At 37.2% G+C, this 72,089-nt stretch overlaps 2 long non-coding RNA genes across 2 annotated transcripts; both read left to right on the plus strand.

Annotated features, from left to right (window-relative positions):
• The first annotated feature begins 7,775 nt into the window (after positions 1 to 7,775).
• On the plus strand, positions 7,776 to 31,117 carry LOC131402008 (uncharacterized). The gene is made up of 5 exons (XR_009218184.1): positions 7,776 to 7,892; positions 17,089 to 17,152; positions 26,146 to 26,241; positions 27,478 to 27,675; positions 31,081 to 31,117. It is a non-coding gene; the product is annotated as an uncharacterized LOC131402008 (long non-coding RNA).
• Positions 31,118 to 34,102: 2,985 nt separating this feature from the next.
• LOC131402009 (uncharacterized) lies at positions 34,103 to 46,039 on the plus strand. The gene is made up of 2 exons (XR_009218185.1): positions 34,103 to 34,166; positions 45,944 to 46,039. It is a non-coding gene; the product is annotated as an uncharacterized LOC131402009 (long non-coding RNA).
• The last annotated feature ends 26,050 nt before the right edge of the window (positions 46,040 to 72,089 follow it).

Consider the following 72,089-nt stretch of genomic DNA (forward strand, 5'->3'; position numbering starts at 1 on the left):
TTTGGGTATATAGGAAAGTGAATGACTTTTGTATATTAAACATATATCATGCAACTTGCTATATTCACTTATTAGTTCCAGTTATTTTGTAGATTTTTTTTGGATTTTCTATAGAGATGATCATGTAATCTGTGAACAAAAATAGTTTTATGTCTTCCTTCCCAATCTGTATACCTTTTATTTCTTTTTCTTGCCTTTTTTGATTAGCAAGGACTTCCAGTACCATGTTGAAAAGGAGTGGTGAGGGGGTCATGTTTGCCTTGTACCAACTTAGTGGGAAAGCATTGAATTTCTCACCATAAGTATGATTTTAGCTATAGGTTTTATGTAGATAGTCTTTTTCAAGTTGAGAAAGTTCCCCTCTATTCTTAGTTTACTGAGAGTTTTTATCATGAATAGGTGTTGGATTTTGTCAAATGCTTTTCTGCATCTGTTAATATCATCATGTGATTTTTCTTTTTTTTCTGTTGATCTGATGGATTACGTTAATTGATTTTCTAATGTTGAACTAGCCTTGCATGCCTGGGATCAGTTCCACTTAGTTGTGGTGTGTAATTCTTTTTATACTTTTTCAGATTCATTCTGCTAATATTTTGTTGAGGATTTTTTTTTTTTTTTTTTGCTGAGGAAGATTCACCCTGAGCTAACATCTGTGCCAGTCTTCTTCCATTTTGTATGTGAGTTGCCGCCACAGCATGGCTGACGAGTGGTATAGGTCCACGCCCAGGAGCCAGACCTGTGAACCTGGGCTGCTGAAGCAGAAGGTGCCGAAATTAACCACTATGGCACGGGGCCAGCCCCTGTTGAGCATTTTTGCATCAATGTTCATGAGAGATATTGGTCTGTAGTTTTCTTTTCTTACAATGTCTTTGTCTGCTTTTGATATTAGGGTAATGCTGGCCTCGTAGAATGAGTTAAGAAATATTCCTTCTGCTTCTGTCCTCTGAAGGAGATTGTAGAGAATTGATATAATTTCTTCCTTAAATGTTTGTTAGAATTCACCAGTGAACCCATCTGGACCTGGTGTTTTCTGTTTTGGAATTTCATTAATTATCGATTCAATTTCTTTAATAGATACAGGTTTATTCAGATTGTCTGTTGGTTCTTGTGTGAGTTTTGGCAGATGGTGTCTTTCAAGGAATTGTTCCTTGAAATTGCTCCATTTTATCTAGCCTATCAAATCTGTGGGCATAGAGTTGTTCATTATATTTCTTTATTTACTTTTAATTTCCGTGGGATCTGTAGTGATGTTCTCTCTTTTATTTCTGGTATTAGTAATTTGTGTCCTCTTTTTTTTTTTCCTTAGCCTGGCTAGAGGCTTATAAATTTTATTGATCTTTTCAAAGAACCAGCTTTTGGTTGCGTTGATTTTTCTCTATTGATTTTCTGTTTTCAATTTCATTGATTTCTGCTCTAATTCTTATTTCTTTTCTTCTATTTATTTTGGATTTAATTTGCTCTTCTTTTTGTAGTTGCCCAGGGTGGAAACTTAGATTGTTGATTTTAGATCTCTCTTCTTCTTTTTTTTTTTTTGGTGAGGAGATCAGCCCTGTGCTAACATCTGCCAGTCTTCCTCTTTTTTTTTGTTGTTGCTCAGGAAGACTGGCCCTGGGCTAACATCCATGCCCATCTTCCTCCACTTTATGTGGGACACCACCACAGCATGGCTTGACAAGTGGTGCGTCGGTGCGTGCCCGGGATCCGAACCGGTGAACCCCGGGCCACCGCAGCGGAGTGCGCGCACTTAACCGCTTGCACCACCGGGCCCACCCCTCTTCTTTTTTAATATATGCATTCAGTGCTATAAATTTCTTGCTATGCACTGCTTTTGCTGTATCTCACAAATTTTGAATAGTTGTATTTTCATTTATCTCAAAATATGTTTTTTTTGTGTGTGAGGAAGACCAGCCCTGAGCTAACATCTGATGCCAGTCCTCCTCTTTTTTGCTGAGGAAGACTGGCCCTGGGCTAACATGCGTGCCCATCTTCCTCTACTTTATATGGGACGCTGCCACAGCATGGCCTAATAAGCGGTGCGTTGGTGCGCACCCGGGATCCAAACTGGCGAACCGTGGGCCGCTGCAGCAAACCACACGTACTTAACCGCTTGCACTACTTGGCCGGCCCCTCAAAATATGTTCTAATTTCTCTTGAGGTTTTTTTTGTTTGACCCATGTGTTATTTAAAAGCATGTTGTTTAATCTCCACATATTTTGGGATTTTCCAGTTATCTTTCTTTTATTGATTTCTACTTTAATTCTATTGTGGTCTGAGAGCAGACGTTGTATGATTTTTATTCTTTTAAATTCGTTAAGGTATGTTTTATGGCCCAGAATGTGATCTGTCTTGGTGAATGTTTCATGTAAGCTTGAGAATAATGTGTATTCTGCTGTTGCTACGTGAAATCATCTGTAGAAGTCAGTAATATCCAGTTGATGGATGGTGTTGTTGAATTCAACTATGTTCTTACTGATTTCCTGCCTGCTGGATCTGCTTATTTTTGATGGAGGGGAGTTGAAGTCTCCAATCCTGATAGTATATTCATCTGTTTCTCTTCCCAATTCTATTGGTTTTTGCCTCACTTAGTTTGATGCTCTGTTGTTAGTTTCATACACGTTAAGGATTGTTATGTCTTCTTGGAGAATTAACTCCTTTATCATTATGTAATGCCCTTCTTTACCCCGGATAACTTTTCCTTACTTTGAATTCTTCTCTCTCCGAAATTAAATAGCTACTCCAGCTTTCTTTTGATTAGTGTCAGCATGGTGTGTTTTTCTCCATTCATTTACTTGTGATCTATGTATCTTTATATATAAAGTGGGTTTCTTATAGACAACATATAATTAGGCCATGTTTTTTGATAATCTTTATCTTTTACTTGGTACATTTAGACCATTGACATTCAAAGTGATTATTGATACAGGTGGATTACTATCTACTATATTTTTTACTGTTTTCTATTTGTTGCCCTTATTGTTTGTCTATTTTTGTCTTCCATTCTTTTTCTGCCTTTTGTCTTTTTAATTGAGTATTTTATATGATTTCATTTTCTCTTTTTTCTTAGCATATCAGTTACACTTCTTTTTTTTTTTTTTGCTTTTTTACTTGTTGCCCTGGAGTTTGCAATATACATTTATAACTAACCTAGTTCACTTTCAAATAACACTATACTGCTTCACATATAGTGTCAATACCTTATAATAACAAAATAACCCTAGTTCCTTCTTTCCTTCCCTTTTATCTTTGCTGTTATTCATTTCACGTATATATAAGCATACATAGGGTATATTCATAAACATAATCAATTACATTGTTGCTATTATTATTTTGAACAAACTGTTATATATTAGATCCACTAAGAATAAGAAAAATAGAGCCAGCCCTGATGACCTACAGTTAAAGTTTGGTGTGCTCTACTTTGGCGACCTGAGTTCAGTTCCAGGTGCAGAAACACACCACCTGTCTGTCAGTAGCCATATTATGGCGGCTCATGTAGAACTAGAAGGACTTAACAACCAGAATATACAGCTATGTACTAGGGCTTTAGGGAGAAATAAAAAAGAGAGAGAGGAAGATAGGCAACAGATGTTAGTTCAGAGCAAATCTTTCCCAGCAAAAAAAAAATAAGAAAAATAAATTTTTATTTTACCTTCACTTATTTCTTCTTTGGTGTTCTTCATTTCTTTATGTAGATCTGAGTTTCTGTCTTATATTATTTTCCTTCCCTCTAAAGGACTTTTAGCATTTCTTGCAGGGCACGTCTACTGGCAACAAATTCTGTCAATTTTTATTGGCCTGAGAAAGTGTTTATTTCTCCTTCACTCTTATAGGATAATTTTACAGAGTACAGAATTCTAGGTTGATGGTTTTTGTTTTTTTTTTTTTTTGAGGAGATCAGCCCTGTGCTAACATCCGCCAATCCTCCTCTTTTTTTTTTTTTTTTTGCTGAGGAAGACGGCCCTGGGCTAACATCTGTGCCCATCTTCCTCCACTTTATATGGGACGCCGCCACAGCATGGCTTGCCAAGCAGTGCGTCGGTGCGCGCCCGGGATCCGAACCAGTGAACCCCGGGCCGCCGCAGCGGAGCGCGCGCACTTAACCGCTTGCGCCACCGGGCCGGCCCCGGTTGATAGTTTTTTTATCTCAACACTTTAAATATTTTACTCCACTCTCACTTGCATGGCTTCTGAGAAGTTGGAAGTTGGATGTAATTCTTATCTTTGTTCCTTTATAGGTAAGGTGTTTTTTTCCTTTGACTTCTTTCTGGTTTTTTTCTTTATGTTTGATTTTCTGTATTTTGAAAACGATATGCTGAGGTGTAGTTGTTTTGGCATTCATCATATGGTTTGGTGGTTTGGTGTGAGACATTAATTTGGGGAACTTCTCAGACGTCATTGTTTTAAATATTTCTTCTCTTTTCTTCCTTCCTTCCTCCCTCCCTCCCTGCCTCCCTCCCTCCCTTCTTTCCTTCCTTCCTTTCTTCCTCCCTCCCTCTCTCTGTCCCTCCATCTTCCCATTACATATATGTTTCACCTTCTTTAGTTGTCTCACAGTCCTTGAACATTCTGTTCTGTGTTTTTGTCTTCATTCTCTTTGCTTTTTAGTTTTCAAGGATTCTATTGGCGTATCCTCTAGCTCAGAGATTCTTCAGTCTAGTCTACTAATAAGCCCATCAAAGCCATTTTAAATTTCTGTTACAATTTTTTGTCTCTAGCGTTTCTTTTGGTTCTGCCTTAGGATTTCCCTCTCTCTGATTACACTGGCCATGTGTTCTTACATGATGTCTACTTTACCCAGGAGAGTCCTTATCATATTAATCATAGTTTTTTAAAATTCAGTCTGATAATTCCAACATCCTGCCATGTACTTGCTTTGTTTCTTCAAATTGTGTTTTTTTGTCTTTTGGTATGCCTTGATAGCCAGACATGATGTGCCAACTAAAAGGATCTGCTGTAAGTAGGCCTTTAGTGTTCTGGTGGTGAGGTGTGAGGGGGAGGGAAGCAAAGCACTCTGTAGTCCTATGATTAGGTCTCAGTCTTTTAGTTGCCTTATGCTTCTGGACTGTGGACTTCACAAGTGTTTCTTAGTTTTTTCTCTCCCCTCAGAGAGGACAGAATGGCTATGGTGGGCTTCCTTTTGTGGAAGGCTAGAGCTGGCTGGAGGTGGGTATTCCCCTTCCCCAGGTGAGTTAGGCTCTGATAATAGCCCAGCAGGTCAAGCTCTGCTTGACTGGTTGCCCCACAATGGCAGGCCTTGTTAAGAAAAACTGAGTGCTTTGGTGTATCTCAAAATGGTTTCTTTTCCCCTCCCCCTGTTGGAAGCCAGAGGGGATTTTTCTCTGATATTTAGTATGGAAATCTAGTTGGACTCTTGGAGGTAAATCTCACAATATTGTGGGAACCCCCTTATGACTGGGTCCTCCTGGAGTTTTTAACTCTCAGTTTTTAACTGAGCAGTTTGTCAGTTACAGTTAAGGTTTTACTACCCCAGTGCTAGTTCCCAACTTGGTTTCCCCCGTGAGTCTCTGCTCCAGGAAGCCGTGACTGCCTGTATTCACCTGTTGTCTTTCCAGTCATAGAGCAGCAGTTTGCTCTGTGTCCTCTTTTCTCTTATGGATCCAAGCAGAGTTGTGGATTTTTCAGTCTGTTCAGCTTTTTACTTGTTAAGACGGAGTGGAATGGCAGTTTCCAAACTGCTTACTTGCAGAACTGGAATGTAAGTGTTATTTTAGTTTTCCCCACAGGGCTTGTTAGCCAAAAATGCCTTTCTAGCCACCTGTTATACCAATTACACAGCCTGACCAGACTGCCTTACTTGGGCTTAACCCTGTTCCTAAAGTTCTTCTAAGAGGATTAAGAAAGAGGTATATGGACTATCACTTGAGAAGTTTATCGTGAAAGGAAGAAGGTTTGGATGGTTTCAAAGCTTTAAACATGGAGACCTGACAAAGTATAACATATTTCCTGTATGTGTTATAGAATCTAAATAACTTGAAAGACCCTGGAAGAGGCAAAGACACCAGGTTTTGTGAAAATGGACCAGAGTTTTTATACAGGCAGGTTTTCCTTAGGGTATGTAGACACGGTAGCAAGAGGTTGGGAAAGCTAGGGAGACCCTCACCAATAATCAAAGTAAAAAAAAGTTTACTGTAGGTATGTACTGCTCCACTCTTGGGTAGAGAAGTTGTGAGATAGATGCATGTTTTGTGGAAACCCAGAATTATCTTATGTTCAGTTCTCTTTCTGTGAGGCCCCAACATCCTAGGTCCTTTTTGTCCACTGAAATGTGTGAGCTGTTCTTGGCCCTGAGGGCAAATATCTCTCTGTTGGGATGGAGAATGGAAAAGGCAGGTGTCAAGTGCCCCAGCTGTCTATCATTTGTAAGAGAATCTGGGTAGACTGCTCCCTGCTCAACTCTTGATCAATGTGTATGTTGACTCTGGCCTTAGAGACTTTCCAGAGACGCTAGATTACAATGAAGAACCATTTTGAGGGGCTATGGTTTCCTCTGCTCTGATTTCTTTTTTTTGTGTGTGAGGAAGATTAGCCCTGACCTAACATCTGTCGCCAATCCTCCTCTTTTGGCTGAGGAAGACTGGCCCTGGGCTAACATCTGTGCCCATCTTCCTCTACTTCACATGGGACGCCGCCACAGCATGGCTTGACAAGCGGTGCGTCGGTGCGCGCCTGGGATCCAAACCCGCAAACCCCAGGGCCGCCGCAGCGGAGCGCGCGCACTTAACCACTACGCCACCAGGCCGGCTCCTGTTCTGATTTCTTGATCAATTCCTTCCTACTGCTTTCTGTCTTCCTGTAATTTCTCAAAGTTTCTGGTCTACTGGTGGGACCTTACCTTGGTTTTCAGTGTTATTATTCTGTCATTCTGAAGGTATATACATTATATTAATTATGTGTGTGTAGGGTGGCAGTTGGGAATATATATTGCCACTTGAGAGGGATCTTGAGATGAAGGCTAGGCTCGATGCACATATTCAGTTTGTCTTATTGAACCAAACATGATGACTAAATTAAAAACCCTATAATCAGGACCATAGCCCACTTAAGATATTGCCTTTATTAAAATGACTAAAGTTTTATTAAATAAGAACTGACCGTAATCTTTGCTTTCCGTAGTTACTTCTGAGAGTGTAAACTTCATCAAATATTTGAAATCCTTACATGGAAGCTGTGACTCCTGACCTGTTGGTTGGAGCCTACCTCCAAGTGCAAGCTTTGAGTTTATAAGAATGGGTACCTATAGCTGTCGAAAAGGCAGGAGGAAAATTAGATTCCAGGAGTAATAGACCCAAGACTCCTGGTTTATTCAACATGGGACTGGCTCGTTGCAGAACTGAGAAATACCTTTTTATCTCTCAAGTTTTAGGCTTATTTAACATTTCATATGGCTATTTTAGATTCCAAATATTATTATCTAGTATAAAAGAGTGCTTTATGTTTTTCTTAATTCTTAAGATGCACAGTAGTCATGAACAGTAATAAGTGTATCATTGAAGAATTATCGTTGGAGCATTGACAGGATTTAAATTCTGTATCTGTACGGTATAATATTAAGTTCTCATTTTAAGCTTTATATTTGAAAAGCCAGGTATAGCAGAATATTAATAGTAATGTAATAATCACAAGAGTTTCAACATGGTAATAAAGTGCTAGTAGGCAAGTATGTATTTGGTTTTCAAACGGTATCTAATTGTTCTTATCAGTATCGAAAGATCCTGTTACTGCATGTGTCCTTATGTTTTATTTCGTTTCTTTTAGGTCTCTTTTATTCAAAACCTTGTATTTTGTGTAGAAAGAGTTTACCGTGTGCCTGATTTTGGTGTCTGGGAAAGAGGAAGCAAATATAATAATGGCAGCACAGAGCTACATTCGAGGTAATTTGTTTATTTCTAAGGGTTTTTTTTTTTAAATTTAAATGTGTGGAATTTGAATATGAATAAAAATCAAAAGTATTAGATGGGAACTGTGGTTTCTATGTTAATTTCATCTCTTTTTTTTTTCCTATGTGATGCAGATGAAATTCACTTAAAATTAAACCAGAAGAGTCTGCTCTCAGTGCCCATAAACAGATGCAGGAAAGGAGCAGGGTGTCTTTCCCAGCCTCCCGTGGTGTTAGTACATGCATATCAGCCTCCAGTCCACGGCTTGGCCTTGCTGCTCAGCCAAGTCATTTTCTTTTTCCTCTTTACAATGACACTCTTTGAAAGATCAAGGAAATTAAAATTGCCAAACACCTATGTATATACATTGCATGTAAAATTCCCTTCCATGTTATAGAGCTGATTTTTGTCCTAATCAGAGATACTTATACCCTTCATATAAAACTTAACATTCATTGGTTTCTCTGAGAGGTGTGGTCACCATCTTGAGCTGTGGTTTAGGGGGTTTGAATAAACAAGAATAGTTGATAACTTATGTTAGTAGTTTATGAGTTTCCTTTACTCCTTAGGGTGAGGGAAATAGTTTTAATGACTGATTGCACCTTTCAGATGTTGTAAATTTTTGCCCAGGAGGTCATCTTTTAACTAAAAAGTGTAGCTCAGTGAGTCCTATCCATTTCACACTAAAAGATTTAAGAATTTAAAGGTGATTAACTATAGGTCAGTTTAGATCATTGAAACTTGAAGTAGAGAAACAGTTTAAGAAACACTGGTTAAGAGGAATCCACAGCTGTATACTTTTTTGGGTAGAAGAACTAATCACACAGACAACTAAGCCAATATAAGATATAAACTAAGATGTAGAAACTGGCTCCAGATCTCTAGCTGTGTATCATCTCCATGCCTCAGTTTCTTCATCTATAAAATGAAGATAATAATAGTTTCTACTTTATAAAGTTGTTATAATGATTGAGTTAATATATATGTAAAGCATTTGAATACCTGGCATAAGTGAGCACTAGAATACAAGTGTACTCACACATTTAAGAATATTTTAATAACAAAGATTGAAACAAAAAGGACTTCAGTTAACTCTGGTTAACTAAAATACAAACATTTTTCTGTAAGTTTTATGATTCATATGAGGCATTTTTATAGTACACAGCAGAATAGTAGCAATCAGTGAAGAAGTCAGTGAAGTGGAGAAATAATTTGTGGGAAAGTTCAGTTCAGACATTAAACAAATTCTGGCAAATATTAAAAATAGGAAGATAATGTTATATTTCAGCCATAATCCAAATGAAGTTCTCAACATTTTCCAGATTATCAAATTACAAGAAAGAAAGTGGATTTGATTAGAAAAGGTGATTTTTAAAAATTTACCTTTCTAGCATTTATGATTTATCAGACCTTTTATCTGCATTTTAATAACCGTTTGATACATGCCAATGTTATCCCACTGACATTATTTTCAGTATAAAATATTTGGAGTAGGGTTTTTTCTGTTTATAAAAAGTGTAGTAAACTCAGAAAGAACCTTGGGTGAAAGATACCATCCTAGAAAGTGAAGGTGTTGGAAGGTTTCTAGTGAAAAAACAGGCTCCAACTTGTTTTCTTGTAACTAAGGTGCTAATCTTTAATTGAACCATTAAGGATTGTATTTCAAGGCTTGGAAGATCATCATATGATGTTCTTTGCTACCTTTTGCATGCAAAATTAATCTTAATTGTAGCAGGCCAATTATATTCAAATGGATGGGTAATGAAGTTTGCCATTAGGTTTGGATGATGGGTTTTATACATTTAACATTGATCTTTTAATTTTCTATGGTATACTACTTTACAATTCTCCATAAGAATTTTAAACATTTTTTTCAAATGTGTCTGACCTCAGATCTCCACAAGCCTTCTTGGATGTGTCACCTCTGGTGCCAAAAGGGTCTATTTTGACACTGCAGGCGGACTTGGCGCTGATGGACGCATTGATAGCGGTAGTGGTGGGAGACCAGTATCTTTCTGTGCTCAGGCCTGGGTAGTGGAATGTGGAGCTGCTGCTTAGCCTGTTGTTGCTGTAAGACATCCCAGAACTGTCTGTGCCTGGTTGGATCTGATCTTTACTGCTTAGTGCAATACCCTGTTATATCCTTAAGCTGTCCTCCTCATTTCAGACAGCCTGAAGTAGTATACAGTAACTCTTGCTGTAAGTACCCATACCACCCTTTTTGCCTTCTGGCTTTCTTTGCCTCTAGCTGTGTACTATACGGTCCTCCTTAGCAGGAGTCAGAGAAGAGACAGAGCACAATCTGACTGTTGCCTTGGTGCTCACTAGGGCCTTGGCCAAAGCGACTGGCTTGGTGAATGTTCCTTTCTTCCCTTATCACACTGGGCACATCCCTTCTAAGCTGCAACTTGATCAAAGAAGGTTACCACCCCTAGGCCCCCAAAAGGCACACATAGTATTCTGAGGTCAGAGGCTCCCTTTTCAGCATCCATTCTCAGTGGTCCTTTAATAATTGCAATCTGTGGCACTGTACAGTTACAGAATATATTTTATTTAGGTCGGGCAGGGAACATTATTGCCTTTTCTACGGGAAGAAACTAAAGTTTAGAAGGTTTAGCGATCTCCCCCCGACCCTGCCTTTAAATGATACAACCCAGTAGGTAGTAGAACCAGAACTGGATTCCAGGTGATTGGCCTCCAAGTCCAAAGTTGTTTCTGCTCTTTCACGTTGTATTTTCAAGTCTTAAAAAGTTTTTCTAAAGTTTGAAAGAACAGTAGGGTATATGCTCTTGGTGAAACTGTTATAAGTTTCAAGTATATCTTTGTTTAGTAATCAGTACAGCTTGATTCAGCTTAATGCTTTGATCAGACCCTTCCTGATCTGCCCTTTTCAGCCCCAGGTTTGCTGGTATCCCTTTTAGTCCAAGTTTTTGAATTATTTAGTATTTCTTAGATAAACCCTAGAATTTTTTTCTGAAAAGTGATCTCTTTACATTTATTTGAACCCCATTCTAGCAGCTGCCTCACCCTTTTCAGGGCTTTAGGAAAAGGATCCATTGCTCTAGGCTCACTATGATTTTCTTGAAATGTTTCCTAAGCAAGTGTTCCCTGCTTTCCTGGTTTTTCTGTTGACTTGACTTTCCTCAAGTGACATGCTCCTTTCAGTTTCTCCCAGGGTGTCTGGAACTGTGTCAGCTAATTCTCCTCTTTTCTCTTGTTCAGTCTCTAAGTCTTTAACAAATGCCTATGTATTTTAAAATCCTATATTATTTGATTTAATTACATTTTCCTCCATATATCTTTTTGGTACCTATTTATTGTAGCACTAATTCTTAACCCCCAGAATTACGTATCCAAGTAGTCTTCTCAGCTGCTCCAAGTTGAATTAAAGTATTTTAATCTTTATATTGCCCCTTCCTCATTTATGTGAGGATATTCCTACACCTTGGGACTACCTTTAAACCAAAATTCTTTGTTTTGGAGAAGAGATGAGTCATCTATAAGATGTGAATTGAATCTTCACCAAGACTAACTTTGAATTTTTTGGCTGTTGGAAAGAAAAAGGAAAATTGTACTTAATAACTTAGTAATGTGGATATCTGCCCAAATAGAAAGAAAAGTTTTTGAAACATTAACTCCTAAATAGAACTTTCTATTTAATAGCATAATTTCCTTTTTTACTTTGTTAAATCTTATATTTGCGGTACAAATAAGACTGTAGAAGCAAAGAGAATTTAGAAATTTAGATCTGATTTTTCAGTTTTTTTTTTTTCATGGTTTTATGTTCTATTCGCTTGGCTTTTCTAATAAAGAAAGCCATCACTAAAATATCAGATAAGTAACCATCATATCACCACTTTACTCAGTTTAAGATGCTTTTAGTGACCATTTTATTCCACACAGTGCTTGTTATTTAAAGTAACTACTTGATCTTAAATCATTTTTGATGTTCCAGTCATTGAACTATGATAGAAGCAACTATCCCTCCGTTCTGCTTCATTTTATATATTTTTGCTGTACTGAACAATTCATCAGCACTCATTAAAACTATAGTCCTGTCAAGTCCTTGCTGTTTCAGGGGATATGATTGGGTGGCTCAGGGAGCTAAAGCATAGTGTTAATGAGCAGGAGGATGTGAATTTAGTTCTCATGCTTGTCAATGAATTTTTTGGATTCTGTGGTGGGTTATCAATCACTGAGTCCAAACCCATCATCTTTTCTAGAAAAGCTTTGAAATATGCAACAAATCACTTTTATTACAAACTATCTCCCAAGTGAACATCACTTCATTTTAGCCCTGTTAAATGAATGTTGAGGTAACACTTTTCAAGAATCAGATTGGTGAATGTTCTACTGGTAGTATTCACCTAATATTAATATGTTCAGTAACTAATTATAGAATAATTTAATTTTCTGAGAATGTCTTGTGCTAGTAAAATATTTTTAACTCTTACAACAGTATGTATTATATTTGCCAGTAAAATGTAAGATCACATTAGGAGTATGTTTGAGTTTCTAAATAGCTTGCTGTAGCCAGAGATTTAAATAACTAGTGGATAATAAAGTAACATATTTGTGAATTTCAGTTAAGTCCAATTATTTAACCAATTGCATTGGGAAAGAAAGTTAAAAGAGAAAGAGTTCCACATTTACTCTAGTCCAGGTACAGTATTTGTTTGTTTTTGTAATGCTTTATTTAGAAGACAATTTCCAAATTCATCCTTTAGCTGTCTTGTTAAAGACAAAACCTTGAGTTCATTGTGCATCTCCTCCAGTGCAGTATTTCTTTTGGATATTTGCCTTTTGAATAATTTATTTATTCTCGCTTCTCAAAATACTACAAACAGTCTTCATAACACATGTACCTCACACTGTAAGTGGAGGTTTTCTGGTATTACTCAGTTAAATGCATGTAAATGTTTGTGCGTTGGGGGCTATAAGGGAACTCCTAGGACATCAGGAACACATTCTTAAGCAAGAACACCAGTTGACGATGGATGTTTTGGCATGAACTGTCAGAATAGATGACCCTTAGGGGCTCTCCTAACCCTTAGGTTCCAGGAGTCTAGAATTCTTATGCAGGTACTATTTGGTTTCCATTTGGAGCATGCAAGGCTGAGTATGATGGGCCTACTTATTCTGGGTACGTGATAGAATTAGGAACCTGACTTAGGTTCTTTTCTAGTTACCTATTGTTGCCAATAAACTACCCCAAATTAGAGGCATAAAACAACAACAATATTTTATTAGTATTAACTCTCATAGTTCTGAGGGTTGCTGAGCTAAGCTAGGTGGTTCCTGCTCAGGGTCTTTTATGCATTTTCCATCAGTTGTGGGTGGGGTTGGAGTCAGCTTGATGGCTTCCTCACTCAGGTATCGGAATGTTGACTGGAACCTTGGCAGGAGCTGTCTGCCACAAGACTTATATGAAGTTTTTTCATATAGACTTCCTCACAACATGGTGGCTGGGTTCCAAGGTCCAGCGTCACAAAAGAGAGGGCCAGGTGGGGGCTGTATTGCCTTTTATGACCTAGCTTTAGAGGTCATGCAGTATAACTTCCACCACATTCTATTTGTTAGAGTCAGTAAGACCAGGCCATATTCTAGTGAGGGGAATAAGAGTCCACCTCTTGATGGGAAGACTGTCAAAGAATTTGCAGACATGTTTTAAACTGGCACATATTTTTCGCTTGGACTTTATTCCTTCAGGTTCTAGGCCTTGTCATTTCTCTGTTTTCTTTTTCCTACCTTCCTGTGGGTTCTTCAGCATTTTTTAGAATTGCGTATTGATTTATCTGTAATGATTTTGAAGGTATCTTTTTGTATAGCTTTTTAGCGATTGCTCTAGGTATTACATTATATATATAAACTGAGCGTACCGCGGTCATTATTTCACCCACTGGAGGCAAATGTAGAAGTCTTACCTCCATTTATGTCTTGTTACCCTCCCCCATTTATATTATAGTTATCATAAATATTTTTCCCACATGCATTTAGAACCCACAGTGTTACAACTGTTGCTGTAATTGTCAAACATAATTTATAAAACTCAAGAGGAGAAGAAAAGCCTACCATGTGTACCCATATTTTTGCTTACTATATTTTTTCTTCCTTTTTGATTGTTCCAAGGTTGATTGGTTGGTTGGTTGCTTGCAATCATTTTGTTTTGAGAACTTACTTTAGTCATACTTTTAGGGTAGATCTACTGGTGACAGATTTCTTATTTTTCTTTCATCTGGGAATGTCTTGTGTAAATAAATAAACAAATAGGATATATTTACTGGTATAAGATTCTGGGTTGACAGTTCTTCTGTTTCAATGCTTGAAAACACTTGCGCCACATCCTTTTAGCCTTCGTGGTTTTTGGTAAGCAATTCATTGTCATTCCATTGTTTTTCCCCTATAGGTAAAATGTTGTCCGTGGCTACTTTAAAGAGTTTTTCTTTGTCTTTAGTTTTCAAAAGTTTTGATGTGCCTAGCATGGATATATTTATTTTATTCTGATTGAGTTTCACTCGGCTGCTTGAATCTGTAGCTTTTTGTTTCTTGCAAATTGGGAAGTTGTCTGCCATTATTTCAAGTACTTTTTTTTTTAGCTCTGCCCTTTTTCTTCTCTCCTTGAGGGAGTCCAATGACATGAATGTTAGATCTTTTGTTATAGCCCCAAAGGTCCCTGAAGCTCTCTTTGTTTTTTTTTTTCTAGTCAATTTTTTCTCTTTTGTTCTGATTGGATAATTTCTATTGTTTTATCTTCCAATTTGGTTATTGTTTCCTCTTTCTCCCCCATTCTGCCATTGATCCTGTCCACTGAGCTTTTAATTTTTATTATTGTAATTTTTCACTTGTAAAAACTTTGTTTACACTTTTCTGTTTCTTAGCTGAGGCTTTCTATCTTTTCACTTGTTTCAATCATATTTATAATTGCTCATTGAAGAATTTTTATTATGGTTGTTTTAAAATCTTTGTTAGATAATTTTAACATTGCTTTCGTCTCAGTGTTAGCATCTATTGATTGTCCTTTTTCATTCAGTTTGGCTGGGTCTGGTTCTAGACGTGATCAGTGATTTTTGATTGAAATGTGGACATTTTGAGTATTATGTTGTAACACCCTGAATCTTATTTTAACTTTCTATTTTAGCTATATTTTTTTGGCACCACTCTGCCAGGGGAAGGGGGCAGGGTCATCACCTCATTACTACTGGGTAGGAATGTAAGTCTAGGTTTTTCTTTGATATCCAAGATGGAGACTCTTCATTGTTGCTGGGTCTAGTTGGGATGCCTAGTTCCCCAGTAGGCCTCCACTGATACCTCCTTGGCTAGGAAGGATAGGAGTGCCTCATTACTCATTCCCAGTTGGCCTCTACTTATGGAACAGGGAGAGGATATGGCCTCTTTGCAGCTGGGCATTAGTGAAAGTACTGACTCTCCATTGGACCTCCTCTGATGCCATCCCAGCAGGAAGGGTAGGTTCACCTCATTACTGGCAAGCAGGTGTGGAAGTCTAGGCTTTCCGTGTGTTCTCCACTGACGCTGAAGTGTGAGGGGGGAGACTTCTTAACACTCATTGGTAATGAAAGTCTTGGCTTCCTTCTTGGACTTCTCTGACACCACATGGCAGTTGAGAGGGTTGCAGGCTGGGTGCAGTTCCTTATTATAGACTCAATGTAGAAGTCTAGGTTCCCCACTAGCCTTTACAGGAGTGAGTGGGGGTAGGGCCACAGTTTTCTTTTCTTGAGTGGTTCTTCTCTAAATTTTAAACTGTCTAAATTTTGAGTGGTTGTTGTCTATTGTGTTTTGCTAGGCTATCCTTTTCCTGGTCCTTTGGCTAGAGAGAGCAGGCTTTTGTTGGGGCTTTTTTTAATGCACCTACAGGCATTTCCTGGTTTTTGGCTTCTTTAGCTCTAAGTCTGGTATATTGGAGGCAAAAAGGAAACTCAGGGAACTTACCAAGTGTTGTTCCTAGAATCCTAAGGCTCCTAGCCAGTCTGCCTTTCCATCTTTCTGAGGCTTTTTATTTTTGTTATGTGATGTCCAGGGTTTTTCGTTGTACTTAGTGAGAGAAATAGGGAAACTTATGTCTACTCCACTTCCCCATCCATGTATTTTAAAAGATTTCCCACCTATTTACTATCCTGTATTAAAAGTAATGTATACTTGAGAACATTTCATGTAAACAACCCATTGAAAATGTAGATAATGATGATTCGAATAGCTTAGAACAGTGGTTCTCAAATTTAAAGTGCATTTAACCCCCTGGGGGGCTTTTTAACACTGATTGTTGGGCCCCACTCCTGGAGAGGAGTGAGAATTGGCATTTCTAACAAGTTCCCAGATAATGCTACTGCTCTGGGGACCACACTTTGATAATCACTCCTTTAGAGAAATGCTGAAAAGATGACACATCATTAATTTTAAATGATATTAATAGCATATGCATTTGCTTTTAATAAAAACAGAAAAAATGCAATAAGTAAAATAAACTGGATATTAGATCTAAAATATTTAAATGTTATTTATAAGATGACAGTCATATTTTTAATGAAATTTGGGTCTTCCCATTTTCCAGCACTATTGTATGTGGCATTTGAGAGGGCAAAGGAGTACGTATTTTATTATAAACAGAACAATATAGCAAAAAATGAGAGGTATGATGATCAGTTGTTTTGTGAGCATAAAGTAATGCCTATTTTATTGGACTCTAAGCAAAGAGTATTTGAATGGGTATATTAAACCCCACTCTGTGGTAAGTGTATGATGTGCAAGAACTTTTTTTAAGGCTCAGAGTTGATATCAGAAAAGCTCTTTTACATTGATCTGAGCTAATGATGCGCAACCTTGTTATTACTGTGCACATATCATTATAATATACCTTCCTCTAAAGTTCATCTTTTTTTTTCTTGAGTTAGTGAATATAAATGATACTGGAATTAAAACTACTGCCATCAATAGTATGACCATTTGCCTAGATCAAGGTGAACTTAGAAATATTTTTCCCAGAAGATCACTAACTATAAAAAAGAGAAATTAAAATAGTGAAATGTCAGACTGCGATCTCTTAGACATTATTCTTCCTACAGAAGTTGTTCTAAGTTTTAATAAAGAAACTTACTTGTGAATATTCATCAGATAATGGTTCTTATTTTGTAGCCAGATATATTAGAGTTATAAAGTATTTCCTTTTCTCTTTTAGCTCTGTTGGCTTAGCAAAAGCAGCTCTAGAAGCAATTAATGGATTCAACCTCTTTGGCAACCAGGTAAAAAAAACAGCAATAGTAACAGTAAACTGTGATTGTTTTTTTTTGAATTATGTTTTTAATTAATTTGGCCATTCATTAACCAAGTTGTTCCTTATGATCAGAGAATGTCTGAAATTTATGTGGCAGACCATGGTTGAACAGACTTTCCTTTGAATATGATTTGCCGGTTAAATTTTAGTTTTCTAACTAAAAAACATTGCTTAATTAGAAAGAAAAAAATCTCATAAAGAATTCTCATTGTCTTTGTTCGCTAGCTTTTTCCTCAGGTCTCTTGTTGAGCTTTCACAGTTTTAGATATTCCTAGCCATATATATCATATATTTTCCATATTAGTTCTCATGTTGGTTTCAACTTAATGTAAATCTTATGTAGAGGGGAATTTGTGTAATATGTGCAGCCAAAGAATTGGAAATTTTAATCCTAGTTTAACCCTCAACTGGCTGTAATTATATGTCTAAATCTCATTTTCTTCGGGATAAAAGAGAAATCCTAAGGGTTGCCTTAAATTTTCTTAAAACAAGATCTTTAACAAGTTTCTGCACCCAATCAAGTGACCGTGGATTGAGTTGTCAATGAAAGGGAATAAAATGTAGGAATACAGGTTATTACTCTGGATCAAGAAGTAGGCTAATTGTCTTTAGCAATTTTTGTAAAGATTCTTAAGATGGGAGGGCAAAGGCAGTTTCCAGCTGATATTATAATTAACCCTAAGCTATTAAAATGCTTGGTGGTCTAGTGGTTAAGATTCAGCACTCTCGTTGCTGTGGCCTGAGTTCGTTTCCTGGTCAGGGAACCTCACCACCCATCTGTTGGTTGTTATACTGTGGCAGCCATGTGTTGCTGTGATGCTGAAAGCTATGCCACTGGTATGTCAAATACCAGCAGGGTCACCCGTGGTGGACAGGTTTCAGGGAAGCTTCCAGACCAAGGCAGACTAGGAAGAAGGACATGACCACACATTTCTGAAAAAATTGGCCGTGAAAACCCTATGAATAGCATTGGAGCATTATCTGATACACCACCAGAAGGTGAGAGGATGGAGCAAAAAGACCAGGCGGGGTTCTGCTCTTCGGTACACAGGGTCACTAGGGGTCGGAACGGACTTGATGGCACTAAAAACAACAACCAATTAAAATGCCGAGTCAGTAAAAATACATTTTAGAAAGTTATGCAGATATGCAAAAGGTAACATGGTTTTTGTTATGGCAATTGTAATACTATGTACCCGAAGTCTTGAATTTAAGAAAGTTTTAAGTTGGAGTGTTATAGTACAACTGCCTCTCTTTCACTCCCTACATCCACAAACTCACTTCTGTTCTCACTCTAACTTCCTCTTGGAGGATGGACTCTGCTTACATCCAGGACATGAAGAATGAAGAATGAACATAGACATGAACGGATTGGGAAGAGGGGAGCAGCACCTTATTTTGGGTGCCCAAGACTAAATCGCCCACTTCCCACACTCTTCCTCCTCTCTCAAGACCTCTGGCTGGAGAAATGGAGAGATCAGAGCTCATGGGGGTTTGAGGGGTGTGAGCCTATCGAAATCATGATTATTAATATTATGCCTCTCCTGGAGATTCTTGGTGCCTCTGGCACTGATCTCTTGGCTTATGTCAACATTTCTTTCTCACTGGAAGAGTCAACATACTCATGGAAGTCCCACATGTATCCTTCAGTACTTCTCATTTCCTTTTCACCCTTGCCTCACTCTCAGTACATTCATTTAAATTAGTGTGTACGTGTGTATGTATGAATTTGTGTGTGTATATGTGTGTGTGTATGTCTGTGTTTGTGTTTGTGTATGTATATAGATATATTAGATAGATAGGTAGGTGGGAAGGAAGGAAGGAGTATGGCATAAAGGTATAAAGGCATAAACATGGCATAAAGGTATGGCATTGTAGCATTATTTATGATGGCCAAGATATGGAAACAACCTAAGTGTCCATCGATGGATGAATGGATAAAGAAAATGTGGTAAATATATATACAATCATGCTTCACGTTGCGATGTTTTGGTCAACAATGGACTGCATATATGATGGTGGTCCCATAAGATTAGTACCATGTAGTATAGGTGTGTAGTAGGCTATACAATCTAGGTTTGTGTAAGTACACTCTGTGATAGTCACACAATGATGAACAGCATACAGTGTGCCTAACAGCACATTTCTCAGAACATATCCCCATCATCAAGTGATGCATGACTATACAATGGAACATTATTTAGCTATGAAAAAGAATGAAATCTTGACATTTGTGACAACATAGATGAACCTTGAGGGCGTTATGCTAAGTGAACTAAGTCAGACAGAGAAAGACAAATAGCATATGATCTCACTTATATGTGGAATCTAAAACAACAAAACACCAAGCACATATATACAGAGAACAGATTGGTGGATGCCAGAGGTCGGGGGTGGAGGGTGGGTGAAATAGGAGAAGGGGGTCAAAAGGCACAAACTTCCAGTTATAACATAAGTCATGGGGATGTAATGTGTATCATGGTGACTATAGTTAATAATACTGTATTGCATATTCGAAAATTGCTAAGAGTAGATCTTAAAAGTTCTCTTCACAAGAGAGAAAATTTTTGTAACTATGTACGGTGATGGATGTTAACTAGACTTATTGTGGTGATCATATTGCAGTATATACAAATATTGAGTCATTATGTTGTACACCTGAATCTAATATAATGTTATACGTCAATTATACCTCAATTAAAAAAAAAGAATGGCATTGTATTTGGAGTCAGGAGACTCACTGTATGCTCTGTACTCCCACCAGTGAGTTCTGTGACATTGGCTAGTTGTTTGCCTGTCTCGGCTTCTTCATCTAAAAAAATAGGGATAATGATACTAGGACCTAACTCAGAAGGTTTTCATGCAAATAAAAAGCTTAGTATAGTGCTTGGCAAAGATCAAACCCTCAATAAATATTATCTCTTGTTATTGTTAATGAAGTACTGGTAATGTTAAAGAACGGAAATGAAGAGATTGGACTGAAAAGCCTCTAGAGAGTATCTCAAGGAGACTTAGAGGAGTCATGGACTAAATCAATAGTGTTACAGCAGCAGTCTGGAAAGATACAGGTCTTGCTCTTCTGCCTTCCATGGCATACCAAGTAGTGTGCTGAATGGAGTTTTGTGTCTATTTTGTGTCTACATTATAAGGTATTGGTCAGCTCTTTTTTGCAATCGTGCCATCTCCTTTGATGTCCCTGAGTCTTAGTGTATGTTGCTTATGTGTCTGGTATATATACTACATATATGCCTCCACCTACATAGAAGCCCACACGTATACATGCTACCTTTCCTAACTACCCATCTTTCAGGGCTCTGTCTTCAGCCTACTTTTCCCAGGAAGCTTTCATAGATCTCTTAGCCATAACTCTAAAAGCACTGAATTGCTCTACTATACTTTCTGATTCTGAGTTATAAATATACTGCTAGAATTGTTCCTCAGCCATAATGTCTCAGTCTTGGCTGCACAGTGGAATTATTTGCAATACTGATTGCTGGGCTCTACCCCTGGAGATTCTGATTTAATTGGTCTAGGGGGAGACCTTGGCCTTGAGATGTTTCCAACTGCCCAGGAATTGTAATGTTCAGCCAAGGATGAGAACGACTGCTCTAAGCAGAGTTAATATTGACCTTGGTTAGCTCATGTCCATTCCCAGCGGAGCTGTGTGCCAAATGTTTGCCGAGTTGACTATTCGTTGAGTATTTTGGATGGAAATATAGACAAATAATGTCTTATTCCTTTAGCCACATAGATGTCACATGTTGCAAGTGGAGCTCTCCATGTTCCTTTTTTTTGGATAATATCAAACAGTATCCTAGTTTTACCAATTCCCTTTCATTTTTGTTTCTGATGTGGAGAATTACAGAAACCTGACTTTGTTAATGTTAAAATTCCCACCTCTACAGCAAAGTTAAAAATATACCTGCTAAATAGTAGCACATTTAAGAGTGCATATGATCTTTTCAGTGTTTAATCATTTTATCATATTGCTCCATGTACTTCAATGGGCTGTGGTCTAATTAGAAGTCAGTGGCTGGGAAAAGAACTGATGTAACAAAGAAATGTAACAAAGAAATGTTTTTATTCAAATGAAAACCTATAGAAACCTCCTCAAGATTTGAGGGATTTCAGATCAGATGAATATTCTCAGCTATTTCCAAAAACTGTTGATGTAGTGTTTTAGAAGACCTGATAATGTGTCTTTAACTAAATTAATTTAGAGCTTTGAAAAAGTACACCTATTGATCGCAACTCAGACAATCTTAGATCTTTGGAGCTGGAAGGGCCCTTCTCTCAAAATGAGTGGTCACAGAGTTGAGGTGGCTTTTCACTGGTCATGCAACAAAGAGGCAGAACAGGAATTAAACCAAAGCCACTTGGGAATGAATCTGGAATATCAACTATTAGTACAGGAAATCTTAAATCTTGAATGCTTTCTACCTTTAGAGGTGAGAACTGTGCATTTGCTTTTGAAAACTTTTAAGCCATTTTCTTCTTTTTTAAAAAATTTAATTTTTTTATTGAGGTGTAATCGACATATTAGTTTCAGGTGTACAACATAGTGATTCAGTATTTGTATATATTATGAAATGATCACCATAATAAGTCTAGTTAACATCCAAACCCACACGTAGTTACAAATTTATTTTTCTTGTGGTGAGAACTTTTAAGATCGACTCTCCTAGCAACTTTCAAATATGCGGTACAGTATTGTTAACTGTAGTCACCATGCTGTATATCATGTCCCCATGACTTATTTATTTTATAACTGGAAGTTTTTACCTTTTGACCACATTATTTTCTTCTTAATTGTTGAACTTCTGAATGAGACATCCACTTGGCAAACAGCGTGAAAGGCTTGCCTTTTGCCCTTTTTGTGCTTCAGTGTATGAGATAAGACAAATGTTAATTTTTATTTTTATGGAAAATTGTTGGGTGGAATAAGCTTTTAGCTTTGATAATGGTTATTATGTGTTCTTACACTTCCTTTCTTCTTTTTTTTAAAATGTCAGACTTGTCTTATTATTCAAGGAAAAAACCTTATCATTTAAATCTTCCCTTTGAAAGCAAGTTATTTTTCTTTGGCAGAAAATATCTAAGAAGAAAATGTGATAAAATGGCCTAATGTCTTTAGTGATAAGTTTATAATAAAGGCTAATTTGGAGCATTTAGAAACATACTCATCAATATGAGAATCACATATTTCATCATACTTTCAAATATGTTCTCTATAAATATAGTGACATATAATATTTAAGTGATATTTGACAATATTTAAATAATAATTTTTAAATAAATTATAATTCACACTCAGCAAATGTCATAGACATGCTAAGCAACAGTTTTGTGGTTCCTGGGTCTGAGTCTCAGCTCTCCCCTTTCTGAAACCCTAAGAATTACTACTCAGGTTCACCTCGCTCTGTAGTTGGAAAGTTCTTTTAACGCATGTGAGTAGAATCTTCTGTAGAAAAGAGAAGCATGGCTTGTGAGAGGGGCTGCTGGAAGCTACTGTTGGGCCAGTAAGTAAAAGTTGACTATTTACATGCCCATTGCCACCACAGCCATGATGCAGAGGGGTAATTCCCATCAGTAAATATCCTTTCTGTAAGAATCCTGCTCTCCAGGCTCTGCCACGGAGCTCAAGAACAGCTTAATGCTGAACTAGGGAAGAAAGTCTCCTGATGGTAGTTCTGTGGTATGATTTTGCGTTCAGAAGAACAGAAATCATGTGTAGTAGATACACTGAGTGGGTTCATCTTGTTTTATGCTTTGATGCTATGTGGCAGCAAGCCTATTAGCTCAGGTTCAGAGAAGTGATTGATGGGGTAAAGAAAGGCCCAGACAATCCTTCAAATCATTTCCCTTTGAATTGAGACTAAAGAGATCAGCAGTGTCTTATGGTCATAGATGTCACCCTTGGCTTTAGGTACCATCTCAAAAGTGTTTGTTGCAGTCATGGAGTCTGGGGTAGATGGTTCAGTGCAGCTCTTCCCCACCATTGGAACTCAAGTCCCCATGACAGTGGTTAGGTTGAATCATCTTCTAGTGTATTTACTAGAAAGTAGTCATGGAAACTCAGTTTGGGAATACAGTTTGAGCTATCAGTCTTAAAATATGCTCTGTAGATGGAGTCAGGATATGATGGTAGAGTTGTGATAATTTCAGGAAATGGAAGATGAAAATAAAATATACAGTGTTAATCAGATACTTTGGAGTGACATATACATATAAAACATCCTTTCATATTCCTGGTTTTGATTGGAGAAATCACAATACTGACAAATGAGCTGAGGCCAGAATCTAAAAGGTAATGACTAGAGAAATTGCTCATGTTATGCAGAGCATTCAAAGCAATGCAGACATATCAAACTTCCTTTGAAATTTGCAGGCATAAAATTAATGTGTCTGATGATTTAAAGTTGGTGATAATTGATTCCATAAGTAGGGTCTCCTTGATGACTTTCTTAAAAATTTGCTTCTGAACAGGAATAGGTGCCCATGGTCTTAGGTGAATTTTATGGTGAATTTTATCTTCCTGTGAATCTTGGCCCTATGCCTAAGCATGGTATATTTTTTAAGAGGACAGCCACACAATATAGTTAACTAGCATTTGCTCTCACTGTTAAAATCCAGTAATATTATGAAATTATTTTTCCCTTTGTGCATATTTCTTAGAGGCTGGCAGAGGAAGAAACCTGAACAAATACTTTGATGAATTTAGATAAATAAACCATTTATTCGTGGCCAGAAAATAGAAATTGGCTTGTTTATATTAATCAGATAATGGCAAGAATTGCCAAATTTGCTATTTCACTTCATTATTTATAAATTACACTAGTTAGATTTTATCTTTTAAAAATTCAGTTCAAGGCAGACTGATTTGGCATGAAATTAACTTTATTAATTATGAGCCTAAGGATAAATTATAAGTCCTGTTATTTTGTGTATTCACAGGCTCCCAACATCTCATACCTATTCATTTCTCTGCTGTTTGTTCTAACTACCCTGCCTGCTCCCCTTCCCACAAAAATTCAGATCCTAGCTTTGGTCCTTGCCTTCTCCATGAAGTATCCCAGGTTCCCTATTTTGTTTTTTTTATGTTACCTTTAGAGATTTATTATCATTATTATTCTCTCATCTAAGCCACTCACTTGGTACATAGGCCCATATCTTGGTACATCGTCATGTATTGCCTTCCATGTGCAGTCTTTTTGTTTTGTTTAATATTCATCTGGTTAGGACTGAATATCACCTGGGTCAGCTCCTTGAGAGCCGAGGTCAAGTTCTATCTTGTTTTCCTCAAAGCAGAGAACACATCACTCTGACAGTGGCAGATACCGCATGAAGCTTTGTTGAATTCAATTTTGTCAGTGGATATGAAAACTAGGGAATTTCAAATAATAGAAAGGACAGTTTAGCGTTAATCTGGTTGTAGAATGACAGCCTCACTCATTTCTTCTTCATTTATTAATTTACTCGTCGGAGTTAAAACAGATTTAAGAAATGATATTATGAATGAGAAATCATTCTATTTTTTTTTTTTTGGTGAGGAAGATCAGCCCTGTGCTAACATCTGCCAATCCTCCTCTTTTTTTGCTGAGGAAGACTGGCCCTGGGTTAACATCTGTGCCCGTCTTCCTCCACTTTATATGGGACGCCGCCACAACATGGCTTGCCAAGCGGTGTGTTGGTGCGCGCCCAGGATCCGAACCGACGAACCCCATGCTGCCGCAGCGGAGCGTGCGCGCTTAACCACTTGCACCACCGGGCCGGCCTGAGAAATCATTCTATTTTATGAGCTAATACTCATGTATGTACATGGGTTAACAGGAAAAATGTACATATAGTGAGTCTGATATTTGGAGGTAGGGCCTAGTACCACTAGACATTGAGTTTCAGTCTAGGTGATTGATTTGAGGTATTTTAGTTTCAGAGTGAATGCGTCTTTGAAGTTGGTGAGAATTAGAATGATAGTTCTCTTCTTCCCTTCCCCATGTGTTTTTCTGAGTATTCTCTTATAATGGAAGCTGTATTTGTATTCCAGTTTCATTCTCTGTGTTTTCAAAATGTTTAGCTCCCCAGTAAAAGAACAAAGCTATGTTTACTTACGGCTATGCTCGTAAATATGGAAAGCACTAATGGCTAAACATTAAATTTTTTTTAACTTGGTTAGCAGACCAATTGACATTTTTTGTTACACCTGTCTTTTTGTTCAAGTTTTTTGGCTCTTACTTGAAAGATATTTTTTATTGTGGGAAATTGTATAACTTAGTGGTTAAGGTGTGGGCTTCTGTGTTAGAGACTTGATTTTGAACCCGTGCTCTGTTAAACTAAGATTTAGCATCTTTTTCAGTAAAATGGGGATAATAATCCTCTATATATGGGGATTAAATGAGATAATCCACGTGAAGCATAAAGCACAGTGCCTGACACAGTGAATATTAGCTTTTATTTGCATTTTTATTATTTGAGATTCTCCTGTCTCTATATTTTAATCAAGTAGTTTTTATATCTATAATTCTAGATTGTATCTAAATTTGCTTAGTTTGATCACATAATCAACATTCTTTATTAGGACTGTACAATTCAGATTTTGTGAACTCAAATTGGTTCTTCTTTTATTCCTTGTCAAAAATGTGAGTAAACTATTTGTATTTTTATTAACATAAATATCCTTAATTGATTAGTTATCTTATAATCAATACATTTTGATTTATAAGAAGACTGAGGAGAAATAGGGAAATGTAAAAATAACATTTTTTATGATTATAAAATGAATGTTTATTGCAAGAAATTTGGGAAGCTGAAAGTATAAAAAAAGAAAATTAAAATCTTCTGTAATGCCACTCTCAATGCAACCAATGTTAGTGTTTTTGTGAAATTTCTTACAGTCAAAATGCCCAATGTTCTACAAGTCGTTTTTTCTTAATTTAGGAAATGTTTTTCTCTTTCTCGTTCCAGGGCTGTTCTTGGTCGGTTATATTTGTGGATCTCGATGCTCACAATCGCAATAGGCAAACTTTGTGCTCACTCTTACCCAGAGAATCAAGATCTCATGTGAGATATTTTTATGATAAATTAATATGAGCTATCATTTATGATTGTTATGTAATTTTGTTTACTTTTCTAAGAATGTGTTCCAGAATGTTAGAGGTTGCCAGCAGAGAAGAGAAGAGAGAATAGACGTTGCCTCTCACTTGCCTGGTCTGTGGAGGTCTTGTTCAGGAAGTGAGCAGAGCTGTGGACAAAGCTGCTTTGTCTTTCGAGTCTTTTGTAGAACAGGAGAAACGTAGACCTTTTATTTATTCGGGAGGGAGTAGCAACATTATACCAAAATGAATTTTTTTGTCACAGAATATTAGAAAAATATTTTTCATAATTTATATTCCTTTTGAATAAAATTATTTTTCATGCTTCTTTTCTCTCATTCGAGTCACAATTTTTTTTGTCTGATAAACTTTTATATGCCTATAGTATGCAATTGTGGATTTTTATAGGGGTTATTTATGGCTCTATTCTTAGAAAACACTCAAAATGGAATAATTTAATTATTTAAAAATAACTGTTTTATAGAAGTAATGCAGGATTATGATAAAAGAAAAACAAAACCCACAAATAAGCAAATAATAATAATATAATATCCACTCGTTATTCCACCACTCAGTTATAATCTTAGGGTGACAACATTTGTGTTTATATGTTTTTATATATTTTTATATACATATATACTTTTCATTTTATAATACTGGGAGAATATTGTTCATAATATTTGATAATCTGGTTCTATGAATGGACATGTTTCCAGATCAATAAATGTTTCTACAATATAAACTTTAATGGCTGCTAATTTACTTATCTAATTGTGGGACATTTAGATTGTTTTGTGTTTTTCACTGATACCAAAAAATTGTTATGAGAAACTAAGTTTTAATGATTAGTTATTGGTGTTAAATTTTTACACACTGCCTTAATTAATATCTTAAAGTTTGAGTCCAGTGTTGAACCTTGAAAATACTCCTTATTGGTGAATAAAGTTTTATCTCCTCTGTAAGCTTCACTAAACCATACCATATAAGCGTCTGTGTGTCCCTTGCAGCACAGCAATCTCACTGTCAGTTAAAGACTTTTATTGACTTATTTCTTGACTTATTTCTTATTTATTTACCTTTTATTATCTATTCCTTATTTATTGACTTATTTTTATCGGCTTTTCATCTCCATGATTCTCCTTGGGCTGTGTTGATCATATCACTGCAGGCACTTACAGTCCCTTCTTTTTTTAATTGCTGCCAGAACACAGATGCTGCCCTGCTCCCCTGCATCACTTATCCTGCATTTGCCCTGGATGATGAAGTTCTGTTTAGCCAGACACTTGATAAAGTGGTTAGAAAATTAAAAGGAAAATATGGATTTAAACGTTTCTTGAGAGATGGATATAGAACATCACTGGAAGATCCCAACAGACGCTACTACAAACCAGCTGAAATGAAGGTATCAAAAACTATTCCATATCAGAGCATAACAGAGTGGTCAAAAGCACCGATTGAGGAGTCAGACTTCTTGGGTTTGACTTCTGGCTCTGCTACTTACTAGCTGTCTGGCCTTGGGCATGTTAATTAACCTCTCTGCGTTAATATTCTTCATTGGTAAAATAATAGTACCTACTATTATTGGTCCTATTATTGAGGTTCTTGTGAGGATTAAATGAGTTAGTATATATAAAAATGCTTAGATTGGTGCTTCGCACATCGTAAGCACTTGATAAGTGTTAGCTCTTACCACCAGTGAAGCCCATTTGCTCATATGGAGCCATATTGATTCATCGGGTGAATAACTCTTCTTTCACACTTTCAGAACTCTGCCTGCCTGTTTCATACCGTTTGTCTCACGTAATAGAAAATATCTATTTGTGATCCAATTTTCAATCTGTTAAGCAAATGCTCTTTTTTTTTGTTTCACTTAGACACTTCCCTTTGAAATATAGTCCTCTAAATAATTAGTTTTAAAAAATTTTCTATTTCAAATATACATATGTACCACTATATCTAGATTTATACTAGGTGTTTTTAAGCTGTCCAGAAAACTATAACACCCCCCAAAATGGTAAGTGTGCCTCCACATTGCTGAATACAATTAGTGGGGTAGATTGAAAATTATTTTTGTAAGCATTGTCATAATTTTGACTCATTCACTGAAGATAGGGAAAATCCCATGAATCTGTATATAAAAAATGTCCAGGCAGCATGGTACCTTGTAATTTGTTTGACAATTAAATACTCTTTTAAAATTTAGTATACACTTAGTTTTGCAGAACAGCGAGACACACTATTTATCATTTTATTTAATTTCACAACTGACTATCATTTGGGAGCATTAGGAGCCATTGTATTGTGTACATCTTTGAAACCTTACAGCAGTCTGTTAGATTGGGACAAAAGATCCGTTTATCTCTTAAACACCTTGAGATGTTTCTTTTCTATTTAATACCTTTCCTGTGCTGATTTACAGCACTTACATTTGAACTGGACCCCCTGTAACTACCACCCTGCATACCTTCAAGTTTGGATCAGTCCAGCAGGCTCTCTCTATTTCCCACCTGTTGCTGAGCACCACTGAGAAAGGCCACAGCAGTGTGGATAGATGCCACCCTGGATTTAGGACATCCATCTTGGTTCAGTTCTCATCATTGCTTTCACTGCTTGTTAGTTCTGCTATGTGACCCTGCCAGGGACTCCTCTTATAAGCTTTTCAAAATTTTTTCCATTTGTACTCAAGTTCCCAGACTTGACTTCTCACTTTCTACTTGTTAGCCTTACATTTCTGTTTGGCCTCCTCCACTGCGTCTATCCTTCATCCATACTTACCTCCATCTCTCTTGTCTCCCAGAAGTTGCTGTCTGTTCTTCATTCTAAGGCTAACCCTCCATATGTACACCCCATCCTGTTCTCTTTTACTTCCTAGGATTCTTGCTGTATCATTTGTCTTCTTCCCTGATAGATAGGTGTCTGTTTTTATCTCTTTCTTTTTGTCTCCGCATCTTCCCCACTTCTTCCTTTCCGCTGTTTTGCTTCCCCAACTCAAATCAGCTTCTTTTTCTTCACATAAACACAATGAAGTTCATCATTAAAAAAACAAACAAAAAACTCTCCCTCACCACTCACCCCTGTCTGCCTCCCATCGCCTCTCTCTTTGTGGCTACACTTCTGAAAAGCATGGTCCATTCTAGGTGTAGTACCTCGTTTGCCTCTACTCACTCCTTCACCTTATAACCCTGCTCCTCTTCCCAGTACTTCCGGTAGCTGTGCTGGCTTCAGTCAGTTTAGGTCACTGGGTCATAGTGATGCTTTTCTGGCCTTATTTCACTTATTTCCTTGGCATTTGGGTGTCTTAACTGAGTTCTCTTACTTGGAACGTTTTCTGTGACCCCATTCTCTTCCTGACTCTGCTTACTTCTCTCACTGTCTTTGTTAGTCTCCTCTGCAGGTTCCTCTTCTTCCCCCTGTTAAATATTACTCTTCTCCTGGGTTCCATCCTTACTCTTCTGCTATTCATGCAATCATAGCTATCACTGTTAACTTTAGTGTCTCTATCCCTAACTCATACTTCTCCCCAGGAGTGCCCTACCATGTATCCACCTGCCTTCTGGACGTCCTCCCTTGGATGCCCTGCAGTCTGCTTATGTTCGTCTCCCGCTCTTTGCCCAGGTCGCAAACCTGAGAGTCATCCTAGGCACTTCACTCTCACTCACCCCTCGTTGTCACTCACCAAGGCTGACAGATTTAACCTTCTTCTCTATTAACTCCTTGGTTTAGGCTAGTGGTTCATAACCAAGAACAGTTTTGCTCCCCAGGGGACATTTGACAATATCTGCAGACATTTTTTCATTGTCACCACTTGGTGGGTGCTACTGGCATCTGGAGGTAGAGGCCAGGGATCCTACCAACATCCTGCAATGCACAGCATAGCCCCTACAACCAAGAATTATTTTGCCCAAAATGTCAATAAATGCTGAAGTGGAAAAACCTTGGTTTAGGCTATCATCTTTTCTCTTTGGATTATTCCCAGCAGCCTTCCAATTGGTCTCATTTCTTGCCCTAAAACTCTCTTCAACACTGCCTGCTGTCCATCTAGCAAGTAAATCTAATGAATAAATCTGTTCCTGCTCAGTATTCAACAGTGGTTCTGTGTCGCTTCCAGATCAAAGTCTTAGTCTCTTAGCATGACCTGCCAGGCTATTCTTGATCTGGCTGGCCTGGCCCACCTGTTGGGCTTCAGCTTTCACTATTTCTTCCTTGCTTGTTCCAGAAATACTGAATTGCTGGTAGTTTCTTTAAGAAACTTTGTGCTTCCATGCATCTGTAGTTTATACTTTTGTTTCTCTGTGTGGAGTTCCCTTAGCTCATCTCCCTGGAGAAATCCATCAAGCATTAGCTGAAGCATCTCTTTTCCTATACACCCTTCCCTGACCCCCTAGGCAGACTTGGGTCTTTCATTCCCTGTGTTTCTGGTATATCACGTATATAGATTTCATCAGGTGCTACAGTTGTTCATTTACATGCCTGCCTCTCCCCTAGGCTGTGAGCTCTTGAGGGCAGCTTCTCTGTCTTTTTGTCTTCACAGCCCTCTGTCTAGTTGGTGCCAGGCATTGCCGAGTACTTCGTAAATGCTTATTGAATGAATGACTACTGTGTGTGATGGATTAAATGAATGAGCGTTTGAATAATAAGAGTTCTGAGAAAAATTTTTAAAAAAGAACAATGAAACTACTTATAAATCAGTCCAATTTTGTTATTACTATAAATGAATCTTTTATGTACATCCTAACTATAATTATTCTAATTAATATAATTTTCTAATTAATTTAGTGAAATTTTCAATATTTTATTTTTGTTTTAGCTATTTGATGGCATTGAGTGTGAATTTCCCATATTTTTCCTTTACATGATCATTGATGGTAAGTGAGCTTTCCTCCTGAAATTTAAGCTATAGGATATAAGTGGTTTAAAGAAGAGAAAAATGAAATATGACTCCTTTCAGCTAGCAAAATAGACTGCACACAGTGATGTTAACTGCTCTGCATTTTTGTATGCTACTCTTCTGCTTTCTGAGTGAATATTAAATCATTTTCTATCAAAGAATTTAAAGAATTAAAGAAATACTTTATTTAAAAAATGATGCAAACGTATTTTCATATTTGCAAAGAAGTTTTTTTATGAATAGAAATCACGAATACCATAATTCGTAACATGGTGAATATCTATAATATTTACACATATAAATAGAGATATTTCAATTAAAATTCTGTTTTCGATTCTAAATGCTAACATGACCTTCTAAAATCAATTTCCTGAAAAAATATCACACACGTTTGCATTACCTTTTTCAATTTTATTTTTATCATTTATGTAGAAAATTACCAAAATAATTATAACTGGGCTAATAGATTTTCCTAAGGTAAAATTTCTGTGGTGCTTATTGAGCTCAGATGCTGTCGGATTTTATATTTTACATTTTAGGAGTTTTTAGAGGCAACCCCAACCAAGTAAAGGAACATCAGGACCTCCTGACTCCAGTGCTTCATCAGACCACAGACGGCATAATTGGCTTGTTTTTCAAGAAATTCTTCCTCCTGATATTTCCTTCACATTCCTTTGAAATACGTAAATGATTGCTTTTTAAACAGAACAATTTATTTAAATTGAAAAGAATGAATGAGATCTTGAATGAATTAGAAAGAATAATTTATTAATTTGCTATAATAAATTTGTTTTTATAAAAGGAGTTCATTAGGCAATACAAGGCTGGAGACGAATTTAGGTCGTCATGGCTGTAGTAATTGGAAAATAGTTCGTTGGCTAGGCCCAGGTTCTTCATCTGTTATCTACTGTGTAACTCCACTCTGTGTAGTGTGGCAATAATATAAAATGACTGATTTTTATTCAGGTCACCAGAAATGGTATGTTCAGGTGACTGCTGCCCCCTCCAGAGGGCCAGCTAGGGGCTCTGTCCTAGCCTAAAGGCACTACCATTGTCAAGAACATTCTGGCCTCCTCTTTGGAGTTGCTTCTAGGGCTTTTAGCATGTTATTTTGAATGTCTGCTGTGATGCTAAAATGTCATCCTTTGAGGATGGGTTTAATATTTTAGAAATGGTCAAAAGGCCCCATCTTATGAGTAGTATGTTGGTTGCAGTTAAACACCGTCAGGGCCCATAAAAGAACATAACTGATTTTTCTGTATGACTAGAAAACTAGTTATCAAAGGAATTCCAAAGAAGAAGTTCCAAATATCTTTGGGGTTTGGAAGTATTAATAAAATGAGAATATGTTCTCATAAGTGAACAGCTTTGAAAACATATTTATCTGGAAGTTAAAAATTATGATTTGTTGGGGCTGGCCCAGCGGCGCAAGCTGTTAAGTGTGCGTGCTCCACTGCGGCGGCCGGAGGCTCACCGGTTTGGATCCCAGGCGTGCACCGACACACTGCTTCTCAAGCCATGCTGTGGCAGTGTCCCATATAAAGTGGAGGCAGATGGGCGGATGGTAGCCCAGGGCCAGTCTTCCTCAGCAAAAAAAAGAGGAGGATTGGCAGATGTTAGCTCAGGGCCGATCTTCCTCACAAAAATATATATATATATATGATTTGTTGGTAAAAAATGGATAGCTTATGGGCACAATGCATGAACTGGCGGTTACAGCACTGAGCCCTGTTCCTATATCACATGAAGTTTGTGATATTCTTTAGGGTTTTCCACAAGTACCCTAAATACTTCACAGTATGTGCTTACCCTTTAAAATACTTGTAATGTTAAAGTAGTGAAATGTTTATGGATAAACATTGAATTTGAAATAAAAATTAATTAATTTATTTATGTCTTTATGCTCCAAATAATTACTTGTGCAATGTGAGAAATAATGTAATGTGTGTGGTAATGCATATGATATTTAAAATCCCTTGAATGAGATCTTTTAGTGCTCAGTGGTAAATCACTGATGCCTTGAGGTGGTGGTTTAGTGGACCACACTTTAGGCTTCATCATGTTCAGAAAGTGGTGTTGAGACTACTCCCTGTGAATCATAGACCTTTTTACTAGTTTTAGACACAAATATCGTGATTGATTGATGCATGAAGAAGGAAGCAAATTTTAGGGAAATGAGGGACATTAAGTTTACTATGGGCTGATATTGCAAAAAGTCTTCTGTAGCACTCTACTGGAATTGGGTTTTTTTCCCCCTTTACATCATCCACAGAGATTCTAGTCTTTAAATAATAATTTTTAGTTTCTACCAAGGAATATTTTTAAACAGTTTGCTCACAGGGTAAGATGGATTTTTTCTCTTCAGTGATATTGAATGGTAGATAATGGGTTTAATGATTAAAATGAGGATTTCTTCCCTCTAAGCAATGGCTCAGGGTTATAATTCTTCATTTAAGATTATACGGTATCTCATTTGTAAAACTTCCATAGACTAATGCTATTAAAAATAGCTTCTTCAATGGCTCTAAATATTTGCGTACTGTATATTTGTTGATTCATTTAAAGGTGTTAAAATTAAATGTTGTTAAAGGAGATATGTTAACATTGTTGGCTAAAGCATAACATATGCTGTCAAATTAGGGTTTTAAAGTCAGGAAGCTTTTTCCGCATTTTGCACTTGCAATTTCTGAAAGGAGCCAAAATATCCAATTTTCTGTAGTCTATCAAATCTGTTACCTCCTCTACAACCTTTCTCTCTCCTTTCTAGTTATTGCAATTTCTTGAAGAGAAAATTTGGGAAGGACACTGATTCGTTGTATTTTAAATATTTATTTTTAAACTCCATAGGTTATCCTGTTGTACCAAAGTACTACTATGTGCCAGCTGATTTTGTAGAATCTGAAAAAGAAACCCTGGTAGTCAGAAGCGATTTCCTAGCAACTGTGGCTGTGATGGAAAACTGTTTCTTTGGGGACAAGCCCTTTATATCATCGCAAAACTCCTGGGTAAGTGGAGAAGGTTGGGAACAATTTTATCTCTTGTTATCAAGTCGTTAGAAATAAGTATGTCAGGGGCTGGCCCAGTGTATTAGTGGTTAAGTTCACACACTCCTCTTCGGTGGTCTGGGGTTTGCAGGTTTGGATCCCAGGTGTGGACCTACTCACTGCTCATCAAGCCATGCTGTGACAGGCATCCCACATATAAAGTAGAGGAAGATGGGCATGGATGTTAGCCCAGGGCCAATCTTCCTCAGCAAAATGAGGAGGATTGGCAACAGATGTTAGCTCAGGGCTAATCTTCCTCACCAAAAAAAAAAAAAAAAAGAAGTAGGTCTTTGCAGACATTTTTCTTGTGTTTGCCTGGCGTTTCATGCTGCTAAGAGGTCTTGGGGGAGTTTCTTAGTATGTAAAGGTATATTAATATGTCTGTTTCACTGAATGATGATGGACGGTTTCTGGGAAGAAAGTCAGATAGTGTGGGTACCATTATCATTTAGAGGGCTGCATTCAGCTTAGTGGATAGGTTTCTAACAGAAGCCTATGGGAACTTTGAGTTACTTTTATATAATGTAATAAAATTCTGATTTAATATAGCAATCATGTTTGGTCATAGCTTTAGTAAACCACTTGCCAAAAGGAATTGGTTATCCCAGAGTTTTCTTCTTTCCGGTAAATACACATTGGCAATTTACTCAGTTTGCTAGAGGCTTAATGGGAGCATTATTCATAATTCTTTGAAGAATTATTCTTTAGCTTTTCCTAAAACTTCTGCTGAATAAAAGTACTCTTTGGACACATTGAAATGAAGGCTAATTTAACGAACACAAAGAACTATTATGCCTCTTCCTGTGCGATTCCTTGCTAAAATTTAAAATATTATTAGCATTTCCATCAAAAAGGCTATCTTATTAGAGGCAGAATTCCTTTATGACAAAAAGATTATGAAACAGGCTGATCGTGAATACTGTACCTGTACTAAAAGAACTGCTTGCTATGTGAAATACTGTTGTTGTCTTTGTTGTCCCCAGTACTACTGCGTAAATGCTAAATTTGTGCTGTAGGAGTTATTGTCTTTGGTTTCTTTTTTTTCCATACCATTAGGGAAGAATGTTTCAAAGTCCAGATTTCCAATTCAAGCTTTACACAGATGATATATAAGGGCAAATAGAAGCTAACCAAAGAAGAGAAAATTAACTTAATGCTGTTTCCAGTTTGTTCTTTTCCTAACTGTATTTTCTGGGTCTCCATATAAACTTAATCCTAATTTTAAAACCTGTAGAAAAATTTTCTTCCTTTAAAAGGACAGCTTTTTAATAAGGAGTTGGTATTATTTATACAGGTTTTGCATTTAGATTTTCCAACAGACAAATATATATAGATGAAGTAGTGTTCTTAGAATCAAGCCTAGTTGGTAAGGTTATCTCTGGGTAGAATGTTATTTCCTTCTCACTAACATGAATATGAAGAAGCCTTGTTGATACTCACAGCTAAATAAAACATATTATAGTAGAGGAGTAGCTAACCTACCTAAGGACAAGAATTTTAACATCAGAATCCTAAGTACTATACTTGGAAATTACAAACGAGCATAACGAAGTTTTTCTGTGATTCAGAGGCTGAAAACTGGTGCCTGGGATATGGGATTTGAGATCTAAACCTTCTTCATTCTGCTTCTTGCTGTATATTCAGCCTGAGCTTGATACAGTGAGAAAAAGTGCTATTTGAGCAAAGCCTGTGGATAAAATTGAGAAGCCTAGTGAATTGGGAATGCAGAATTGACTATACTCTACATAAGCAAATTGAGCTTTAAAAAAAAAGAAAAAAATTGAAAACAATATCAATCAGTAAAAAAGCATTGGACCTTCTTTACTCCAAAATTAATGCATTCAGTGTAGACAGATTTTGAGTTTAGATACCATTTTCTTATCTTAAGACCAGAGTGAACAGAAATAGTGTAGGTCATGCTTTGATCTGTTTCACGATCAAAAAGAAGAAAGAGCCTTCAAAGAAAGAGTCAGTTTCTTTTCTTCCCTGCTGAGCTTCTACAAAGGCAGGAGAGAACATGCAGAGGGTGTGTTGCAAACTAGGAAACAACATGCTTGTCTTCCCTGAGAAAGATGCTGCATATTCTTTAGCACTCTTACCTAGCTGTGTGTCTTCTGGTTGACAACTCACTCTTAGCTATTGTATACTTGCTCCAAGAACCAACACACTTCTGTGGACATTAATCAGCATTCTAGACGCCACATTTACCAACAAAGGCTTATTTATTCATTAAAGAAGCCTCAGTTGGATATCTGCTTGGCAACATTTTATGGACAGTTAATTGAATGGAGTTATGTGAAAATAATAGAACAGTAAATCTTTAAAAATATTCTGGAATATATGACTTTTACTAATTCAGGCCAGTTTGTATCCAGTGAAATCCACTAAGAATATTTTGTTCTGTGTATGCCTTAGTGAATAATTATACAACAAAACTATGTGACTTGTATTCCACTGTTAGAGCAAAAAGACTCAATATGGTGTTTCCTGGCCGAAGGCTTGACCTACCCACTGTGTTCTTAGAAAATAGTTAATTATTACAGTATTTCTTTTATTTTCTTTAGAAAATTTAGACTTTTAGAATATCAGTGTTTGCTATAAAATGGGTGAATAAATTGTAAACATGTTTATTTTAAACCAGAGACATATTTTAAGATACATTTGTCTTGTCTTAGAATAAAGTGATCATTTGTTATACCTACAATTGTTATTTAAATTTGGAAGTTTAGAAACTATCCATGTAAGAGATGATCAGTCTGTAGAAAGCAGTGTACTTTTTGAGTTCTTTGCAAAAATAACTGTAAAAGTATTTATCACATAAAAGTTCTTTGGATTGCATTTCTTTTCTGAGGTTAAGAAAAGTAGGGAAATATAAGATAACATAAGGTTAATGACAACTTTACTCTAAAACTTTCCCAAAGCCATTACTTAACTTTAATATGTTTTCTTAGTATTTTCTAAAAAGAGAAACTAACATATCAGTTGTTTAGCTTTAAAAAATATCTGACTTCTAGATTTTATCTTGTCTTTTCAATATACATGCAACTGACTTTCCTTTCTCTGTACGTAGGACATTGACAGTGATGACCTTCATGTAGGTCCTACTGTAAGATCCCAAATCGTTAAAGATTAGAGCTTTATATACTGTATAACTTAAGACAGGCGAATAGAAGGATTTTTTTAGAATGGATACTTTGAAAACATTATTAGTAAACATCAGGAGTTAAAGTCAGTCATGTTCTTTGATTAAGCTTGAATTATTGAGTAATTTTAATAAGTACACCTTTCTCTCCAATATACACAAACTCCCAAAATATTCAGGTGAATGAAATTTTTCTTGAGTTTTGTGAAGACTTTTTGTCTTTTTGGCATGAATGTTATTTAATTTCCTGGGAGTTTTATTCAGAGACTTTTAAAGTGATAAAATGGATATAAAAGTACTTTAAAATATCCAAAGTGTTATGTACATATAAAGTTCCCAACTTAATTTCTTGGGTACCTAAAGTTCTTTGGTAAGTCATTGTTTCAAACTCAATTTATTTTCCGCTAGACTATATTTTAAATGAGTATTAATACCTAGCAAACTTGTAGCCATGTGATATAGATTATTTCTCTGACATTATCGTCTTTTTCCTCCACTTTCTTCTCCCCTAGTTTCTCTTCCTTTTTTCCTTTTCTTCATGTTTTTCTTTGACTGTAGTGGAAAGATCAAGAGTTTTGGGGTCCTAAACTTAGGAACTAGGCAGTTCACGGTTTGAATATAAGTTCTACTACTTACTATTTATATGACTTGAAGAATTTTCTTACCTTCTGTGATCATCAGTTTCTTTATTTTTATGTCAGAAAGATTAACTGATGAGGAAATATACATAAAGCATTGACTGTGGGACAACAACATACTTCAATGGTTCTTCTACTTCCTGCCCTTCTACCCTCCCTCCCTCTCTCAGCCACCGTTTAGGATATGGTTTTGTGAAAATATGTTGCCTAGTTCTTGTTAACCAGGCAACGCAGGATGCTCCTGGGCCCTCCTTGCTAGTACTCCCATTGCCACAAAACATCACAGGAAGAGAATGCTTGCCTAGTTGCTCCATAACCATTCATCTGCTTGATGATTCAGCTACTATTTGTAGAGGCCTCCTCTGTGCTAGTCACTGTGATATCCAGTAGCTCTACAGCAAGAAAGGAATGTGACAATCTAGGAAATATTTCTGTCCTCTGAGGGCAGCCTAGTTATTCTGATATACCGCTTCCTAATTCCAGTGTTTGTAACTAAGATAAGTCCATTTGCATTTGATTTCATTCATGATATTTCTTGCCCAATTGACCTCAAATATAAAAGCCACTTATTAAGCCTGGAAATTTAATGCTTTTAAAAGTTAAAGTAAATCAGTGATCACACCCCTAGTGTGCATGAGGTCATACGAAACTGAGGTCTTGATTTTCATTGGTCCGTTGACTTCAAATGCAGTTGACTTAATTTTATTGCTCAGTATAACACGTGTTTTGTTACTGATCAGTAAAGGTAAAATGAATAGATAAGAGTACAGATATATTTATAAATTGTGGTTGCTGAAAGATTTCCCATCTGTTACACTTCAGGAAACTTCAAGCAGAAAGACATCAATTTCTGAGCACTTTTGTTATCCTTTTCATGGTATCCTTGTGATTGATAGTGACCTATAATGGGATTTCTGTGCAGTGGGCATTATAAACATCTTGAGAGCACATGTAATACAGTATTACTTGAAAAGCTTCACGTAGGAAGATTTTCTTCTTTTAGCTTATTGTATAAATGACTAGCTTTCTTGACACTGAAATTTTTAGTTGAATTGCTACTAGGTCTAGAAAACTTGTATAAAAAATTTATGATCCCACCCTCAAATATATTAGTGACAATGAATATGAAAGCAGTGATGCCTAGAGTTCGAGAAGACTGCATACATATTGTCAAACTATTTCCCAGAAATGCCAATAATAATACCTGCCTTAAAATGTGTCAGATTCTGTGCTCTACCCTTTACAAATAATGTCCTAAGTAATCCTCCTAACTTCTCTATGAGATGGGTACTCTGTGTCATAACTGAAGCTCAGAAGAGCTCAGCACCTCACCCGAGGTCACCCAGCCCGTGACTGACAGAGATTTGATTGATTTATTCAGGAGTCTTTGAGGTGCTTGTGTCACCTGTAACCTTTGTGGCAGTAAATATGCTTATTAAAAATAAAAACTTTGGTGACCTAATAAGAATTAATTTGTATCCTGTTTTCATTGACATGCTGATTGTTAAAAACATATTTCTTAGTCATTTCTGTATCCTCTGTGAATTGTCTGGATATCTGCTTTGCGCATTTAACCTTGGTTTTACGATTTTTCTTATCAGTCTACATAAATGTTTTATATGTTAGGTATACTAAACCTCTCTGACATTTTCCTAGTTTGTTTGCCTCTAAACTTTGTTTGTTCTGTTTTTTGATGAATGAAATTTAAAGTCTTTATATATTCAGGTGTTTCATTGTTTTTCTATTTAACTTTTTGCCATAGAATTTAACATTTAATCTTTGAAAGTTCATCACTGTTAATCGAGTTAAAAACATATATTATATATTTGAAATTTTTTGGTATAATGTATTCGGTTGAAGATCTACATTTTCTTTTTCTTCATAGCTCATTTCTTAATACATGTGTTACTAACATGTGTCCCTGCCCCTGAGAGTCAACCAGGCTTTGCAGCACAGAATTTTACTCCATGAATTAGCTGCTGAGCCTGTTTTAGTGTGTCCTATGTGATTTTGGTGTCATGATAAAAAATCACTCTGTTAAATTTCCTTTAAATTGTCATTTCATTAAAGAAACAAAAATTCTCCTTAATATTTTCTTTTTACCCTCAATAATTATTGTTAGAGGTGAACCCAGGGTATGATTTATAAGCCTTTCTATGCATAAAAAAGTGCAAATATTAATGAACCTAATCTGTCTTCTAAGGATTTAAAGACAGCTATTCCTATTTACAGAAATGCTTGATTTTCTGTGAGCTTTGGTACTGTATTGTGAAATGTAGGAAGCCAATTGCTCTTTTCTCCTGTTGTCTCATTTTCCCTTTAACAGTTCTGTAGTTGGTTGGGTGTAAGTTCTTTCAGGCTTCTCACACTTCACCAGAAAGCTGCTGTCACGGAATTAGCACAATGAGGAGCTCCGTTTTTGCCTCCTGAGTGATAAAAATCAGTGCAGTGAAAAAAATGTATGTCTGTTAACTTGACCTTTTAAAATACCTGTCACTTTTACCTCTATGGAAATTAAAGTAATGATTATGGCAATTAATGTTTCCAAATTTGTTAACTCACCAATTTATTATTTTGGTTAATAAGTCTCTTGAGTACCTACTGTATGCCAGATGCTGTGCTAGGTAGTGGGGTACAGCTATGAGTGAGAAGCATACAGCCCGTGGAGACATAGACAAGCACATGGTATAAGTGGGGGAACATCAAGCTAGATACGCAGGTGCAGTACAAAGAGAGAAATAAGAAGGAAGTACAAAGAAATAAACTTTCAAAAGACTTGGTTAACTATTTGATTCATATCAATTTTTATACGTTAGCATTTATGCTTTCCAAGGATATAAAGATTTCTTAATTTATCTGTCATCATTTATAAATAACAAAATAATAAAGATAGAATTTCATTTCTATAGAATGACAGTGAAACATCAATTATGTAAAATGCTTGTTGGTAGTGGAAATTTTTCCACATCTCAATGATCAGACAAATGAAATAGGGAAATAATTTGCTGCTATTTAGACTATCATGGTCAACCTTGCATCATGAGCTAAAATGATAGTAATAAATTGGAATTATATGTTGATATTTGCCATAATTAAGCCTGTATTGGTTTGTTTTAAATTTTGCAAAAGTATATTTTTTTTCAGAGAGAAGAATGTTCTGTAATATGCTCCCTGATTTGGGTAGGAAAGTATAACATATCAAGGTCTAAATCGTTTGTTTATTGTTTCTTCCTCCTGGTGTCTCTTCCATCTGTATTGTATAGAATGTCAGTGTTCTCAAAGGACAGAATTGTATGTGGTTTAGAACCCCGACTCCAGAGAGAGACTGCCTGTGTTGGAATCTAAGCTCTGTCATTTACCAGCCGTGTGGAAGTTGCTTAACCACTCAGTACCTCCATTTCATCATCTGTAAAATGATAAAGTTGTTGTGACGATTAATGAATTAATACATGTGACATACTGCCAGGGATGTAGTCAGTTCTGTGTGAGTGTTGCTAGGGCTGCTGTTGCAGAGACAGCAGTGGCTTCTGTGGCTGCTCCTCCTTTTTTTGTTATTCTATTTTTAATATCACTTTTATTATTATTAAAAACATCTTCCAAGTGTTACTATAAACACCTTTGGTGATTTTGCCTGTTGGATAACATTGCACATGTGCCCTGAAGTTACCCTCAAATAGAAATATAATGAGAAACATTCCCAAAACTGCAAAGAAATTTATAAGCATTTTTGTGGTTAACTCCCTGTTCTGTTTTTTAGAATTATTCACTGTCTAAAAGCAGTACCTAAAAAGCTATGGAAAATGAGGTGTAATTTTTTTCTTTTTTTTAGTAAATATTTTACGTGGGTGAATTTATACAAAACTCAGCATGGTGTCGTTTTTATGTGATCAATATAGAATTGAAGATCAAGAGTGAAATGAGCACATTTTCATAACTTAAGTGCGGTAAAAATAAAAAAGTGTGCTGACTCACTTTAGAATAGTTGGATTCCTTTTTCGATGTTATTATTTAATTATGTTTCACATGTCTGAGCATAATAAGATAACTTGATAGATGTGCAAATGCTGGGTCAGAGTATGCTTGCTGTAAATTTGGGTAATACTGCCAACTTGTCCTCTGACGAGATTATGCAGAATTATATTTGAGTTGTGGTTTCCCACCACCGACTCTCTCCTCCCCAGCTTAGTTTCTTCCAGGCCCAGGGAGAATCCCTGCCTCAGTGAGTCTCAGGTGCTGGTGGGCCTCTCAGGTGTGTTAGAGCAGAAGACAGCAAAGAACCACTGACTTAGTACCTTCTTCTCAACCTCCCCTCCCAAAAATCTAAGTGGCGTTCCTTGTTGTATCCTTGGATTTTATCAAAAGTTGCCACAAGGGACTACCACATGAAAAGAGCTTCCGTGTTTACAGTATAGCAGCAGTTGGAGACATTACCGTCATGCTGGTCAGTGCCCCAGAAAAAACGCCCCATCTCAGAAGACTATTGTAGAATTTAGCATCAGCAGACACTTTGACTCCCCTTAGTGAAATGATTTCCTTCCTTGAGAATGCAAATGCATTATTTTTAGAACAGCTTTATTGAGGTATAATTTACACACCATACATTTCACTTATTTAAAGTTTACAATTCGGTGGGTTTTAGTATATTCACAGAGAATTGTGCAACTTTCACTACAAACAGTTAATTAATTTAATTTTCATCATCCCCCAAAAAACCTCATACCCTTTAGCAGTCACCCCCCACTTCCCCCCAATCACTTCACCGTTCCCCCCAGCATCCTAGCTATATCAGACAATGTTCTGCTGCTATTCATGGTGTTTTCGTGACCAGATTTTTTGGAAGTGGGTGGCCAGGTTCTCCTTCCTAGTCTGTCTTAGCCTGGAAGCTCTGCTGAAACCTCTTCACCATGGGTGACCCTGCTGATATTTGAAATAGCAATGGCATAACTTTCAGCATCACAGCAACACCCAGCTGCCACAGTGTCACAACCAACAGATGGGTCGTGTGGTTCCTGATCAGGAAACGAACCTGGGCGACAGTGGAAGAGCGCCTGATCTTAACCACTAGACCACCAAGACTGACTCCCCACCCCAGCACTAGACAGTCATTAATCTACTTTCTATTTTCTATAGATTTTCCTGTTCTGGACATTTCATGTACCTTGACTCATAATGTGGGGCCTTTTGTGACTGGCTATTTTCACTTTTTTCACTGTTTGCAAGGTTCATCCATGTATCAATCAACACTTCATTCCTTTTTGTGGTGGAATAACATTCCATTGTATGTATATACCACATCTGATTTATTTATCCATTCCTCAGGAGATAGACATTTGGGTTGTTTCCACGTTTTTGCTGTTATGAGTAATACTGCTATGAACTTTCATGTACAAATTATTGTTTGACATTGTTTCATTCATAAAATGACATGTTTTTAGCTTTCTTGGATATACCTAGGGGTGGAAAACCACTGAATTGTAAACTTTAAATAGGTGAAATGTATGGTCTATACCTAGGGGTGAGTCATATTGTAACTCTGTGTTTAACATTTTGAGCAATTCCAGACTGTTTTCCAAAGTGGCTAAACGATTTTGCATTCCAACCAGCAATGTATGAGGGTTCCAATTTCTCTACATTCTCTCCAACCCTTCTTCTTGTCTGTTCTGATTATAGCCATCCTAATGGATGTGAAGTGGTATTTCATTGTGGTTTTGATAAGCATTTCGCAAATGACTAATGTTGAGCATCTTTTCATGTGCTTATTGATAATTTGTAAATCTTTGGAGAAATGTCTATTCAGATATGTCTATTCAGGTACTGTGGCCATTTTTAAATTAGGTTGTCTTTTTATCATTGAGTTTTAAGAGTTCTTTACATATTCAAGGTACAAGTTCCTTACAAGATATATGATTTGCGAATACTCTCTTCCATTCTGTGGGCTAACATTCTGCTTTCTTGATGGTGTCCTTTGAGGCACAAAAGGTTATAATTTGGACAAAATCCAATTTATCTCATTTTTTCTGTCATTTATGGTTTGATGTCGTAGTTTTGTCTAATTCAAAGTCACAAAGATTTATGCATATTTTCTTCTAACAGTTTTATAATTTTAGCTCTTACGTTTAACTTTTTGATCTATTTTCCATTTATTTTTGTAGATGGTGTGAGGAATGAAGGTCCAACTTCATTCTTTTGCATTTGGATGTCCAGTTGTCCCAGCACAATTTGTGGGGAAAAAAACCTTATTCTTTTCCCTCTTGAATTGTTTTGGCACCCTTGTCAAAAATCAATTGACTGTAAATGTAAGGGTTTATTTCTAGACTCTCAATTCTATTCTATTGTTCTGTGTGTCTTATCTTCATGCCAGTACCACATTGTCTTAATTACTGTAACTTCTTCTTTTCAATCTGGATGCCTTTTATTACTTTTTCTTGCCTAATTTCTCTGGCTAGAACCTCCATTACAATGTTGAATAGAAGTGAGAAGAGCGGACATCATTGTCTTGTTCCTAATCTTTGGGACATTCACTCTTTGATCATGAGTATGATATTAGCCATCAGTTTTTCATAGATGCCCTTTATCAGGTTGAGGAAGTTCCCTTCTATCCCTAGTTTGTTGAATGCTTTTTATTAAGAAAGGATGTTGAATTTTGTCAAATGTGTTTTCTGTGTCTACTGAGATGATCATGTAGTTTTTTGTCCTTTATTCTATTGAAATGGTATATTGCAAGTATTGATTTGGGATGTTAAGCTATCCTTGCATTTGTGGGATAAATCTCACTTGGTCATGGTGTGTAATCCTAAAATGTTGCTGGCTTTGGTTTGCTAGTATTTTCGTTGAGGATTTTTATGTCTATATTCAGAAGAGATTTGGGTTTGTAATTTTCTTTTCTTGTGGTGTCTTTGGTTTTGGTATTTGGGTAATACCAGCCTCTTAGAATGAGTTGGAAAGTGTTCTCCCTACTATTTTTTGGAAAAGTTGGTGAAAGGTTGGTTTTAGTTCTTCTTTAGCTGTTTGGTAGACTTCAGCAGTGAAGCCATATGTTCTGAGCTTTTTTTTGGTGGGAAGTTTCAGTCACTTGTTACAAATCTGTTCAGATTTTCTGTTTTTTCTTGAGTCAGTTTTGGTAATATGTGTATTTCTAGGAATTTGTCTATATCGTCTGGGTTATCTAAATTCTGGGTGTACATCTGTTCATAGTATTCTCTTATAATCCTTAAAGTTGGTAGTAATGTTCCTTCTTTCATTCCTGATTTAGTAATTTGTCTTCTTTCTTTTTTTCTCGGTCAGTCTAGCTAAGGGTTTGTCAAATTTTGAGCTTTTCAAGAATCTTCTTTTGGTTTAATTTATATTCCTTATTGTTTTTCTATACTCTATTTCATTAATTTCCACTCTAATCTTTATTATTTCCTTGCTTCTGCTTGATTTTGACTTAGTTTGCTCTTTTTCATCCGCTGTCTTAACGTGGAAGAATAGGTTATTGGTTTGAGGTTTTTCTTCTGTTTTAATATAAGCATTTACAGATACAAATTTCCCTCTGAGCATTGCTTTACCTATATCCCATAAGTTATGTTATGTCTTCATTATTTTAAGCATCTCATCAGAAAGTACATTAGAAAGTATTTTCTAATTTCCCTTTTGGTTCTTCTTTGACCCATTGGTTATTTAGGAATACGTTGTTTAATTTCTACGTATTTGTGAATTTCTAAAACTTCTTCCTGTTATTGATTTCTAATTTCATTCTATTGTGGTCAGAGAACATACTTTGTATGATTTTAGTCCTTTTAAATTTATTGAAACTTGTTCTATGGCCTAGCATATGGAAGATGTTCCATTTGCATTGAGAAGGATATATATTCTGCTCTTATTGAATGGAATGTTCTATAGATATATATTAGGTCTGGTTGGTTTATGGTGTTGTACAGATGCGTTTTTGATAGTCATTTCCCTTCTTTGTTTTTCAGCTGATGAATTAATCAGTCCTAAAGACATTGATCCTGTTCAGCGCTATATCCCACTACAGAATCAACGTAACGTGAGCATGAGGTTTTCCAATCAGGTAAAGAGAGATTTTATTTCTTGATTTAGCCTCATTCAAAGACATTTAAAGCTTAATTAAAGAAGAAATTTTATTCTGAAGGGGTTTTTATTGCTTTTTCCGAGGGCGAAGATTCTCCGTCTCTGGTTAGTTAAGATTTACTTGTGGTAAAGGGCTCTTTTTTAGTGAGGGAGTATGAGCCAGATATGTCTAACAAGATGTTTTCCAGGTAAACATTTTCCTCTTCAAAGTGGGTAAGCTTAAGGTGTCAAATGTCTTTGAGAAGATGCAGTACCTATGGGAGGCAGGGAGATAGATGAGATGGCACCATATTGAAGGGAGTGGGGTCTGGTGAAAGGCCCTGTGCTTGACGTCTCTCCAGCGCCGTGTCTCCGTGACAGGACAAGTGACTGACAGAGTTGTTCTTAGTACTTGGTGATGTGTCGGGTGAAGGAATAGTTTTCAGTTTTTTACATTTAGTAGCTATGGATTCAGATTGTGTTGTGTCAACAACATAAGTGTTTGCAGGATCAGCAAGATTGATGTAGACTTGAGCAAACTCTCAAGTATTAAATGATACCAGTAATGAGGACTGTTAAAATGAAAATGCTTTGGATTATGGAAACTGCCTGAGGAGAAAGGGAATGAACTTGAGTGTGTGCCTGGGATTCCAAGCAGTTAACATTTATTGAATAAGAACAGCATCAGCACTTATAGAAGACATGTCTACAAAATTGAAATGCTCCTTTTATTTTAAAAAAACATTCATATACAAACACACACACACACAGAAATAAATGTTTGTTTTAATGAGAGAAAGGAGAGCCAACCAGCTCCATTACATTCTATCACGCTATTTCTGAGTCTTTTGCTGGTCTTCAACAAAACATGTTAAGTACTCCTTGTGGTTTATAGATGGGAAGCTATTTGGGAGACTTGTAAATAAATGTTAAGATTTTCTCAAGAACATAAAATCCCTATGTTAATATGTGATAGAAATTTTTCACTGGCCTGTTAGCTCCTACACAAGGTGGGGATTTAGCCTTTATCTTAGTTACCACTGGGGTCAGTGCAGTACAAGTGTACATTCTGTACAGATTTGAGACATGCAGTTTATCATTGAAGAAATGATAAAATAGGGAATACATTTAACTTCATATTACCCAGTGCTGTTACTCGGAGCCATTTTAAGACTAGTGTTTATCATTTACATAGCATTTCACATGTGTGACCCACTTCTCTAGGGCAATGAAATCTCAAATCCTTTTCTTAGAAAATAAAGTAATAAGTCACAGATTTGAGGTGTGGGGGCAGGAGCCAGAGAACATCAAAGCACATGGCTAGCAAAATCAACAATATAAACAATTTTTTATGCTTGATACTTATAAGGAAGGCTGTGGGTTATTTTTATTTTTTGACATCCAATATGCTTGCAGCTCTTTCTGTCTCACTCAAGAAAGCACATCAGAGTGAGTGAGAGTGACTTTTATAGAGAATTTGCTTTACGTGTATTTTTTAACGTTGAAATCATTTTCTGATGTTGCTATTAAATTGTCTGTGGCATGCCTCCCTGGTGGAGCCACATCGCAGCTAAGAGACTTGCTCTAGGGTAAGGACAAAGGCTCGTCTCCTGCAGCCATGTGGTAGATTACGTCTGTGCAGAGTTGTGTATGGTTTCTGAGAGGGAGATGATGGGGAGGATTGGCAGCAGAAAATTGCTGGGAGCTGTCATGCCCCACCCTACTGGCAGCTTAGTTGTGGTGGGATATAAAATGGTGAGGTGCCCTTGTCACTTTCTCAGCCATTTAAGCGGTAGCCAAGACTGGCAGGCCCATGTCCATTGCTGGCTTGGGTGACATGGACTGGCGAAACATAGAGGTCAGATGTAGTCCTCTGCTTGAAATGGTGTCAGTGGCCTCTTGGTCATGATTGACCAGGTCAGACTTTGCAATTAGCTGATGTGTGGGGGTTGACCAGGTGCTTTAAAGTCTGCCAAGTGTTGGAAAAAGTAAATAGAGAGGAGTAAATTTCAGACAATTCCTGAAAACGAGAGAAATCCCAGACTTGGAAGGAAGATGTATCGGGGTCCCCATGACCACCCTTAGCCTCGGAGATTCACTAGAAGGACTCACGGGACTCGGAAGCTGTTGTACTTGCACTTGGGGTGTATTACAGTGAAAGGGTACAGGGTAAAACCAGCAGAGGCACGTGGGGCAAGTCTGGGGACACCAGGCACAAGCCGCCCAGTGTGCTCTCCCAGTGGAGCCACGCGAGACGCAGTTACGCAGCAGCCACGTGTGACAGCGTGCAGAGCGTTTCCAAGCAGGGAAGCTTTCTCAAGCTGGAGTGTCCAGGCTTTTCACTGGGGGTCAGTCCTGTGGGCGTACAGCACCTGCATGACTGACCTCGGTCATTCAAGCTCTAGCCCCTTAGAGAAAAAGCAGATGTTCCCCATAAACCACAATGTTAGGGGAAACCCTCTGGACAAACTAGTACGCTGTGGCCCAAGGCCTCAGGCATGCAAAACACTCTTATCTGACAGAACATTCCAAGAAGCCGGCCAAGGGCCCATCCTGAAAACATGCCTTTCTTGGGAATGTTCAGGGTTTGAACAACCCAGACCTGCCGAATCAACTCATTCCTTCACAGAAGGGTTATGGCAGAAGGAAGTTTCCAGAATCCAGAAAGCAGGGAGTGTGCTAGCACTGTAGAAAGGTCCATTCCTTCAAGTTTGCATAGGGCTATTGGCATATTGCAAACCCAAAACGTTGAGGACTAAATTGAGAACTGTTGATTTTCTTAACAATACCTGTAGCAAATTCATTTCAGGAAAAGGGAATACTTTTGTACCTGGGGGTAAGACTGAGGTTGGAGAAGTGTGGTATCATCTAGGGTAACCCTTCTCACTACTCACTCTTTAGTCAGAAATTGCTGTTTCCTCTTGATGTTAGTTAGAGAATAAAACAAATCCCATTTTGTAAGTAAAGTTTAGAGAAGTAGAAAGAAAAGCATTGTAAGCAATAGCAGATATACTTGAACGTATTATGAGATTCTGACCAAAAAAGAAAAAAACCTTTTGGAGGTCTTCGAATGTAAACTCCTAAAGATAAGAAACTATGTTTTATTCATTTTTGTAGCTTCAGGACCTGTCCTAGTACCACAACACCTGTTATATAGGAGGTACTCAGTGTTTAACTTGAATGCTTGAGGATGCTTGAAGGGATGCTTGAAGGGATGTGTGGGGGGAAGGTCTGTCATGGGAAATAGTGGACTTCTCATGCAAATATCTCTAAATCTGTTTCTCTAATTGTGATTCTTTCCTAATATTTAAACTTGAATTTCCAACTACCTGGTGATCATCTCTCCACAGATCTAGTATTTAAAACCCGATGTTTCTGGTTGTATACTTATTTCTAACTCATCAAGTTGTATACATTAAATATGCACAGCTTTTTGTATGTGCATATTTCTCAATACAGTGGTTTAAAAAATTTAAAAAGAAGTAAAACCCAACATTTCTAATGCCAAATTTGTTGTCTTCTCTTTTCAAACCTGCCCCTCTTTCCACAGTCCCTATCTTGGATATGAAAGGACTTCAGTAGTCTCTTCTCACACCAGTAGCTTCTGTATTCAGTTGATTGTCATATTGGCTTTGCCTTCGCAGCAACATCCACATTTGTCTCTTCATATTCATCCCCACTGCCATGTACCACTCAGACTTTGTTACTACTCAATGGGATGATTACTGTAATCTCTTTGTCTCCAGTCTCTCCTCCTGTTTATCATCTGTGCTTGAGAACACACGATCTTATAAAGCGTGGGTGCATTCGTGTTATTTTCTGCTTAAAACCTTCCCTGACTCTCTGCTACCTACAGGATAGATTCTAAACTCCATATCCTGACATTCGAGGCCCCACACGGTCACCTCAGTTCCTTGTTTTTCACCTATATCCTGCAATTTCTCCAAATTTCTCCCTGCTCTTCCTTTGCTAGAGTCTCAGCAGAATTGTTGATCTAATATCACACCCTGCCCTCAACCACTCCCAGACCTCCACACTTAGTGCAACCTTCATCCTGAAACCCTGGCCTCTTTTTGAGTCAGAATACTTAAAATCCAAGCCCCATGCAGTGCCTTTTTCTTTGACTACATATAAAAGTTATATAAACGCAGGGGCCGGCCTGGTGGCATAGTACTTAAGTTTGCACGCTCCGCTTTGGTGGCCTGGGTTCACAGGTTCAGCTCCTGGGCACGGACCTACACCACACATCAAGCCATGCTGTGGCAGTGACCCACATACAAAATAGAGGAAGACGGGCACAGATGTTAGCTCAGGGCCATGCTTCCTCAAGCAATAAGAGGAAGATTGGCAAGAGGTGTTAGCTCAGGGCCAATCTTCCTCACCAAAAAAAAAAGTTACATAAATGCATATTGTAAAATGTGAAATAATACAGATAAGATTACAGTGCAATTGCATTACAATCCATTGGGAGTATTAACCATTCCACCATTTCTCCATCTCTAGAAAAGCCTTTTTTAAATCTATATCTGTTTTCACCTCTGTCTCCAAATTTCTGAATAATGTAGATGTAACTCCTGTGCTTGATGTTTTACCTTTACACAGTATCTGTTGTTTCTTTGTTTTGGAAAGATCACTTGTATACCCCAACCTCCCTTCCATCTTAATCTCCCAATATTTAGTAGTTATTTTTAGTTCTTTTATTTATCACCTTTATAACTTTAAACGATGTAATAAAACTACATTTTTTGGGTCATCTCCTTTTGGGAACTTGTCCTTATTTTTGATGTCCTAAAATTTCATGGGAACCTGTTTTTGTATGAATCTTATTTTCGTTTATTTTGCTTGGCATTTGGTTGCCCCTTTCATTTTGTGACTTTCTTCAGTTGTGGGAAATTTTCTTAAATTATATCTTTGATAATTTCCTTTTCTTTATTTTCTCTATTCTTTCTATTAGTGCTCTTATTAGTGAGATCTTAGACCTAAAGGAGTGATCCTCTGAATCTCTTCTTTTTTTTCATATGGTTTCTATTTCTTTGTGTTTTTTTTGCTCTACATTCAGGGAATCTTCCTTAACTTTTTGTTCCAGCTCTTCTGTTGAATTTTTTTTCAGTCACATTTTAATATCTAATAGCTCATTCTTGTTCTCATTTTCATAGCTTTCTAGTTTTTATTTAAAATTATTGTCACAATTACTACAAATTTGGAGAGTCAAAAATTTTTGAGGTATCAATTGAATAAAAACTTTTTTTAACTTTTTATTTTGAAATAAATACAGATCCACAAGAAATTGCAAAGAAATGTCCAGGGAGGGCCTGTGAATCCTTCACTCAGCCTCCACAATGTTAATACCTTATATTACATAGTACAACAGAAAACCAGAAAATTGACAGTGGTACAGTCTATAAAGCTTATTCAGATTTAAGCAGTTATACATACACTCGTGTGTGTGTGTGTGTATGTGTGTGTGTGTAGAGCTCTGACCATTTTAATCACATGTGTAGCTTTCTGTAACCTCCATCATAGTCAAGATACTTAATTGTACCATCACCGTATCATAATAAGGCTTCCTTGTGTTACCCCTTTTTAACCACACCCACTCCCTCACCCCCAGTTTTAACCCCAGACAACCACTAATCTGTTCTCCATTTATAATTTTGTCATGTCAGGAATGTTATATAAATGGAACTATATGATATATAACCTTTTGGAATTGTTTTTTTTCACTCAGCATAATTCCCATGAGACTGATACAAATTGCTGCGTGTTATGAAGTTTGTTCCTTTTTATTGCTTAGTAGTATTTCATGGTATCACTATACCATCGTTTCACCATTCACCCACTGAAGGATATCTTGTGGCTTATTTGACGTTTCTTAGAATTCCATTATGATTTATTTATAATGATTTTTAGTGTATTGCTTTCTTAAATTTTCTTAGTAGTTGCTCTAGGAATTACCATATACATACTTAGATTATCAAAACTCTACTGTATCAACATTTTACCACTTTAAGTGAAGTGTAGAAACTTTACTTCCGTTTAGTTTTCTTTCCTTTTTTCACTTTTTAAGCATAATTTTCTTAAGTCTTTCCTCTGCATTAATTGAGCAGCACATCAGGTTGTGTGAAAATTTTTGCTTCAACCATAAAATTTGATTAAAGAAACTCATGAGGTAAAGGAGAGTCTGTTCTGCTTATCTCAACTTTTCCCATTCCATTATTCTTTCCTTTCTGAATGTCTCAGCTTTCTGGAAAAATGGTTTCATATAATATGTGGTATTTTGTGACTGGCTTTTTTCACTTGCATAATGTTTTCAAAATTCATCAATCTGGTAGCATATATTAGTACTTCATTCCTTTTTACAGCCAAATAACATTCCATTGTATGTATATACCACATTTTATCCTTTTCTTTCTGTTTAGATAGCTTTCTCTGGATATTATTTATAAGTAGGTCTGCTAACGAACTTATTAGTTTTCCATTGTCTGATAGTGTCTTTATTTCCCCTTCATTCCTGAAGGATACTTTTGTTATATACAGGACTCCTGATTGGCAGTTGTTTTCTTTCAGCACTAAGAATTATTGTACCACTTCCTCTGGCCTCTGTAGTTTCAGATGAAAAATCCCTTGTCGATTCAAATTTGTGTTCTTCTATAGGTAATACGCCATTTCTCTCTGGCCTGACACCAGCCTGAGCTGGTGTGGGTGGATTGGCCCACTCACTGGTTCCCAGGTGTGGCACTGGGGCTGGGTAGGCTTGTCATTGCTGTGGAGCTGCTGCTGCTGGCGGATCAGACTGCCTGCTGGTGCCCTGGTTCTGAAGTAGGGGTTGAGCTGGCTCTTGGAACTTTACTGCTGCTCCTGCAGGTGAATTGGACTGCCTACTGAAGCCTGGTTTGCCAAACAGGGATCTGGACAGCTCACTGGGGCTTCTTTGCTGATGCTACAGTTGTATTGGCCCACCAGTGCCCTGGTTGTGAAGCAGAGGTTGGGTGGGCCCATTAGGGCTTTGCAGTTGCTGCTAAAGGCAAATTGGCCAACAAGTACCTCAGTTGAGGAACTAGGGTTGGGGTCCCCACTTGGTCTCTGTTGTGCTTCCTGTTTCCCAGTCCTTTCCCCAGAGAGAACAGACTTTTATTGTTTTTGTGTTTGTTTATTTTTTTGTCTATGCCTGTTGTGTCAGGCTGCAGGATTCCCTGGTGCTCAGCCCAGCATATGTGGGATCTCAGGAATCGCACTGTATTGCCATTCTTCAAGTCCTGAGGTTCTTAGCCAGTCCAGTCTACCTTCTTCTTTCCAGCTTTCAGAGTCCTTTAATTGTTATCCATTGATTATTTCCAGGGTAAAAAATTGTAATTAGAGTAGGAGGGAAAACTGAGTCTACACATCTTGTTCCCATTTCCCTTTTTTCAATAGATACTTTCTCTCTGTAAGTCTTTCTGTAAGTAAAATTTGGAGTTAAGATTTCTTCTGTTCTTGAAACATCTTTTTTCTCCAGAGTAATTGTATAAAACAATAACAGCTATCATTTATTGAACTTTTTTTTAATAAAAGATTTATTGGAATATAATTTACATCCTATACAAGTCACTAATTTAAGGTGTACAATTCAATACTTTTTAGTATATTCATCACAATCAATTTTAGAACATTTTCATCACCCCCAAAATAAACCCTGTACCCTTTAACAGTCACTCTCCACTTTCCTCAACCTTTCTCTCTCTCCCTACCCTAGCCCGAGGCAACTACTAATCTACTTTGTGTCTGTGTGGGTTTTCCTATTCTGGACATAGCATATAAATGGTATCATATATGTGATATTTTGTGACTGGCTTTTTTTACTCCCATAATGTTTTCAAAATTCATCAGTGTTGTAGCATGTATCAGTACTTCATTCCTTTTTAGGGCAAAGTAACATTCCATTGTATGTGTACACCATATTTTATTTATCCATTCATCAGGTGATGGACATTTGGGTGGTTTCCACTTTTGGCCATTATGAATATTGCTGCTATGAAATTTTGTGTACAAGTTTTTTGTGACATGTTTTCATTTTTCGTGGACATTATGGAATTGCTGAGTCATATGCTAACTCTATGTTTAACATTTTGAGGAACTGCCAGTCTGTTTTCCAAAGTGACTGCATTATTTTGCATTCCTACCAGCAAAGTATGAGGGTTCCGATTTCTCTACATTCTTGTCCATACTTGTGATTATCTGTCTTTTTGATTATAGCCATTCTAATGGGTGAGAAGTGGTATATCATTGTGGGTTTTTTTTTTTTGCCTTCCCTAGTTACTAATGTTGTTGAGCATCTTTTCATGTGTTTATTGGCAATTTGTATTTATATTCTTTGGAGAAATGTCTGTTAAGATACAGTGTCATTTTTTAATTGGGTTATTTGTCTTTTTATTATTGTATTGTAAGAGTTCTTTATGTATTCTGAATATGAGTTCCTTATATGATCTGCAAATTTTTTATGCCATTTGGTAGACTGTCATTTCACTTTCTTGATGGTGTCATTTGAAGCACAGAAGTTTTCCATTTTGATGAAGTCTAATTTATCTATTTTTTCTTTGGTTGCTTGTGTTTTTGCTGTCATATCTAAGAAACCATTGCCTAATCCAGGGTGATGAAGATTTATGCTGATATTTTCTTCTAAGAATTTTATAGGGTTAGCTCTTATGTTTAGGTCTCTGATCCATTTTGAGTTAATTTATGTATATAGTGTGAGGTAGGGATCCAACTTGGTTCTTTGCATGTGAATATCCAGTTGTCAAAGTGCCATTTGTTAAATCTCCAGAGTAATTTTTTTCTTTTTTTTATTGTGGCAAAATATACATAACATAATATTTACCATTTTAACCATTCATAAGTGTACAGTTCGTTGGCATTAAATGCATTTACAATGTTGTGTAACCATCACCACTGTCTGTACCCAAAACCTTTTCGTCATTCCCAACAAAAACTCTCTACCCCTTAAACAATGACTCCCCCTTCTCCCCACCCTCCAGCTCTTGATAACCTCTATTCTGTCTTCTGTCTCTATGAATTTGCCCATTTTAGGTACCTCATATAAGTGAAATTATACAATATTTACCTTTCTGTGTCTAGCTTATTTCACTAAATGTAATATCCAAGGTAATTTTTGTGTTTCATTAATGTGATGTTTCTCTTTCTTCCTGCTGGTTATTTTGTCACCTACCTGATGATCTTCATTTATCCAGTCATATTAATGTGATGGATGATCTGATTGTATCTTACGTGGTCTCACTTAAGTGTCTCAGTGTCTTAAGTGGTCTGCCCCCACACCACCTCAACAAGAGGTGAGGGAGATGTGATTAGGAGTTTTGTCTCTCAGGGATCAGACCCTCATCATTCTTGCCAAATGCCAGAATGTGAAGGGGAAACTTTGAGGAGGCTCTTGCCTACACTGGAAGCATTAACTTGCGCCAGTCAGTTTGTTCAGTATATTAAGAGAAAAACTTGGTTTTATTGCTGACTGTGGTTCTCTGTGTGGGGCATGAGGCTGGCCACTGTGGCCTTTCATCAGTTCTGTGTCACACCCCACCTCTCCCATCTGCCCTTCATTGTGCCTGCAAACCAGGTGCCCCTCTGGGGCCCCTCTATTCGGTGGATCAACTCCCACACCTGTGGCAGCATTTTCGTGATACTCTAAGTGGTATAGTTTGGGATATATGGGCTTCCTCTGCTCTGCTTTATGCATTAATGCACTTCCATTTGCCGTCTCTTATACTAGAAATGTGCTGAAATATCTTATTTGATGTTTTCTCTTCATTGCTGTGGCTTTAGTTTTTTTTATTTATTATTAACATCTTTATGGTCATTTCTGTGGGGTCTGAGGAGGAATGAGAATTGAGTGCATGTGCTCACTTTGCTCTCTGGAACTAGAGACCTAAGCCTTACCTCCTTTGCTTGAGTCTTATCTCATTGTTTCTGTGAGTGTTTTGCTCTCCAGCTACCCCCTATGCTCCACAGATCTGGGCTGATAAACCTAACACTGGGATTTAAGCAGAGTAAACGTTCATTAAACAGTTGTGATGACCCCAAGTAGATGCAAACCAAGTAAATTAAATGCCAAAATTATTCATATTATCTGATAAAGAAATATTTGAAAGAAAATAATTAACCCCAACCTGTTAATTAGTCTGTCCTTTATTCTTATAAATAGGGTCACAATGCCTGCTCTTCTTGCTCCCACTTTCCTATGTCACATTTGATTTAGAGAAGATAAATTATACAAAAGACCATATTATCCAATCATCCCATAAACAACTCCCTGGAAACAAGTCATGTGGGTTTGGCAGCTGTGCCACTAAGCCTGCTTTCCTATAGCTCTTTACGCACTCCATGTTACAACACTTGTCACACTGTCGTAGTTGTGGCCTGGCAAGGCTCCTCACGGTAGAGAATGTGTCTTGTTCTTCTTTGTGTTCTATCAGCCTAGTCTGGTGTTTGTCAGGGCAAGAGAAAGGAAATGAGAGAAATAAGAATAGCCACTATTGATTGTGCTCCTACGGTATGGGTATTTTATATGTATTGTATGTATTATATCTGATTTTAACACTTTTCTGAAATATATATTATTATACCCATTTTGCAAATAGCTAATGTGAGTCTCAGAAGGGTTAAGTCATTTTTCCAAGGTCACACAGTTGTCAAGTGGCATAACCAATATGAAGGTGTTACCTGAAGAAGGAAAGGGGGAGGGGATGTCAAGCATTTGGAAGCAATGATTTTTGTAATGGTGTGAAGGAATTAACAAAGGAAATAGCTTATTAACTGAACAGGCTGGCTCAATATTACATCACAGAAAAATAGTTGCACCTGTGCCTTAGCACACTGAGAGGGCTGTGGAAATGATCTGAAGAATTAGATGCAGAGATGTCACCTCATGGGGTTGATCATGTTAAAAGGGTCTGTTAGCTTCTTTCTTCTTCCCTGTTAGCACTAGGATGAGACCAAGTCCACAGTCTAATAATTAGTAATTTTATTAGGGATTTTCTTCTTCCTTGTCCAAAGGAAAACACTTTCATGAGGCTAGCAAGCTTCTTTGAGTGTTTACTCTCCCTCTCCTTTCACCCTAACTTGTTGTCGGTAGATGTTCATCGTTTTCTGTTGCCTCAGTAATTCTGGTGCTGACTACCTACTGATTATCTGTCGATGAGACTTTCATTGTTTGCACTGCAGTGACTCTGCCATGTTAACATCAGATAGTGGTTTCTTGAAGGCTGTGTTTGTTTCCAGCCTTTGCTGCTCATTCATATCTGGAAGAGATTTGACTGGTGCAGAAAGTGTAAGCAGCAGACCATGTACATTTCACTGATTCTTTGTATTCTACATTGCAGTTGTCCACTGGGGATAAGGTGACCCTACAGAGGACATCCATTTATAGCAACCAGGGGTAGGTTTCTGGAGTTGTAGAGCAAATGGACTTTCTTTTGAAATGTGTATTATACTAATCAAAATACAGAAGATTAGTGGTTAAATAGGAAAACACACTTCATACCTTTTTAAATGTTTGCAGGATTCTGTCTGAAACTAACATATTTAACAGACAGTAGCATAAGACCAGCCAGGAATTGGGTTTCTTTTCTTCATTTTTAAACCAACTTGAGAAAATTTGATGTTGTTTCTTGAAATTGATGTTGAATGCAACAGAATTTTTACATAAATAAGCCATTCTAACATCAAAGGACGAGTCACAGAAAAGAAAACACTATGATATGAAAATGCTGGGTTAATATTCAAGAATATAAATAGGAGAGATTTCATATTGCTAGACCTTCTGCCTAGCAAAACAGTGTAGAGCACAGCCTCTGGAGGCACAGTATATGGGTTTGAATCCAAGTTTGGGCAAGTTGGTTAACCTCTGTTATCCCTTAGTTTCCTCGCATGTAAAATCAGAATAATACTCGAGTTGTGAGGATTAAATGAGTTAATACAGGTAAAGAGCTTAAAACAGCTCCTAGTTTGTAGTTAAGCACTCAACAAATGTTAGCTATTATTAATATTTGCATTTTGATAGTTCCAATGCAGACGTGGTAGTTAATCGAGGTGCCCAGTAGTTAATGAAAAGAAAACGTACAAGGTTGTGTTGCTATTGAACATGGCTTATGGTAGAATTTGAAACGATGAGCAGAAAGTTCTTGGGAGGCCAGGGTTGAGGCTTAGTTCTTTGCCAGAGTGTGGGTAATGCAGATGATGGAGTAAAGGGATGTTCAAGGAGGGCAGGACAAAGGAGTCTAGTGAGAAGGTAAAACAGTGTCAGTGGATGTGAAAGTGTGGAGAATTTTGACTTTGAGTTGGTGGTTCAAGAAAGCTTTTGACTACCTTGTTGGCTGGGAGGAACAGCACAGCACTGGCAGAAATTCAGGTGCTGGTCTTCAGACCTCGCACGATTCACCCGCAGTGTAATCTGGGGAAGGTCTCCTAATGTATCTGGAGTGTAGTTCTCTAATCCATAAAATTATTTGGCTGGGTTTGATTCGTAAATCTCTTTCTAGCACTTCTGTTGCTGGCTTCCATGATCCAGGTTATTGGTGACCTTTGAGTGATTTTAGTGGATAGTGTGCCCAGAAGGCAGATTGTAGGGAGTTAAAGAGCGATTAAATGGTGAGAGACCATCTGTTCAGGAAGTGAGATTGCTGCAATCCAAGAAAGGCTATAAGCCTCTCCTAATTTAGTAGATTTGTTATATAGCAATCCTGCAACATGAACCTATACCGATGTCCCTCTTTTATTCTTGTTTCAAATCTATTCACAGTTCTTAAAGGTTTATTAATCTTTGACGATTTAAGTAAATTTTGCACGTGGCTCAGTTTTATTTGGTTCACTTCGTTCTAATGCTCTCAAATAGTTTAACCCATTTGAGACATAATTTCTACTTAAAGAGTTAAAAGAAAACATCTACTTCATTAGTTTGGCAAAGAAAGAAAGTGTTTTTGAGGAACCAGAAAGCCAAATTTATCTATAGGCATGGGAGTGAATTCGAGTACTGAACAGACATTCTTATGATTATCATAATAAAACAGAATAAAATAGTTAAGGCATCAGAACTGCTTCTGAAAGCCTAGGCTGCACATGCGACAGCTACACAGAGGTTCTTTTCAGGTAATACTGTCTGCAGTCTTTAAGGGAAATGAAAGTCTCCTGTCAACTAGTATTTATACCAGAGCCAATGAAGATTAAATGCCTTGATCAGAAATATCCAGAACTGAGAAAAGTTAAATTGGAAGTAAAAAAAAATGAGCTTAAAGACATTTAATAGCATCCTTCTAATTAACCCACTGAACTTATTAAAATTAGAAGTTCCAATAATAGGCATGAGATATAATGAAATATTTCACATACAAGATGAAGACTTCTTATAGTTATGGCTGAAATGTAAAAGAGGAACAACAGATTCAAATAAGAAAGCAAGGTTTGTGGTCCAGAATAAAGATGTACAAGGAATATTATGATCTAGTATTGTTTTACCGAATCTACTACAGGTGTCAATTTGTGCCCCTGCTCTGGTCCAAGCCACTGAGCCTGCCTATATTCCTGGCATTTTACTCTGAGAAAAAAAAATCATATTTATTCATAAATATAAATAAATCTAGAAACTTACCTGGGACTTCCCTATTTCCTTCCCCCTTTTTGTTCTTATTTTGAATCTATTAAGTTTTTAAAGGTCTGTTGAACTTTGAAGAAAAACCTATCCTATTTAGTCCTATTCTAACCCCCTCTTATTTAATGAGCCATATTGTAAAGAGCTGCCCTCTTCTAAACCAGAGGACTGGGCCTTGGGAGCCCCTCCTTCCCTGAGGTGTGACGTTCTCTCACAAGGTTCTTGGAGAGTTCCACGTATTTTTGCCATTGTCCTGGTGAACACAATATGAGTAATTTTGGTCAGCTACTTGAAGCACTATTTTACATTTACGGCATAATTATCGTGATAGATCAGATCATGTGTGTTGAAGCATCCTTGAAAGAATTGTTTCACATTTGTTGTTTTCAGTGAACCCAAACTTTAAATCTGAGAAGTAGACTAGCACATTTCATATGTCAATTAAAATGGATTGATCTACTTTGACAGTCTTTGGAGAAAAGGACAATAAGAAAGGAATTCTTTTTAATCATAAGAGCTTATTTTCCAAGCTGCAAAGGTTCTAAATTTAGGATGAATGTCAGTACTTATTTACTAAATCATGTACAGATTTATACAGATCTGGGCTAAAAACATATATACTTGTTGGTCTCTCATTTTTCAAATTAATGGAGAAAAGGAGATTTCGTACTTTGTTTTGTGAAAATACAGGTCCATGAAATTTTCCACAAATTATTTTCCTGAAGATAAAAGAATACCACATATATATATATTAAATTTTTATTTTTAAGAAGGTGATACACGAAAGTAGCTTTGCATCATATAGGCCTAGCTATAAAACCAGTCTCTTCTATTTCTTAACTGTGTGACCTTGGACAATTTAATTAATCTCTTTACGCCTCACTTTTTTCGTCTATTATGTAGGGATAATAATTCCTAACTCATGGTAGTCATATATGATTAAATGATAATGTGTGTAGAGCTCTTAACAAAATGTCTGACACATTATAAGAGCTAAATAAATATTGCTATTTTTATTTTATTCCAAATAACTCATTTTATAAATAATATTAATTTCTCGTCAAAGAGAATGTGAAAAATCCTGAAAAGTCTGGAGGAAAACATTATGTTTTCAACATTTTGGCTATTACTGTGCATAGGCTTTCTTATTATGTGGTTACAGCCATTATTGGATATTCAGTTTTGCGTTCACTAACATTTATTTATACTATCATAGTTATTCTTCATATTATTTCTATAAAATATTATTTTAAATGTCTATATAATGTTTCTTCATTAGGCTATATCAAGGTTTCTTTTACCATACACTCTTTAATGTAATAATTTGTATTCTAGAAGTGTATCCTAACAAGAGCTGATTAAGATTTGATGTTTACTGTAGCATTGTAGCATTTTAAGACTGTCGATGTGACTAAATTGCTTTTCATTAAAAAGTCTCTACTTACACGATGCTTTTCTGTTTCTCAGTGAAATATTTTATATTCTATAGTGTTCATTAGCTAATGAGAATGAGGCAAGGGATTATAAGATAAAACAGTTTAAGTTTACACTTATATAAAAATCATAAAAATGATAATCACTTTTTTTTTTATAATTTTATTTATTTTTTCCCCCAAAGCCCCAGTAGATAGTTGTATGTCATAGTTGCACATCCTTCTAGTTGCTGTATGTGGGACGCGGCCTCAGCATGGCTGGAGAAGCGGTGCATCGGTGCGCGCCTGGGATCCAAACCCGGGCCGCCAGCAGCGGAGCGCGGGCACTTCATCGCTAAGCCATGGGGCTGGCCCCGATAATCACTTTCTAAAAACTGTCCTTCCCTAAGACGTACTCGATCTAAACATATTGTTACAGGCCTTAGCCAAGATTTGGGAATGTATTACTTGATTAAGAAAAAATTTTTTTTATTGAGGTAATATTGGTTTATAACATCATATAAATTGCAGGTGTACATCCTTATATTTCAACTTCTGTATAGACTACATTGTGTTCACCACCAAAAGTCTAGATGCCATCCATCACCATACAAGTGTGCCCTTTTACCCCTTTCACCCTCCCCCCACCCCTTTCCCCTCTGGTAACCACCAATCTGTTCTCTGTATCTGTGTGTTTATCTTCCACATATGAGTGAAATCGTAAGGTACTTGGCTTTCTCTGTATGACTTATTTCACTTAGCATAATACCCTCAAGGTCCAACCATGTTGTCACAAATGGCAAGATTTCATCATTTGTATGAGTGAGTAGTATTCTGTCGTGTATATATACCACATCTACTTTATCCATTCATTCGTTCATGGGCCCTCATGTTGTTTCCAAGTCTTGGCAATTGTGAGTAATGCTGCAGTGAACATAGGGGTGCATATATCTTTTTGAATTAGTGTTTTCATGTTCTTTGGACGAATACCCAGAAGTGGAATAGCTGGATCATATGGTAGTTCTATTTTTAATTTTTTGAAGAATCTCCATACTGTTTTCCACAGTAGCTGCACCAATTTACTTTCCCACCAGCAGTGTATGAGTTCCCTTTTCTCTATATCCTCTCCAATACTTGTTGTTTCTTGTCTTTTTTTTTTTTTTTTTTGAGGAGAACTAGCCCTGAGCTAACATCCAATGCCAATCCTCTCCTTTTTCCTTGAGGAAGACTGGCCCTGGGCTAACATCCATGCCCATCCTCCTCTGCTTTATATGGGACGCCGCCACAGCATGGCTTAGCAAGCTATGCGTCGGTGTGTGCCCGGGATCTGAACCGGCAAACCCCGGGCCGCCACAGCAGAGCGCGTGCACTTAACCACTGCACCACCGGGCCAGCCCCTCTTGTCTTTTTAATAATAGCCATTCTGATGGGCATGGAGTGATGTCTCATTGTGGTTTTGATTTGCATTTCCTTAGTAATTACTGATATTGAAATCTTTTCATGTACCTGCTGGCCATCTGTATGTCTTCTTTGGAAACATGTATGTTTGGATCCTCTGCCCATTTTTTGATCAGGTGGTTTGGTTTTCTGTTGTTGGGTTGTATGAATTCTTTATATATTTTGGATATCAACTCCGTATTGGATATATGATTTGTAAATATCTTCTCCCAATTGGTGGGTTGTCTTTTCATTTTGTTGATGGTTTCCTTTGCCGCACAGAAGCTATTTAGTTTCATGTATTTCCATTTGTTTATTTTTCCTTTTGTTTCCTTTGCCTGAGGAGACATGGTATTCAAAAAGATACTCCTAAGACCCATGTCAAAGAGCATACTGCCTATGTTTTCTTCCAGGAGTTTTATGGGTTCAGGTCTTAGATTCAAGGTCTTACATTCAGGTCTTAAATTTAGTCCATTTTGAATTAATTTTTGTGTATGGTGTAAGATAATGGTCTACTTTCATTCTTTTGCATGTGGCTGTCCAGTTTTCCCAGCACCATTTATTGAACAGACTTTCCTCTCTCCATTGTGTGTTCTTGGCTCCTTTGTCAAAGATTAGCTGTCGATAGATGTGTGGTATTTCTGGGCTCTCAGTTCTGTTTCATAGATCTGTGTGTCTGTTTTCCTGCCAGTACCATGCTGTTTTGATTACTATAGCTTTGTAGTACATTTTGAAGTCAGGGAGTGTGATACCTCCAACTTTGTTCTTTTTTCTCAGTGCTTGGCTATTCAGGGTCTTTTGTTCCGTATAAATTTTAGGATTATTTGTTCTATTTCTGTGAAGAATGTCATTGGGATTCTGATTGGGATTGCATTGAGTCTCTAGATTGCTTTAGGTAGTATGGACATTTTAACTGCATTTATTCCTACAATTCATGCGCATGGGATATCTTTCTATTTCTTTATGTCGTCTTTGATTTCTTCCAATATGTCTTATAGTTTTTAGTGTTTAGGTCTTTCACCTCCTTGGTTAAATTTATTCCTACTATTTTATTCTTTTTGTTGTGATTGTAAATGGGATTGTATTCTTGATTTCTGTTTCTGTTAGTTCATTGTTAGTGTATAGAAATACAACTGATTTTTGTATGTTGATTTTGTACCCTGCAACTTTACTGTATTTGTTAATTATTTCTAATAGTTTTTTGGTGGATTCTTTAGGGTTTTCTATATATAAAATCATGTCATCCACAAATAGTGACAGTTTTACTTCTTCCTTTCCAATTTGGATCCTTTTTATTTCTTTTTCTTGTCTAATTTCTCTGGCTAGGACTTCTAATACTATGTTAAATAAGAGTGGTGAGAGTGCACATCTTTGTTTGTTCCTGTTCTTAGAGGGATACCTTTCAGTGTTTCACCATTGAGTATCGTGTTGGCTGTGGGTTTGTTATACATGGCCTTAATTATGTTGAAGTTCTTTCTTTCTATACCCATTTTATTGAGAATTTTTATCATAAGTGGATGGTGCATCTTATCAGATGCTTTATTTTTATCTATTGAGATGATCATGGGATTTTCATTCTTCATTTGTTAATGTGGTACATCATGTTGATTGATTTGCAGATGTTGAACCATCCCTGCTTCCCTGGAATAAATCCCACTTGATCATGGTGTATGATCCTTTTAATGTATTGTTGTATTTGTTTTCCTAATATTTTGTTGAGAAGTTTTGGATCTGTGTTCATCAATGATATTGGCCTGTAATGTTCCTTTTTGGGGTTGTCCTTGTCTGGTTTTGGTATCAGGGTAATGTTGGCCTTGTAAAATGAATTAGGAAACATCCCTTCCTCTTCAATTTTTTGAAAGAGTTTGAGAAGTATAGGTATTAAATCTTCTTTGAATGTTTGCTAGAATTCACCAGAGAAGCCATCTAGTCCTGGACTTTTGTTTCTTGGGAGTTTTTTGATTACTGTTTTAGTCTCTTCACTAGTGATTTGTCTGTTCAGATTCTCTATTTCTTCTTGATTCATTTTTGGGAAGTTCTACGATTCTAAGAATTTATCCATTTCTTCAAAATTATCCAATTTGTTGACATATAGCTTTTCATAGTATTCTCTTAAAATCTTTTGTATTTCTGAGGTATCTGTTGTAATTTCTCCTCTTTCATTTCTGATTTTATTTATCTGAGCCTTCTTTTTTTCTTAGTGAGTCTGGCTAAGGATTTGTCAATTTTGTTTATCTCTCAAAGAGATAGCTCTTAGCTTCACTAATCCTCTCTGTTGCCTTTTTAGTTTCTATTTTTATTTATTTATGCTCTCATTTTTATTACTTCCTTTCTTCTACTGACTTTGGGCTTCATTTGTTCTTTTTCTTGTTCTTTTTAGCTTGTCACTTTGAAATTTTTCTTCTTTCTTGAGGTAGGCCTGTATTGCTATATAATTCCCTCTTAGTACCACTTTTGCTGCAACCCATAGATTTTCGTATGTTGTGTTTTCATTTTCATTTGTCTCCAGGTATTTTTTGATTCATCCTTTGATTTCTTCATTGATCCAGTAGTTGTTCAGCAGCATGCTACTTAGTTTCCACATATTTGTGTCTTTTCCAGCTTCCTTCTTGTGCTTGATTTCTAGTTTCATATCATTGTGGTCAGAAAAGATGCTTGATATGATTTCAGTCTTCTTAAATTTATGGAGACTTGTTTTGTTTCCCAACGTTTGTTCTGTCTTTGAGACTGTTCCTTGTGCACTTGAGAAGAATGTGTTTTCTGATACTTTTTGATGGAATGTTCTATATACATCTATTACGTCCATGTAGTCTAGTGTTTAAGGCCACTGTTTCCTTGTTGACTCTCTGTCTGGCTGCTCTATCCATTGATGTTAGTGGAGTATTAAAGTCCCCTACCCTGTTATTGTGTTGCTGTCAATTTCTCCCTTTAGGTCTGTTAATAGTTGCTTTATATACTTTGGTGCTCATATGTTAGGTGCATATATGTTAATAAACATTATGTCTTCTAGAGGGATTGTTTCCTTTATCATTATATAACCTCCATCTTTGTCTCTTGTTATCCTTTTTGGTTTGAAGTCTATCTTGTCTGATATAAGTATGGTTATACTCACTTTCTTTTGGTTGCCAGGGAATGTTTTATTTTTTTAATCAAATGTGTATGTATAAGCTATAAAGCTACCCATAGCTCTGTCACAGAGAGGAGCTGATTTCTTCTTGTTTCACACAGATAAAATTCAAAATCATTTGCCATACCCTATATTTATTGCCTGTACCTCACATACATGGTAGAATATTAAGAGAATATTGAGATTATCAAGAGCAAACTTCTTTAACCTCTTCGTTTTATAGCAGGAAACTGATTCAAAGTGACATATCTGAGATCACACAGGTGTAGATCCAAGGCTGGAACCAGATGTCCTAAAGTGTGGCCTCGTGAGCCACATACACCATGGGTACATGGTGGTGTACATGGTGGGTACAATGTGGTGAAAAATGTGCATGTACTGCGTGGTATTAAAGAAAAACATATTCAGTCACACTTATTAAAGATGATAAGGGTGACTTTATTCAGGACCATAATGATAGGTATAGGGACCACTGTAATGGGATTTTACAGTGGAGGAGAGGGATTGGGCTCAACTCAGAATCCCATGGGCAAGTGGGAATTTATAGCCAAGGAGCAAGGTAGGGGTCAGTGGATGGAAAATACCAAGAGGAAACATCACGGGTAAGGCGATTCTGTCTAACTTTCTAAACTGTCCTAGCAGGATTCTTTGCTGAAGACAGGCCAGGGTGATCAGACAGCACCTGAGGGATGGTGGAGGATGAGGAACCTGATCAGATATTGAGAGTGATCAGATATTGAGGGTGGGGGATTCTACTTAAACTGAGTTAGCAGAATTTTTGCTAAAACTTAATTTTACAAGGAAACTTACAGATGAGCCTAGGAGAAGGTTTAGGAGCCTGACTGAAGTTGGTCAAGCAAAAAATCATTGTCAGTGGGGCTTATATGATTAATGCCATTTTCCTATGTTTTCGTCATCCCTTAATTATGACTAAGCTAGATTAGTCATAAGCAGCATGTCGTATATTATTGCATCTCCCACACCAACAACTAGCATAGTGCTTCTATAGGTAGGCCAACAAATATTCATTAATCGACCAATTACTACCAGTAACGTGAAACCAATATGTAGTTTCTCTCATTCCTTTGCTTTCTCCTAAGTTGGAAAATTTCTCATTTATTTTTGTTTTTTGAGTGCTCAGAGAGTTTGACCTTATTGCTGATCGTTATATACTAGAATACTTTGTGTATAAACTTTTATACTTTCTGCTGATTGAACCTTGTAGTTGGGCTGTTTTGCAGAAGAGGAGGTCTGCATCTGTGGAGAAGTGGGAGGGTGCAAGAGGAGACACCAGCCTGAGTACTAGGAGGAGCCACTTGAATGTATGTTTAGATTATACTCAGCTTAGGAAAATCAGTTTTGAGTATTTGACCTGTTAAGTGCCTTTCATCTCTTTGTATGTCTCTGATTTAGACTGTCCCTGTACATGTGCAAGCCAGTGTTTTAATTTGGGCAAGTTCTCTTTTTTAATTTGGAATATAGTTCCATTAAAAAAATTAGCCATAAATTGATACTTTTGGTTTGGTGTAGATACAACTTAATAGTCTATCGCCTTTTCTCAGATTACGTTATCCTGTTGCATCTCATACTCGTTAAGAATGGTATTGAATTAGAAATGTCAGAATATAACGCCTAAGAAACGTATTTTTTGATAATTACTTTCAGAAGCTAGGAAAGTACTGTATTCATATAATGTGTGTAATTTTCATATAATTTCATAAATAATTTTTATAAATTTTATGAATTTTCATGAGCAAATCCTCATATTTTATGATTCTTTCTATTTATTTTTATGAGCACCTTATGATTCCTCCAACCTTATTTAAAACATCTTCCATCATGGGAGCCTGTGCTTTGCAGAGCCAGATGGTTTACGAAGATGAATTGGAAAGGGCATTGCGGCATGGTCAGATAACTGGGCACTGATTATGACTCCTCTAATCATATCATTCATCATATACTGAGGAAACTAATAAAGTCAGTCCAAGAATACGAGTTAAATGTGGCAATGAAGAATGAATAGTCTGTGTAGCAGAGCATGAGCCCTTCCTTGTACTAGGTCAAAATTGTTAAAAGTGGGAGATAGAGTTTTAAGTTCTCAGAGGGTCTATAAAAATAAAAATTAGAAGTAGACTAATGGATTCTAGTATACGCTGAGATCCTTGCCTCTAATTATGAATGAATCTTTTCTTCTGAATCCCAGAAGAATAAGAAAAACCCCCATTCCCAGACGTTAACTCACCCAACTTTTTTCTCTCCACTTTTCAGCTTTCTAGTTTGATATCCATTCTTCTATATTTCACCCTCTTTCTCTCTCCTTACTTCTCCTGAATCTATAGATTAATTGTCCCCTGACCTAAAAAACAAGAAATATTTTCTCATCTGTGCCCCTCTCTCAAGGACCTTTCTCACTTCCCTTCTTTCCTTCCCTTTCAGACATCTTGGAAAAATACTTGCACCGTCTCTGTTTCCTCAGCTCCCAGTCACTCCTTGCTCTACACAGTCTGGCTGCTTATACCACCGCTCTACTAAAATCACATGCAATCGGTTACTGATGACCTCGGAAGTGATATATCCAATGATCTCGTTTCAGATTGTAGTGAACTTGACCTCAAAGGTGTTCAGCACCATGGACCACTCCCTCTTCCCTTCAACTCTGTAAAAGCATGGAAGGAATCTTGGATTCCTCTCTGCCTGTGTCACTACTTCTGTCCTTCCCAACCAGTCCTGTCAGTTCTATTTCCTGAACATTCCTGAAGTCTTCTCACTTGCTGCTTCTTCGTTCCCATCACTACAGCCCGGGACACCATCATCGCTCAACTGGAACCTCCAGCTAATCTCCTTGTGTCTACTCTGCCCTCTGCAAACCATGTCTGTATAGCAGCCATTAGAACATAAGTTAATGTAGACAGTCGTGTGCCGTATAACAATGTTTTGGTCAGCCACGGACTGCACGTACCACGGTGGTCCCATAAGGATTAGTTGCTTATAGGCTAGGTGTATAGTAGGTTATACCATCTAGGTTTGTGTAAGTGCACTCTGTGATGTTTGCACAACAGCGAAATCGCCTAATGACACGTTTCTTAGAACACATCCCCATTGTTAAGAGATGCATGACTGTATATAAAATACTTAGGCAGGGCCGGCCCCGTGGCTTAGCGGTTAAGTGCATGCGCTCCGCTGCTGGCAGCCCGGGGTTCGGATCCCGGGCGCACACCACTTCTCCGACTATGCTGGGGCCGCGTCCCACATACAGCAACTGGAAGGATGTGCAGCTATGACATACAACTATCTACTGGGGCTTTGGGGGGAAAAAATAAATAAATAAAATCTTAAAAAAAAAAAATACTTAGGCAGGGCCTGGCCCATAGTAAATACTATATATGTGTTTATTTAAATGTGAACTAAATTGAATCCTTTCCTTGTTTGAAACTCTTTTAGTAGCTTTTTATTCCAAATGCCTTATTACCTTATAAGGCCCTGGTGGGCCTTAACTCTCTCCACCTTCATCTCTTGTCATTCTTTTGCTTGCCTGTTATGCTCCAGACACACTGGTCTCCTCTTATTTTCTCAAACACTTCAAGTCTTTCTGTCTCAGGGTCTTTGCACGTGCTAATCTTTCTGCCAGAAGTGCTCATTACCAAATCTCGCTCCTTTTTGTCACTGAAGGCTCAGATTTAATGACGCCCCCAAGAGAATTCTCTTCTGACCATCAATCTAAGGTAGTCTCTGTCTTCAATCACTCTGTCACCCTTTACTTTTATCATGGTATTTATCACTGACTTTTATTATTTCCTTCTGTATTTTGTTTATTTTTTAAATCATCTGTTTCTCTTCCCCACTGAAATGTAAGTTTCATGAGAGAAGGACTTTGTTTTGTCTGACACGTAATAGATGATAAATATTTACTAAATAAATTCATTAATGGCAAGTTTTTATCCTTTAAGAACAGCTCATGTACCTTTTCTATAAACTTCTCCTCAATTCCCTGAGGCTAAATTAGATGCTCCATCCCTTGCCGTCAAAGCGCCTATTAAGAGCATTGTGTTTAGTATCTTCCTGAACTCCGTATATGGTTTGTCTTCTCTCTTATAATAGGGATAGTGTTTCATCTGTCGTTCTGCCATCCCTAGTGCCTACCATGATGTCTGGATGAATGAACAATGAACAAACCCTCTAAGGCAGAAACATTTCTAGTACACAAAACTATTGAATAGTGATCTCATCGATATGAAAGACATTTAGGTTTACTCTCCTAAGAGTGATAGTAGAGTGTCTCTTCCACTGTCAGGTTCCCTGTGAGAATCCACCCTAGAAGCAGTTTTGCCTCAACCAAAGAAGATGGCTCTATGTAGTTAAAGGCTTGCTGGATTATAGAGCTTGCTCGCTACCTCTGTAGCTGTTTGGTCTCTAACCTAGCGGCTATAAATCTTGCCACAAGTTCTCCCTTGCGTGGTCTTACTAGCCCAGTCTTGTTGTCCTTGGGATGAGGCCCTAGTGCTGAAAGAGAAAGTGGCACAGATTTTTATACTCTTCTCCCTTCAAGGACACTCTTCTCAGGTGGCTTTCATCTTGTAATAACTGCATATGTGACCTATCCATTCATCTCCACTCATAAGTGGACTCACGCACTTGGCAATTCTCTAGTATACTGAGAAGTTTATTGTACACCCAGTAACATGAGGCAGTCTGTCTAAGTAAAGAGAACTCTAGACCAAGTCAGTCAGAGACCTGGACTCTTTGGGTCTTCTGGGTCTGCCACTAACTTGCTACAAGACCTGGACTGTTTCCCCTGTCTGGGCCTCAGTCTCCTCATCAGTCAAGTAGATTACTGATTTTTATCAAGGAAACCCATTTTTCAGACAAAATCTCAGGCAGAATTTCAGCATAAAAAGTAGTTCAAAGTTGTGCTGCTCTGGCTGAAGTGGAATCCTGGCACCCAATCTCTCACATAGACTCCCTCACACCTTTTCCATTACCACTCACTCCCAGATGATAAAATGGCCCCTTCCATCTCTGACATTTTCACCTCAGACACCAGAGAACTGATCTAGTCAGTACAAGTACCCAAAGGAGAAATACCAAAAACACAGTTGGCTTGCTGTACTTGCTTCTTTTTTCCCCATGATTCTAAATAGCTGGTTTCCTTTTGTCCACCGTTAGAGGCTTTCATTGGTTATAACCCACCACCTGAGGTCCTTTGAAATGACACAGAAACCCTGAATGTGAAATGACTAGATTTGGGGAACCTATACTCCCCTCTTCTGCCTCTGCCTCCGCTGTCTCACTCTCATTTTACCAATCTTTCCGGATGTTGATCTTTCCTATTGTGTTTCTGTAAGTTTCTCATCATTTGTTCTTCCCTTTGGTTGTGATTAAAGCTGTGTGAACACTATGGGTCAGGGTTTCTCCATCTGGGCCCATATAGTCATTTTAGCATTGTTTCCAGGAAGTAGACAAGACCTTTAGCACTGTCATTTCTTTAAGATAAAAATATAGAAACATCCAGTTACAGCAAGCGCTTGGAAAGAGATAAGAACAGTTTTACAAATCAATTTGTTGTGACAAAGTGATGATCAGTATTTTTCTTCCAAGATATTTGCAGTCATTGCAAGGACTGCTGTCAAAAAACATTGCCTGATTTTTTCGTTTGGGCATTTGAAACTGTGTTTGAGGTTGGGAATACTTTTTAAAATTCATTTGTTTTCCTCTTAAACTAAAAGCTTATATAATCACTAATGCAGTATATAAATACAAGGATCCTAAAGGGCCATTTTCTCCCTGGCCAGCTCTACTCTCAAGCCAAGTTTAGCTTTTTAACCATGCTTGATGTTGTTGTTATTCCTGAGATATTTCTACTTACCTTTTCTCTGCTTCTCTGTTAATTTCCTCCATGTTGGTGCTTTGGCTTTGTTGGAAATGTTAGAACAAGATGCCAACGTGTTGCAGTCAGGACGTGCCTGTGTTCAAACTGCCGTAGCCTGTTACTTGGCTCCTACACGAGAAATACTGCGGGTGCAGTGTCTCCAGTTGGAATTGAGGTGTATAAAGCATCTGCCTGGTTTCTTCAGCTAATGAGGTCTTTCTGAAAAATGAGTTTAATGAAAAAATGCTGGATGTTGGCAGGACCTACTGATGAAGGCTAATGAGCATAAATGAGTTTCTGTAAGGCCGCAAAAGCAGAGGCATAGAAAGTTTCAAATGCGCTGGCCTTGAGGCAAGACCATCTCAGAAGAGATGTGATCTATTTATTTGTTGCCTTCTTTTTTTCTTTCTTTCTCTCCCTCATCCCTTGCCCTTCTTTCTATAAAAGACCTATTCAAGCCAGTCACAGTAGATTATTTTATGCAGCATAGGGCATATTAAAAATAAAGCTCCTTAGACCCAGGCTAAATACAGTGTTGCAAAAATAATATGCATTATTTAATAGAAGAGGTCATTTTAAA

Source organism: Diceros bicornis (genome assembly GCF_020826845.1).
Source record: "Diceros bicornis minor isolate mBicDic1 chromosome 3 unlocalized genomic scaffold, mDicBic1.mat.cur SUPER_3_unloc_1, whole genome shotgun sequence".
NCBI lineage: Eukaryota > Metazoa > Chordata > Mammalia > Perissodactyla > Rhinocerotidae > Diceros > Diceros bicornis.